General features: G+C 41.7%; 1 protein-coding gene across 1 annotated transcript; it reads right to left on the bottom strand.

Annotated features, from left to right (window-relative positions):
• Positions 1–17,233: 17,233 nt before the first annotated feature.
• On the bottom strand, positions 17,234–60,747 carry LOC138983800 (muscleblind-like protein 1; the record flags this gene model as incomplete). The annotated part of the gene is given in 12 exon segments (XM_070357132.1): positions 17,234–29,571; positions 30,039–30,123; positions 35,463–35,510; positions 37,584–37,589; positions 37,591–37,740; positions 42,141–42,401; positions 44,462–44,533; positions 46,951–47,172; positions 49,331–49,420; positions 52,569–52,628; positions 57,622–57,648; positions 60,586–60,747. Coding segments are annotated over 12 exon segments (1,302 nt in total), but the record flags the coding sequence as incomplete, so codon positions are not given.
• Between the last annotated feature and the right edge of the window lie 8,980 nt (positions 60,748–69,727).

A 69,727-nucleotide genomic window follows, 5' to 3' on the forward strand; every position in this document is an offset into this window, starting at 1 on the left:
GTGTGTGTGTGTGTGTGTGTGTGTGTGTGTGTGATAGGGGTGGGGGTATGGGGTGGGGATAGGGGGTGGGATGGTGTGTCTGTGTGTTTGTATGTCTGTATCTCAGTGTCTGCTTGTCACTGAGTTTCTGCTACCATCTCTGACTCGCACACTGAGTGTGACGGTTTGTTTGTTGGTTATTTTCTGTCTCAAATACCCCACAATCTCCCCTCTCTCTGTCTATCACACGTTCTCTTCTATTTAAGTCTAAGGTGTCTGTATTTTCTAAGTTGTCATGCGATTTGTCTTGTGTTGCAGGGGCGGATCAGTTCATTTTATGGGGGGGGTTTCCAAAAGTATATTGTGAAGATATGGGTGTGAAGGCGCGAAGCGCCGAGCCGACGGCGCAAAGCGCCTAGCTTGCTAGGGGGGTCCGGGGGCATGCCCCCCCGGAAAAAATTTGAAAAAAAGGATGCAAAATGGTGCAATCTGGTGCATTCTGAGGATGATCATTACCAGTTTCAGGCAGCAGATTTTGGATTTTGTCACTGATTAATACCCCCAAAAAACACTTTTTTTTTGGCTGGGGGGGGGGGGGGGGTTCCGGAAACCCCAGAAACCCCCCCCCCCTCGTCCGCCCCTGTGTTGTGAGTCCTTAGACTGTCTATTTTTGGTGATTGTCAGAGCTTTTCTCTTGATATATTCCTTGCTTCCGTTTATTTATAGGTATTTCCTAGTCGGAACCTAATGGTAATAATTCACTGGATTCAAAGCTCTTTGTGCGTTTCTTGGGTAGTGTCAAACGTACTCATAACAAGACATATCCTGGCCCCCACAAAGATGATAGCATGCACCAACAAACTTTTCTCCGACCTCTGTCTGTCTGTCTCTCTGTCTGTATGTCTGTCTCTGTCTATCTCTATGTCACTGTCTCTTACACACGGACACACGCACACAGACACATACTAGACACAGACACAGACACACACCATTTTTGACATCACATTTTTCCGCAGCCACAACGAAATAAAACGCGTAACGATGTCTGCGCACTATTGTGGTAATTTTCGGCGGCGTCGTTGTCTGATTGGTCAACTTGAGATCTCATTTGGTCGTCTGGCTCGTCTCTAAGTTGTCTTTCTTTTCCTCCTTCAATCATCCAATCAAATTGCGACAGCGCGATTTTGGAAAATAGCCTTGCTCACGATCATTATTGCGCAAAGTGCGCTCGTACTTGTGAAACGCTGACATAGCAATGTCTAAAAGATACACTCCTTCGCGTTTAACTTGAGCGATCATGTTCACCATCACAGATTTGTCCAGACGTTTAACTGGGGTCACTTGGACACATACCAAATTTCATCAGCCATGACCGGTAGTGCAGGAGTCGAGTTTCGCATGTCGCATTATAGCGTTACAAATGTCTCAAATGACTTCAGATTTTGTGTGTATTTTCCGACATTACTTTGCAGAACACTCCGAAAGTTTGACGGCAATGCGTTGAGGAGTTGCTGCAATGTACCTTTTTGAGTCACTTGAGAAAAAGTGACTCTATGTAATCGGTCAGTGTTAGTCTGTCCGGCCGGCCGTCCGTAGACACCACCTTAACGTTGGACTTTTCTCGGAAACTATCAAAGCGATCGGGCTCATATTTTGTTTAGTCGTGACCTCCAATGACCTCTACACTTTAACGATGGTTTCGTTGACCTTTGACCTTTTTCAAGGTCACAGGTCAGCGTCAAAGGAAAAATTAGACATTTTATATCTTTGACAAAGTTCATCGGATGTGATTGAAACTTTGTAGGATTATTCTTTACATCAAAGTATTTACATCTGTAGCCTTTTACGAACGTTATCAGAAAAACAAGGGAGATAACTAGCCTTTTCTGTTCGGCAACACACAACTTAACGTTGGGCTTTTCTCGGAAACTATAAAAGTGACCGGGCTCAAATTTTATGTGAACGTGACTCATTGTGTTGTGAATAGCAATTTCTTCCTGTCCATCTGATGCCTCATATAATATTCAGAACTGCGAAAGTGACTCGATCGAGCGTTTGCTCTTCTTGTTTGTCTCAAAAACCGCCTTTAGTTTTTGTTTGTTTGTTTGCTTAACGCCCAGCCGACCACGAAGGGCCAAATCAGGGCGGTGCTGCTTTGACATAACGTGCGCCACACACAAGACAGAAGTCGCAGCACAGGCTTCACTGATGTCTCACCCAGTCACATTATTCTGACACCGGACCAACCAGTCCTAGCACTAACCCCATAATGCCAGACGCCAGGCGGAGCAGCCACTAGATTGCCAATTTTAAAGTCTTAGGTATGACCCGGCCGGGGTTCGAACCCACGACCTCCCGATCACGGGGCGGACGCCTTACCACTAGGCCAACCGTGCCGGTATGATACACAGTAATTCAACGCAACTTGAAATTGCAGGGTTCGACACCTTGCAAGAAAGTCCATGAAACTTTGTAATTTTCTAAATGGAAAGACGACTAAAGCGTGGCTAAAATCCCAAGGGGATCTGTGTAGGGAAACGCGAGAAGCACTGTCCCTTTAAGAAATGAATGCATCAAAACACTTCAACTCACCCCAGCAAACAAGCCAGGGTGTTGCATTTTGGTATGTGTCCAAATGGAAGGACGTGCTTATACCATGTACAAGCCTGGCCCGATCTGAGATGGTGAACTGACCTGTTTACATGGGAAGGAGTGTGCCGCCTTTTACGTTTTAGGTCCACTCAGAAACAGCGTGTGAAACGGTCAAATGACGGAACTCGTCTTTCTGCAAGCAGAGACTGTAGAGTAGAGTCTCTTCTGCAAGTATCTCGACATCCAACCTGGACGATGACAGTCTCAGACAGCGGATGGAAGCCGAAGAAAAAGACAACGTTGTGAGAGTGAAAGAGGGCGATGACTGGCACGAGATTTATGACTGTCGCGGCTGACTGGTCTGCAATCGGAAATTCACTGCTGTTCCTTTGCGTTTGGAACCCTAATGTCACTGTGACCTTTTCTTCCATCTTAGTGTCTCTCTCTCTCTCTCTTGCGTCTCGCTCGGTTTGTTTCTCGCAGTTCGTCTGTTTGTCTGCCTGTTTTCCTCTCCCACTCACTGGCACTCTCTTGCTTCTCTGTCTGTCTGTCACCTCTCTCTCTCTCTCCGTCTCCGTCCCCGTCCCTCCCCCCCCCCCCCACTCCCCCCAACCACCTCACATCACCCCATCCTCCTACGTTTATCTTTTGCGATTTTTTTTTTACTGACCCCGCCAGTGTTTTTTATGTGCAGACAATTGTGTGATCGTCTGCTGTCTGGACGCTTCAGACACTGCCAGACAGGGGCAGTAACTCCCAGTAGGTGTCCGCCAAGCCAAACATCCGGAAGTATCTTGGAACCGGTTTGGGAGCGAAAAGCGCTTTAGTTGGCCATGGACACTGGGAAAAAAATAGAAACTCATGATCAACGGGTATCGATGGCTTTGTTCTGAAGTGATAATTATCCCATGACTGGCTCTTTTGCCTTGTATTGGTCTTTATCCCCCCCTCTGCTTCTTTCTCTCTGTAAACTTGTAGGGCTAGTTATTTTTCGGTAACTTACCCAACAACCAAAATCACTTACCCAACAACGGGCCTGAATCCTCGATAGCTCATGAGTAGAGACTGTACACATTGTGGATCTACTTTTTGCGACTCAAAAGTTCAGAACACTCTAAAGTACAAAATATACATTTCTGGAGCAAACAATACAACCATACTGCATTTAAACCAGCAACTACAGGCTTGAACACATGAATCTCAATATAAAATCCATGAGTTTGGTTGTTTTCTGAATTCAGATCTGCCGTGCACAATCGTTTATCGCTAGCAAGATTCCAAGGAAAAGTAACTCTCATACTTTGTCTAGCGACACGAGTAGTTCCCCTTCCAGATTTCGGCTTCATCGACAAGACTGCAATCCGACGGTCAGTTTTCAACAATATTTCATTTTATAAACAGATCATACGCAATCAATTGCAAACATTTAATCAACTTAAAGAACATGCAGCGGTTTCATACACTATTTTGCCCCAGAAAACTTAACTTCATACAGTTTTTAACGTTGGAACACGGGTGTAAAACTTCGTCTGCTAGTCACATTCGAGGAAAGAACATTTTCTGAGCGATACCAAAACATGAACAGAACACACACTATCTGCCTTTACCGCCACAGCAGAATGACAACATAACTGTGTACTTGATTTTAGTTCAAAACATGGAAACTGACAAGAAGTGTTAACAAAATTGAATGATTTGCACGGAACTATACAACCGCGCATTAATCGATAGCCTGCGCAGGTAGACTGGTTGGGTGAATATGATTCGATCAAACTTTCGCACAAAAACTCCTCTTTTCTTTGAATAACTGAAGAAAGGAGGGATAAAGAGGTTACATACCTCGTCTCAGTGATTATCAAAAATAATGGTCTCAGTTCGCGGTCATGAAAAAGCTCGCTGAAGCTCGCATTTTTCATGATCCGCTAACTTCGACCATTATTTTTGATAATCACTGAGACTCGGCATGTAACCTCTACGTATTCCACGTGTTCTTATAGCAAAGCGTCGTGTTTCTCAGAAACCGAGTCCCGATTTAACCTGCTTTTGCAAAATGTTCACAGTAAATAGACATGAATTGAAAGACAACTGTAAAACCACACACGTACGCACGCACGCACGCAAAACACACACAGACACACACAGGCACACACAGGCAGACAGACACAAAGGCACGTTCGCGCACGCACACGCACACACACACTCACACACACACACACACTCGCACACACGCACGCACTCACGGTCGCGGCACACACACACACACACACACACACACACACACACACACACACACATACACATACACAAGCACACAGGCAGACAGACACATAGGCACGTACGCACGCGCACACGCGCACACAAACACACACACACGCACGCACACACACACACACACACACACACACACACACACACACACACACACACCAAGAGGAAAATCTGTCAGGATGAAATCGTAGAGCAGATTTTAATTTTTAATCTAGCACAGGACTTATCGAGTCTTCACAGAACAAAATTTATCAGGAGAAAGCGGGGGACAAAAATAACGAAAACAAATTGGAGGGGGGGGGGGGGGGGTGGGGGGTGGGGGAGGGAGAAGAGAGATTCAACACAAGATCGAAAACAAAGAAATAAAAGAGAGAAAAGGAATATTGAAAGTAAAAGTTACAAGAAAAGTTGTCTGTATTTGCCATGCAGCTCAAAGGTTTGATTAAGCGATCGCTCTTTGATTTGGCAGGCGGAAGTGCGCAAGGGATTGCGGCATGGAGGATGGTGAGAAGTAGAAGTGACGTCAAATTTGTCACAGTCTGGCGAGGGGGGCATTCTGCTTGAAACTGAATGTGTGTAAGTGTGTGTGTGTGTGTGTGTGTGTGTGTGTGTGCGTGTGCGCGTGTGTGCGTGCCTATGTGTCTGTCTGCCTGTGTGCTTGTGTATGTGTATGTGTGTGTGTTATCTAGAAGAGACAGCGGAAACAAAGCGCAGCAGACTTTTGGTTTTTGAAGGGGCTGAAACTGAAAACGACATGTGCACTTTCAACTTTGGGAGGAACATTTTACATTGCAAAATGAGTCTGTCATCTTCTTAGCATATACGAATACGAATACGAATACGAATACTTTATTATCTCATACAGAGAAATTTCAGTGTGGTGCACATTAAAAGACAAAACAAATAATAAGACAACAGATAAAAATACCATACGAAGCATACTACACTCGCGCACGCATATGTACATATAACCACTGTATGTCCCAAATAGACTCTAGTTCTGGGGACAGAACAACTAAGTTAGCATAGAGCTGTCATCTTGGGTCTTGCTTTGAGAAATCTAAGAATAGTGTCGGTGACGTCAACAGTAGAAGCACTTCTGTGCCCGTATGCTTATGGGGGAAGTTCGCGAAAACTCCCGAGGTTTTGAGTGACATCGGAAGAACTTGCCTCACTTTCGTATGCATGGGCCGGAAGAAGGGCTTACTTCGAAGCAAAGCGAGGAAGTAATTGATGGTAGTTTGCGACAACTTCCTACGTTTTGAGCGACATCTGAAGTACATCCTCAATTTCGCATGCATGGGACGGAAAAAGTGCTTACTTTTGAAGCAAGCGAGGAAGTAAGTGAGGGTAATTGTACTACAGCGAAACCCAGGAGTAAACACGCTGCTTCCAAAGTTTCTCAGTGCAAAATAGCAGGGCTTTTCTTCGGTTTTTCATATAAAACCGATCTAACGCAAATGAAAGTCCCAAAGAGAGAAAATAGAAAGAAAAGTCGTATCTCGTGCGTGCATTTCGTGTAAATTTCCCTGAATACAAACCTGAGTTGCCAGCTTTGACTTTTGTTCGTTTTGGGTCTCTGCACCACTCTTAAAATTTCATCCCCGATTATAGGAGACTGGGGTGTTTCTATGTAAATGGGCGTCTTTGTGTGCATGTGTGAGTGTGTGTTTGTGTGAGAGTGTGCGTGTGCGTGTGCGTGTGGGTGTGTGTGTGTGTGTGCGTGCGTGCGTGCGTGCGTGCGTGCGTGTGTGCGTGCGTGCGTGTGTAGGTGTGCGTCTGTTCATTCATTCATTCGTTTGCAGTGCACGCGCGCACATGTGTGTGTGTGGGGGGGGGAAGGGTGTGTGTTTGTGTGTGTGTGTGTGTGTGTGTGTGTGTGTGTGTGTGTGTGTGTGTGTGTGTGAAAGTGTTTGTATGTATTTGTGCGAGTGCCGCATGTGCGTGCGTGCGGGTATAATTGTGCGTTTGTTTGTGTGCGTGTGTGTGTGTGTGTGTGTGTGTGTATGTGTGTGTGTGTGTTCGACGGTGTGTGTGTGTGTGTGTGTGCACACCCCCACCCCCCCCACCCCCCCCCCCCCACACACACACACTATTATGAGCTGATTATTTGCGCCTCGATATTTTATTTATTTTCTTACGTTTTATGTTGTTTGTCACAAGTTGTGATTCACCACACCCCAGTTTCTCGAAATTGAGATAATAAAGTGTTCTATGTCTAACACACATGCACACACGCGCGTAGGGTAAACAAATCCAATCTTGACTTTCAACTTTACATAAACATACATCCTCTTCACAATTAACGAGGACAAACATAATTTACTAACACCTAAGTACAACAATTTATCGTTTTTAAAAATTTTGACACACATTTTCCCAATTAATATGAAAGTTACTGAACTTATCTTCTTTTCCCTACACCTTATATCTTGATTCCCCAAAAAACTTGAGTTCTGCCTTTTTAAATTGACCAGTAGCCCAAAACTTTCGCTCTAACCGAACAGTTTTACCGATACACAATCATTAAAAAAAAAGAGGTTTAAAGGTCCTTGTCTACATTTTTATACCGAAATCGCCATTTGACCATTAAAATGCAGAGTCTATTATCTACAAATATCAACAATACACTCCCTTTCGATCAGGAAAGACGAAGCCAGTGTAGCCGTTTGAAAATTCATTGTAGTATTCCAGCGTAGTACTCATAGTAGGATATCCTTATTTGGAAAATGCCAAGCGCAAAACTCCTCTCAAATCCCGTGCATTTCGTGCGTTTAAAAAAAAGCGTGGACAGCGCTCCAGTCACGGTCAAACTGTTGCTGCACTTGTTTGGGCGTGGCAATAAGCATAGTGACATGAATTTGATTGGTCAGTATTTTTAGGCAAAGCACATGTTCTCAGCAAACAGAAAACAAAATATTGGAAGCGTGAGTCACGCTACCCAAAAATAAAATCTTTTTTTTACATATATTTTTTTCTATAACTTTTTTCCCCATGGTTCATTCATCATCTGACATAACTTTTTAGCGAAATCTAACCATAAGATTATTGAAAAAAAGCAAAAATGTAGACGACCACCTTCAACATAACCGACTTCGCTACCACATAAACAAAAAAAGTAGTTTTATTCTCCCCAACATTTTGGTCAACAAAATCATTATTACAGACAGTCATTCTCAACGTTCGCCCATTTACGAACTCGCGATGAGATTTGTTTCTTCTGGTCGCCAAATCTACCGTTTACAAACGCATGCGCACTAATTGGGATTCCCCCAATTTCCTCGACCTTGACCTCAGGACTCTCGAAGCCACTACTTCGGCGTTCAAGTTAGCTCGTGCATACCGAGTAGCTGGCAACTTTGCTTCCGAAGTTCCCACTTTCAAAGTTACTTTTATCATTTATACGACGATATCGCATCTTAAAGGTCCTCACCCATCTAAAAAAAAAACTCCAACGCATGCTACAATTGCTTGACATTCCGGTTTTAAAGGCAGCTCATTGGGAAATGAGCTCAGACACAATATTGAAGACGTGAAATGCGTCAATCGAGAAACTGTCGTAACTTGGCTACAATGAGACGGTCGGCTACCTTGCACCATAGACACGAACTGTGACATTCTTGTTTAATTTAGGTGAAAAGCAAAAAACAGAGGGGCTCAAAACCGACAGTACGATCATTTACTGACCGATAAAAACGTGCTCGAGTCATTCTTTACATCCTTTTATCAGTTGTTTTTCTCTGTTGTTAGTTATATTGACTTATAGGATACAAAGGTGAGAAGATAATGTGGTTAAAGTGTGATAAGGTGATAATGTGATATAATTTTTAAACAGGCAATGCATTGCTTTTATTTGTAGGCTTATTTTAGTAAGTGTGTGGGTACAATGTTTGCGTGTAATGATATGATGTGAATATGCGATGTGAATGTTACTACATGCATGGTTGATTGATTGATTAATTGATTGATTTTACAGACACACAGTCAAGCTTGTAATTTCTCTTTTAGAGATGAATAAAGATTATTGTATTGTATTGTATTGTATTCGGCGAAGGTGGTGAGCTTTCAAACTACCACGACTGAATAACTGATAACACATCTTTGCATAGTGGTTTTTTCTAGACGAGTAGCATAGTGCAGTGGTTACGGATTCGGAATTTCAATCCGACGCTCTGGGTTCAAGTGCCGCTGGGAGCTACACATTTTTTTATTTATTTTTTTAATTAACCTTTTTCTTAATAGACCTCAATTGCATTCAGACTGCAACAACCGGTTTTTGCCTCTGTGTTAATTTTTTTTAAACGCGTAAAGAAACTGTCCTATGCTTTCCAAAAAAATCGAATCTTGACTTTTAACTGTACATAACCATGCATCGCCATCGTAATAAAAAATTAACGAGGGAAAACAAATTAAAACACCGATGAACAGTATTGTCTTTTCTAAACTTCTTGACAGACATTTCCCCAATAAATAAGGAACAAGTCACTAAACTTAGTTATTTACGATCTACTGCATAATGTTCTTCCTTTTAAACTTTACCAGTAACCCAAAGTTTCCCTATAACCAATCTATGTTTGTCCAACAGTTTTACCGATATAAAATTATTAAACACAAGTTCAACATACAGTAATTGTTGTACTTATTGTGAGAACGAAATTGATTATACTGATTTTTTTTTGTGTGTGCCCCAAAATTATGTTCACTTGGAAATGCGTTGAGGATAAAGTGATTAGTAAATATAATATGATTAGGCGGGTAGAGTAGGCGGATAGCTTCAGATAGGTCCCATGTCCTTGCCCACCTCTATGAACTCCTTCCCTCTGGCCGTAGACTTCGCACGCACAAAGCTAGGACACTCAGGCTGCAAAACAGCTTCATCCCGAAGTCCATCACCCTTGGCAACATGTAAACACATCCACATACCCGACTCAGCCCCTCTTCTGCCAGTGCAATCAGTAGTAATGTACATGTATGTATTGGTTTTATGTACGTCCGTATATTTTCTGTGATATATTGTATGCTATGATTTTTTTGCAATGATGTTTAGCCATAGTCCGTTATACGCGTAGGTGTGCGAGAATATGTAAGCGCAGTGCTTTAAAGATGTCCATGTGCAGGGCCGGACCCAGGGGGGGGGGGGGGGGGGGGGGTTCCAGGGGTGCATGTGTTTATAACCTGCCCTGTTATATAGTGCTATATGTCTTATGTAAAAACAATGTCCTGTTTGTATTATTGTTATGTACAACGCCTGAATTTCTCTATGAGATAATGAAGTATTCTTATTCTTATCTTTCTTTCTTTATTTGGTGTTTATTCTTATTCTTATTCTTATTATTAAAAATTACCGTAAAGGAAGTTTTTGGGGCGTGTTTAAAATACATTTAGAAATAGTATTGTTAACGATATAGGTACGTTTAAAGTAGACAAATTAATATAAAAAGCAGAAAAAAAGAAAAGAAAAAAGATTAATGAAGAGGGATACTCCCCGCAAAAAAAAAAAAAAAAAAAAAGGATTGAAGCAAGCAGCTGAGATCAACCAAATAAAAAAATAAAAAAAGTTCAACATAGGCCTAATCATTTACTCTTCTCCTAACATTCAAGCCAACAAACTCATTTGTCATAGGCAGTCATTCGATTCCAAGACAATCATCACAGGTTTGAACCGACCCTTTCGTTTAACCATTCAAAAAACAACAGCAATAACGCTGTTAGTACTACAGCGCGCTCAACGTTCGCCTTTTTGAACTCGCGATGAGATTTGTTTCTTCTGGTGGCAAGCTTACCGTTAACAACAAATGCATGCGTACTAGTTAGGATTCCCCCAATTTTCGCGATCTTGACCGAATACTCTCGAAGTCACCACTCCGGCGTTTATGCATAGTGAACAGTTGGAAAGTTAAACTTCGGGAGTTCCCACTTCCGAAAGAGGCCTCTACTTCCAGTGTTGCTGACTTCCTCCTCATGCATACGGGCCCTGGTGGCAAGCTTACCGTTAACAAACGCATGCGTACTAGTTAGGATTCCCCCAATTTTCGCGACCTTGACCGAATACTCTCGAAGTCACCACTCCGGCGTTCATGCATAGTGAACAGTTGGAAAGTTAAACTTCGGGAGTTCCCACTTCCGAAAGAGGCCTCTACTTCCAGTGTTGCTGACTTCCTCCTCATGCATACGGACCCTGATGTATTCTTTGCATCAAGTCGAAAAGTCGCTGGCAAGACTATAACGTTGGCCTCCATTCGGTTTATGATCAGTTATCAAGTCGGCGAATAGAAGCTCGCAATGTGTTTCTTCTTCTGCGTTCCCCATCGTTTTGCTTGTAGAAGACTCATGCGTGCAATGAGATATATGATCATTTGTGGTATTCAATAGCTGGTTTATTCATGGCTACTTTATGACATCATGGCGCCGGATCCCCTGTCTTTTTACATTCAACTGGGAAAGGGGAATAACTCTACAACTGTCAAAGGTTGCTGAAGTGACGACGTCTGCAGATAGACTCCGCCCGCCCCCAAAGTTTCTTTTTCAGGTCCGCCATCTCAGCAAGATTGATGCTTCAAAATCGGGCTCACGTGATCGATTTCTCGACGATTCTTTCTTGTCAATTTAAACACCGATTTTTATTAAAAGGTGTGGAGCACTACTTTGTAAAGAATTAAAAAATGTAAAGGGGGGGGGGGGGGGGTACCGGTGGGGCGGCCGGGGAAGTTCTAGGACTGGAACTGACGAAGCATGTCTGCTGCTGAGACTGGCTTTTTTGAAGGGGAGGTAATTTGGTATTGTGAATGGGGGCTTGGCAAGGTGTATTGAGGCCTGGGAGGTTTGCCAGCTTGGAAAGACATCGATGGTTAAGTAGAAGGGAATACGGTCTGGTGCCTTCAAATTAAAAGTACTAGATTAGATGTAAGATGTGCTGAATGGTAAGACCTAGCTGTGTGTGTGTGTGTGTGTGTGTGTGTGTGTGTGTGTGTGTGTGTGTGTGTGTGTGTGCCGGTGTGTGTGTGTGTGTGCGTGTGCCGGTGTGTGTGTGTGTGTGTGTGCGTGCGTGTGTGTGTATGTGCGTGTGTGTGCGTGTGCCGGTGTGTGTGTGTGTGTGCTGGGTCTGACTTTTCCCAAAATGAGAATTTACGCTCTGCATCTCACAGGCTGTAGTAAGGGAATATTACTGCCACGTATATGACTTACTGCCAAGCTTGAATCAAAAGGACATTGTTACATTTTTCCACCCATAACCTGCGTACTTAATTAGCCAAACATGATATTGTGATCAAGAATTGTGAAAGTTTCGAAAGTTTCTCAAAACGAATTCATCTTCTTCGCCCAACATTTTGTGAAGCAGTCATGAGAAACGCGTCATACGCTCTCGTAACATGATTAGTTTCCACGATGAGTGAAAACACATTGAAATCACGCCAAGATTTTCAAGAGATAGCCTTTTCTTACGTTCTCAGATACTGTAGATGGGAGTATAGGGCTTGAATTTATGAGAGGTAGGGGGAACAGGGGCAGTACTTTAGCATTTCAACATTTCGAAGAGGAATTTTGGGCCTCTCCTTGAGAAAAGGGTACATTTGCCGGGTAAAGAGAGGGGGGGGGGGGATTCCGCAACCCCCCTCCCCCCCTGATCCAGCCTTGGGGTGTCGGTGGTACAGGTCACGATTCCAGGCGATCTTGACATTATTCTCTGCAAGGATGGATATGTCACGTATATGTCGCAGTAAGGCCAACCTATTCTATAGTGATACATTATTTACGAGCCAGGGTGGAAACTATTGCCCTGTGTTCGCTCTACATTGGACTATTATTAGGCACTGCACCGTCCTTCCCGTGCAAACGATTGGAGACTTAGACACGTACCTAACATCAACAGTCAGGATGCTTTCTGTGCAGAGACAGCAGTCAGTTTTTATTCTGAGAGGCAGAGTTTTGCTGATAAATGCACTGTTCTTGGAATACTCACCAGTAAAGCGTTGGACATTTCAAACCCATTGTTCATTCTTCTCGGCGACGTCTCGTGTCTACATCATGTGGATGGTCTGTGGGTGGCTTGCCTGCAAGTAACTTTTATGTTGTCAAGTTGCTGCAGGTCTGATGATGTCAGTTATTGAGACACTCATTTACTACGGCTGCGTCCTCACGGAGTTGGCACGGCGTTGTAAATTTCCCAGAGCGCCGTGGGATCGCAGGAAAATTCTGCGATTGACGGCTGCGCTCTCGAGGAGTGCTGACGGCGTGCTAGGAGTTGTCACTGCGCGTCCACAGCGTGTCGATTAAGCGGAAGTGCATGTATACGACAGGGGAGTGTACTCTGCGTTATGGGGTTGGCTCACAACGCACTGGCAACTTCCTCCAAACGCCCTGTCAACGCTGACGAACGCGGTAGAAGCGCAGTGACATCCCCAAGGACTCCGTGACGTCTCCGTAAGGTCTTCGTGCAAACGCCCTGCAAACGCTGATGGACGCGCTAGAAGCGCAGTGACATCTCCGAGAGGTCTCCGTGCCGCAAGCGCCGCCGACTACCACTGCGTCCGTACTGCGCGCCAACGGAGCTCTTGTGGCGTTGTCGGAGACCTTACTGCGCTGCTACGGCGACTGACCCTACGGCGTTCCTACCACGCGCATATCAGATCGCCGAGCAACGGCGCGTACTTTGTGCATGCTCAAAGTGCGCGCCGTTGCATGGCGTTCTTGGCGACCCCACCACGTCAAATGGAAATGCCACCGCGTTGCTCTGGCGCTGTAGGAGACCATACTGCGCGCACCTCGGCGTTCTTCATTTTCCTTGGACGCCGCGGGAACGCCGTGAGGACGCAGCCCTAGTGTGACAGGGGTTTAATTGATGACGTTCGCCACCTGACATCAGTTAAGGCTGATGCACGGGATAAAGGCATACTCCTTCCTGTCTCAGACCTGGCCGGCCAGGCTTTACGTTGGATAGGACCATCCCTCCCCCTGGACACAGACCAAACAAGTCAGCACACTGACTGCTTTCTGTAGTGAGTTGGATGTTTTGGATGATTTATTTCTTAAAAAGCGACCAATGTGCACATGTAAAGCCTGACCAGATCTGAGACGGTGAGCGAAACACTTTTAATTGGAAGAGGTGTGCCTGAAAACACATGCCAAAATGTCAACTACCTGGCTTCTTTCTGTGCAGTCAGAATGTTGTGGTTTAAGTCATTTCATACGTGACACCTATACACTATTGGAACACATTAATCAGCAACAACATTGCCACTCTGCACAGAATGCAATCACGCTATTGAGTGTTGGTACGTGTCCAAGTGAACTGATGCTCTTAGTCCACGTGACAGCCTGAAGAGATACGTGGTGGTGAACATGAAGGACTGGTAGAACAGAACCTTCTTAATGTCCTTTAGTATTATTGTGTCGACAAAAAGCGATCATTCAATTGTGTTATTGCCGTGTTCTATTGTCACAGTTTTCTCCTAGTGACTGTTCGATCGATACCTTTAGAATCCGAGATGTGCGTCGTTCAGTATACCTTCGTAGACACAGACGTACGTCCCACTGTTGGTGATAGGTTGTTCCAGTGTTCTCGGGTTGTCTTGCTGCTTCCTTCTGTTGACTTGTATCTCCATTGTTTTGATCCTTTCTGTGTATTGTGTTGGTTTTGACCCACTAGTTCATCTACTTTTTCATTTGAGTCGTCTGTAATATATTGTCTGCTCTTCGCCTGGCAGGGATGGACCTAGTATATGAGAAGGAGGGGCTTCCAACATGAGGCAAGGGTACAGGGGCTGGACCTTGTGTACGAGAGGGAGGGGCTTCCAACATGAGGCAGGGGTACAGGGGCTGGACCTAGTGTACGAGAGGGAGGGGCTTCCAACATAAGGCAGGGGTACAGGGGCTGGACCTAGTGTATGAGAGGGAGGGGCTTCCAACATGAGGCAAGGGTACAGGGGCTGGACCTAGTGTGTGAGTGGGAGTGGCTTCCAACATGAGGCAGGGGCTGGACCTAGTGTACGAGAGGGAGGGGCTTCCAACATGAGGCAATGGTACAGGGGCTGGACCTAGTGTGTGAGTGGGAGGGGCTTCCAACATGAGGCAGGAGGACAGGGGTTGGACCTAGTGTTCGAGAGGGAGGGGCTTCCAACATGAGACAGGGGTACAGGGGCTGGACCTAGTGTATGAGAGAGAGAGAGGGGTACAGGGGCTAGACCTAGTGTTTGAGAGAGAGAGAGGGGTACAGGGGCTGGACCTAGTGTTTGAGAGAGAGAGGCTTCCAACATGAGACAGGGGTACAGGGGCTGGACCTAGTGTATGAGAGAGAGGGGCTTCCAACATGAGGCAAGGGTACAGGGGCTGGACCTAGTGTATGAGAGAGAGGGGCTTCCAACATGAGACAGGGGTACATGGGCTGGACCTAGTGTATGAGAGAGAGAGAGGCTTCCAACATGAGACAGGGGTACAGGGGCTGGACCTAGTGTATGAGAGAGAGAGGGGCTTCCAACATGAGGCAGGGGCTGGACCTAGTGTACGAGAGGGAGGGGCTTCCAACATGAGGCAGGGGTACAGGGGCTGGACCTAGTGTATGAGAGGGAGGGGCTTCCAACATGAGGCAGGGGTACAGGGGCTGGACCTAGTGTACGAGAGAGAGGGGCTTCCAACATGAGGCAGGGGTACAGGGGCTGGACCTAGTGTTTGAGAGAGAGGGGCTTCCAACATGAGGCAGGGGTACAGGGACTGGACCTAGTGTGTGAGTGGGAGGGGCTTCCAACATGAGGCAGGGGTACAGGGGCTGGACCTAGTGTATGAGAGGGAGGGGCTTCCAACATGAGGCAGGGGTACAGGGGCTGGACCTAGTGTATGAGAGGGAGGGGCTTCCAACATGAGGCAGGGGTACAGGGGCTGGACCTAGTGTATGAGAGAGAGGGGCTTCCAACATGAGACAGGGGTACAGGGGCTGGACCTAGTCACGGTATGAGAGGGAGGGGCTTCCAACATGAGACGGCAGGGGTACAGGGGCTGGCCAGGCGTGGATGTGGGGCGGCTTTTCCCCGGATGTGGTTGAAAGTTTGCATTTAGTTGAAATGGGGTATTTTGGGTATCTCCTTGAGAAAAAGAGAAGTTCATTTGCCGTGTAAGGGAGGGGGTGAGAGGAACGAGGACCCTTACCCCCACCCGACCCAGCCCTGCCAGTGATGCTGTGATTTTTTTTAAATCACTTCTTGTTGGGATGAATGTTGCACTGAAGAGAGATGTCTAAACAATCTCTCGGTCTGGCTGGCTGGCTGTGTGTCTCGTGTGAGTTTCTTGCGGCGGACACATTTGTTTCATATTTGCTTGCAAGGTTTTGGTCACTATGTTTCCTGGGTATTTCAATGTGTGTGTGCATAGACCAAATGGTCTATGGTGTGTGTGAGTATGTATACTTTTTGAAGTTTTAAGAATCTTTGAAAGCACGTCTGTATCACTATTTATGCATGTGTGTGTTGTGTTGTATATATATTTATATGTGTGTGTGTGCTTCTTTTTACTCTTTATACTTGTCACACTGATATGCGTACGCCTTTGTGACGTGTCTATGTGTACTTAGAAAAGAAAATGAATAACGAGAGTCCATGAAAATTGCCCACTATATTATTAAGATAGAGCCAGAACCCGTGTCTACATAGTCTAGACTGAGATAAATTGCTTTGGCCTCCTAGACACTTTTATGTCCCAAGAGAATATTCCAAGTGGTTGTTTTGTATTGATCGTCATTGTGTGTGTGGGTGTGTGACTGTGTGCGTCTCAACGAGAGAGAGAGAGAGAGAGAGAGAGAGAGAGAGAGAGAGAGAGAGAGAGAGAGAGAGAGAGAGAGAGAGAGAGAGAGAGAGAGAGAGAGAGAGAGAGAGAGAGAGAGAGAGAGAGAGTATTCTTATCCGTGAGTTTCAGCATATGCGAATATGTTCTCCATGTACGCGTTTGTGTGCGTGTTTTAAAAAAAATTTTTTTAGTGTGTGTGTACTATGTGTCTGTGTGTCTTTGTGTGTGTTTTATTTTTAGCGTGTGTGTGTTTTATTTTTAGTGTGTGTGTAGGCTTATATGTGCCTTCGTCAGCATGTTTGCGTGCCTTACACCGCATTAACATTCACAGTCCATGCGAACGATACGTGATGCGCGTTTCTTAAACCACACCCTCAAGGTCAGCCGTGGCAGTACATTCTTTTCTTTATGAAGAACAAATGCAAGAGACAACCCTTGTTACATAGCCGATAGGATATGTCCTTTTAATAATGTATTTACCATTTCCTTTCAACGTGTTTATTGTAGATGAACATGATATATACTTTCAAAAGTCACTTTCAAAAACTCCTTTCATTTTTTGACAGAAAATTGTCCAACACTCACGAAATTCTTTACGAATAGTAAACTACTAACGCCAAAGTTTGCAAAAAAATACTTTTATTTATTTCCTACTGTCATGACGTTTTGTTGTTGTAGTTATGAACAGTCATCCTTTAAAAAAAAAAAAAAAAGAAAGAAAAAAGACTATATGGAACGGAAAAAAATGTATGTACAATATAACAAAAAATAAATGAAAAACAACAACAACAATCAAATCAACAAACACACATTTTTCCGTCGACGTATATTGATGTAAAAAGGCTCATCAAATAAAACGAACAATCACAACTTGTTGTTTTGTCTTTGAAAAGGTTCTAAGATTGTTTTTTTATACACACACAAAAAACACACGATGCTTCATCAAAAGTTGAATTGTTGTTCCGTACAACGACAAACAGTCAGTCTTCATCACACCGAAAAAACACACACATGAAAATGGAAAACAACACTGTGGACGATTATAAGAAAATATGCTCCGCTAGAATGACATACACTCTCGCCTTTCTGACCGATAAGGATATCATGGCATGGCGTGGGGGGGGGGGGGGGGTGGGGGTTGTGATAGAGAAGATATAGGGGAGCGCGATTTGGGGGGAGGCCGTCGAACGCTGAAGAAGAAGAAGAAGAAGAAGATTTGGGGGGAGAGGGAGGGGTTAGAGAAGATGTTAGTTGCAGAAAATGCGTATCGTTTGTTTGCTAGATTTGTTTGTTGGTTGTTGTATTGACCTGGTTGACCGCTGCGCTATCGGGGCTCTATTCCCTTAGAAAATGAATCCGCGGAAGCTTCATGGTGTATTACTTTCACTGAAGTTTTGGACAGGACAGGGAATGTGTTTGGTGGTAGACTGTGGGTAAGTGTGTGTGTGTGTGTGTGTGTGGGTGGGGGGGGGGGGGGGTAATAGATTGCTGGGGTTTTGATGGTAATGGAGATGTTCAGAATGTGTGTTTAAATGCTGTGAATTTGTCAACTTACGATCAGGATATATGGTTTATGGTTTTGTTTAACTCTTATTAAATGTGGGTTAAAAATGAACAATTTGGGCTTGAAGATGACTAGTATTACAGAAAGGGCTATACATCCCAACTTTCAGCTGCTGAACAAATTCTTTGTTAGAAGTTATGTTCACGTTTGGCTATCATACTGTTCACATTTTTATTTTTATTTTTTAAACACCGACAAGTATCACAAATATTTCATATCAAAAGACATTTCACTGTGACAAGAAATTTAAACTAAATCAAGTTTCCAATGGTTCTGAAAATAACTTGTTTTCCCGGAAAATTAATATATGTTTGTCATCTTTGGGTTACAAAGATGGAGAGCAGTGATGGCGAGGGATGTCATGCAGTGGAACTGCAGTTTGCCCTTTATTTTAACGCTTGACTTTAGTCAAATTCGACTGGGAAAGAAACCCACAAAACACCCCCGACAATTGTTTTAAAAAGGGGATGGGCTTGTAGGATTATACTATTTTGAAAGAAATCAAGAGTCGGGAAGCGTAAGTGTTGAAAAGAAGCGACTTTGTGTGTAGGGCTAGGGTACAATAATTGTGTCTGTACTGTATTAGTCACGCACATATACCAACAGTTCTTTCTCAGAAGTTATGTTCATACAAAAGTTTGAAAACCACAACAAGTATCACTTGTAAATATTTAATCCTCGAAGGCATTGGACAAGAAATTTTAAATAAAAATCATATGTACACAGGATCCAATGTTTACTTTCTTGTTTTGACGACTCGGATCAAAATGAAAACACGATCGCGGTACCATTGACAGGAATAGCCAAATGGCTTTGTGGGCGAATATAGGGAAGGGGTGATTATTTTGTCAATGTTCGCAGAGGAAAGGTTTCTTAATTCTTAATTGGGAGGAGTAGGGAGTTGGGGGAGGGATCGCGAACAGAGCGGCACGAAGCGTGTTATTATTTATTCACTGAACAAGATAAGTTCTGAAGACACTGGTTATGATCAGGACAATGATTTGTACAGTTGTCTTTCTTCGCGGACGCGCCTTGTTTTCTTGTGTACAACTCCACGTGCCTAGTGTTACATACGGTGCACTTCACTAAGACCATGCCATCTTCCACTCTTTTTCAACCATTCTTACCACAAACGCACACACGACGGTAGAGAGAAATGAATTCAAGAACACTGTTAGGTATCAATGACTAATAGATGATCTTTGATTGAATCTGTCAATGAAATGGAGGTGACGGAAACATGAAGAAATAATGCGTGGTTTGGAGGCACGAAATACATTTACGTTTAGGTGAGTGGGAGGGGGGTGGAAGGGGGAAGGGTGGAGCCCGGCTTGGGGTAAGAGGAGGGGGGGGGGGGGGGGGCACGGTAAGTGTAGGAAGAGAGAAACAAATGGAGAAAGTTTGGAGATCATTGAAACCGGCACTCAGCTCGGCGAAGTATCGTAAGTTCTCGTGGCACGTGACGGGTGGCGCCGTGACGTCACTAAGGGGACGTCACCGACACGTCATCAACACGACCGCGAGTTATAAGCACCATAATAATCATATCGTAAGGACATGGGGATTTTTCGAACACAAAACGTCCTCGTAAAAATGAAAATAACAGACAAATTGCTAATAGCATTTATCCAGAGAGAGAGAGAGAGAGAGCATATGGCACATAAAAAGCAAACCAAGCTTGAAGCATTCAGCTATTTCACTGTTCAAACCTGTCAGCATTCTAACCGGCAGTGAGTTTAAAGCTCAAGGCTGATCTGAAAAATAGTTAAGAAAGGGCGCAAAAACTACAGCTAGAAGGAAATAAATGTATTTTCCTCCACCGAAACAAAAATCAGATTTAAGGATGAAAACGGACCTCAGAAGGCTGTCAAAGGCCAAAATTAATTTTCTCGTCACGTGGAATGATTTATTAACACCGGTATCAAATTCGTCGAGAAAAAACTCAATTTGTGACTCAATACATTTTCAGTGTGTCTGTATTCGTATGCCGTGTTTGTAAGTTATTGTATGTGCCGTATCATTTACATAATTTGATGGGCAGTTCGTATATTTAGGCTGTTACTGTTATTGAAGTCTTAGTTGCAGAATAAAACTGACAACTTTGAATTTGTTCTTTGCTGATAAAAGTGTGTGCAATAGTTTTAAATCTGGAGTAAATATCTGTAATTTATTTTTAAGACAAAAATGTTATAGTATATTTTGGAGGGAAAATTTGTTGCATACACTTTCCTTTGAAGATCACATTAGTTTTTAAATCAAAGGCACCCTTTAAAAGTAAAACATTTTTTGAATTGTTGCATACAATAACAGAAAGAGCATGTTACACTTTTGAAATGAAAGGAACTTGCTTGAAGTCGTGTTTGTGTAGGCAACTTGTTGATCATGTTAAAACACATTTTACATCGCCGCTGCCCTTACGGCGTTGAACATTATTATTTGAACAACAGCTTCAGAGAACCAAACAGCATGGATATCATTGAACGGAAAAAGTCTCCATATTAGACATTATGAAACGAAAACTCAGTTGTTATCATTCAATGCTTATTCCTTTCAGTAAAAATAAAAATGGCCTTTAATTTTTACCTGGTACACTCGTTTGTACTGGTTAAAAACAATCTATGGTTTGCATATTAGTCTTTAAATGTCGCAATATTTAAGTAATATGGCACCATATTCTTAAAATGAACACAAACGATTATATCTTTTGCTGTGCGTAAGTGTCAGTGTTTGGAGGAACCTTTAGTATTCTTTCATCGAAAAGATGATTGAAAGTTGTAACAAATGTAAGACACGTCACAAAAGAAACAATGAAGGCTCTTGAAAATTCTTTCAATTTTGTGATAGAATGAACACAATTTACCAAGAAAAAATAGTGTGATATTTGTTGAAGTTAAAATATGGTCCTCATGACCTCTAACCGTCAATACAGATGACTGGTGTTTAGTTAAATCAGTATCCTCTACCTTGGGCCATAATTAAGAGTTCTTACTCATGCTCACTGTTAATTTGTCACCAGCAAGTTGAGAGGAAAAGAGGCAATACTGACATTAATCATAAATGTTTGTGTGCAACGTAGAGTGAGACAGTAATATCAGTTGTGTATTGTAGCACGGTATTTTGGGATGGAAGGCCTCCCCGGTAGCGTCGTGTGTGCAAGGTTGGGTGCTGGCCTGGTTTTTAATAAAGCGAGCAAGCAAGCAAGCAGATAAACAAGCCATTCTTTCCTCTACTTAACCAAACCCAGCTAAGTCCATATTTCTTCTTTTTCTGTCAAGATAACACACAACACAGGCATCTGTGATAAGTTGTCCTCTTGTCGTGTGCGTCTGTCCTTTCTGTCATTTGGTTTAACATCGTCGCTCACATTTCAATATTGTGTCAATTAGGTTTGAAAAGGTGTGGTATTTTCTGCGTGTCACTGAACACAGAGCTGACATCAGTTTGTTGGATGTCCTCTTCCTTTGCATCTGTGACATGGGTCTTGTTATAAAATATGATATTGGTATTCAGTTCACCGTCAGACAAGACGAGATAGTAGTTAACCTTTTCTATCTAGGAGAAATCTGAGACGCTACTTCATTGACAAGAAAAATTGCCGTTTGAAAATAAAACCAAGTTTCTACAGGAAGCCAAGCATTTCTTATATGGCGTTTTGCGTGTAGGTTTATCTGCGTGATGCACAAGACACACTTCCAGCTCCACACACACACACACACTCATTATGGTACGTTCAGAATTTCACGTCATCCTCACTTTGCCGTTTCAACATATGGCACACAACGAACATTGCGTCATCCATACGTGGCACCGGCCACACCGCAAGAAGCGTGCCTTTGGGGTACAAAGCAGACAGACAGACAGGCAGATTGCAAGCAGGAACAGACACCAATGGCACTTGAAACCGAATCCATCACATTTTGCTGACTTCATTTTGTTTATCTTTACACAAATTCTTGATTTCCTTTAGGTATCTGACTGTGGCCAAAAAAGCACATCCTGTAAAATTCACTTGATTCAATTGACATAGTCCGAGAAGTGTTTGAAATGAACGATTTTGACTGATTTTTGGGAAAACCAAACCTGCCCTAACTGTCAAGTGCCACTGGGTACAAAATTCGATTCACAAGGACAGAAAAAAGCAATGACGCCTGATAGGATTTCAAAATATAGTGATGAATTTAGTATTTATTTCAGAAAAAAATCTGGTTTCAATTCTGACCACACACAAGTACACAGCTATGCAGACGAAACAAAGACGAAGACATAAATTGATCCAAAAAAAGCCAGAGAAGTCTCAAACGGTGGCGTCAACTGGTACAAAACAGAAGACAATGTAGCAAAAGTGGAGTAAAAAGTGTTCGCTAAACGAGGACTGAAGCCAAGCCAATGAAAATGCGTGGAACCCAAGCTTTATTCCGGGACTTATAGACTTATAGTTTATCACCAATACATACACAGTGACCATCATAATTATATTCTCCGGTAAAAGGGGAAATAGAACTGTCACAATGCTGTTTTTATCATGAAAATGGTTTTCACTGATTGCCCAACAGTAGCTACACAGAACTGTAAAAAAGAAAAAAAAAAGCGTTTGCATGCTAAGGTGTATCATTTCTTTTTGGGTGGTGAATCCATTAACTTTTGATTCATGGAGTTTTGCAGATCTTAGAACAAACTTGTGTGGCCGTTTTCAATGGCTTGCCTACTCCCGTAGTCAGCTAGCTTTCTAAACGGCTGGGTTGTTTGGTTGGTTGCACAGTCATCCATGCGTAGCTGCAGCAATTAGGGAAGTACGTACAAAAGCAAGAACTCAAACAGCACAGCGTGAAAATAAATGGAAATTTGCTGCAGAGACAGAGCGAGAGAGATAAAGAAAGTGGCTTTGCTCAATCGGCATGAAGAGCGGTGGTTTCTGAGAATAAAAGGGTAACGGTTTTGAAACTAGCACTACGAACAAGTTGGTTTCACTCAGTGTGCTGTAACATGCAAAACATTTTTGCCACTTGTTTTGGTTGTGTTGGACAGCGTGGCAGGCGTTGAGACAACTCACTAAACCAAAGCATTGATTCAGTCCATCTACAAACTAAAAAATACGATGTACAAAATTCTATAAGAATCGGTTTTAAACATCATCAAGACAAAAGTTCACTTGGACAGAAGAAGAAAACAAAAGGCATCTGTTTAAGAGTTCAACAAAGAAACACAGGTTACAGTTTTTGTCTCACCCCTTTGACAAACATTCTGAAATAGGGGTCATGCACAGTCTTACATGGTACACTCTGACAAAACAGAAAAAAACGTCATGTTGACATCACTAGAATGACATCACAACCCACTAGCAGCACACTCCAGCATTTAACTCATCTTCAAACGTGTAGTCAAGGGAGAGAACGATGCAAGGCAAAATGCCTGTCGTCTTTCGCCACTAATTTAGGGGCTTGTGGTAATTATCATGAGAAAGAAAAGGAAAAAGTCTGAACACTTCCAAACACATTCATTCACAGGATAAATTCAACTGAACACCTCAACATTTCAGAAACAGGCAAAATCCACACAGACATGATTAATAGGCAATGGAATAAGCCTCCCTTCCCCAGAAAAATAATCGACACACGTGTACAGAAAGTCCAGGAATAGCTGGCTACTGCCTTGAAATCAAGATTAAAATTGGACATTCTGAAATTTCAAATGTTTTCTTCAACTGTTCACAAGTTTTCATGGCACTTCAAATATGGCATCAGCAGTGGGGTCATTTCTCATGGTGGTGTTCACGTGATAACATCTTCCACATAATATTAAACAAGACTTGTGATCCAAAGAAAGCATAATAACACAATGCATTAAATTTCCTTCCCGGTACCAGATTACTTTCTCCAGATAGTCTCTTTACAAAATATTAGCTGTACTAGTGCTCACTTCTCAGTATGTTTCAAGGGTGCTTCAAAATCAAACTAAAACAAAATATATATTTAAACAAACGAGAATTGGGAAAAATGGGACCTTTCTCCGATGCACAAAGAAAATAATGAACAAAAGAATCACATTCAAACTGATCATTCATACCACATGACTTCAAGGCAACAGCCAGTTAAGAAATAAGTGGGGAGAGAAGGAACTCACCGCATACATACAATGAACCTTATGCTGCGATGTGTGGGTGTTGAAGAAAAATATCACAAATCTGAATTTTCTTCTCTTGATAAGAATAAGAATAATTGAATAATGTCGTCATACTCCAAAATGAACTCTTTTAATAGAAAAAAAATCGTTCAATGATGCGTATAATCAATTATCTTGTTACCAAAACATGATAATTATTCTTTCCTCCTTGAAATGGTGTAGTTTTGAGTATCACAAAGACAGAGAACGGGAACTTGCGAAATATTATCACCACTTATTCACACAGACCAAAAACCGCCAGTCATATCACGCAGTGCTGACGTCAACACCTCTTGTTCCCCTCCGGGAGGGCTGTCGGGTCCCAACACACTTTGCATGATAGACTTGTAACCATAGTAACGCTCGTCAACAAACCAACAACGCTGTTCTCACCAGCTTCCCAGGCAATACAGTCAAGACAACAGACCAAAGTACAGGCAGGATCAACTCATGTGGGAGAAAATTTGACAGATTGAATAAAAACAATGTAAACAAGACTTTAAAATGAAATGATAACTCATGGTTTGACCAATCTATTGATACACTTTGCGATCAAGATTTAGGACGAATGAATTACATTGGTGTATAAAGCAGCGCTAAACTCTATAAGAAAGAGTTAACACGTGTGTACTGGTGTGTAATTAATTCAAAAAGATCATCGATTGTCTTAAATTCGTAATCTATTTTATCTTAATGTGAGGACAAAATAACGAAGACTTAATGGTTTAAAAATAACAACTGATTCCATTTGTCCTTGTTTATGGATTTGTTTGTTTGCTTAACGCCCAGTCCACCACGAAGGTTGATATCAGGGTTGTTTATGGATCTCTTCTACAATTATTACTTGTATGAATTGTCTTCCCAAGAATAAACGGCAGACAGGGTTGGTAAAGGTAAAATGCTGAGGGGCTGTAGGTAATTGATTACAGATACACCACGTCATACACTTTTCAAACAAGACATGAAGAATGGCTACAATACAGTCAGGCCCAAAAATTTTTATGAATATCACACACGGAGAGAAAAGAACACTTTTCAGAATGGTTACTGCTTTTTCAAAGGTCAAAGTCCGATTTTGAAAATAGTTTTGTCATAAACTTGTCAGAAAGAAAAAAAACACTGGGTAAATAGGGTTTGAAGGGTAAGAAGCACAGAGTAAGATCAACCAGCACAAGGTGCTATTAACCACCGCTACCTATGGTCCACACATTACATACACTGTGATAATTGGCTACAACCACGCCGAGTTTTGCAGGACATAATATACAACTGGTGTAAGTGGTCAAAATACAACTTTTTTGTCACATACAAAATACACTCCAAAATGTTTATGAACAGTATATCTGACATACAAAACACAATGGTCTATGTTTCACAATTTTGCATGGCACTAGTTTACATTGTAACATACCATAGTATGACTTTGTAACATATCAAAGTATGATTAGAACATACCAAATATACAACCTCCAATTTCTTGATGGAAAGAAAATGCTTTCTCAGGCAACACGAATGGCACTGGGCTAATAAATTGGAACATGTTTGAAAAACTTACCTTTATAAACTAATTACTCTTTTTTTATAATTATATCTCGAGCAGACTTGTGATAGTTCGGACAATGACTATGATCTACTTCTGACCCTGTAAAAATCCAGATTTACATTGTTTCTGTCCGTGCAAATTAAGAAGTCGATGCAAGGTTTCTACATTGGAATATATGAGAATACACCGAGTAAAACATGCAAGAAGGTAAAAAGTTAAGACTGAGTAAGATCTTTCTCCGAGACTACAAACTTCCAACCAGTGATATGTCTCTTTCTGTGTTAAAGCTTCTTTTTTTATGCAAATATGGTTTAACAATATAAAAGTTTAGATATTTAACTGTATTTTTGAGAAAGTGTGTACAGACTTAACTGAGAACATCTAACATATACTAACAAATAAAAACTTAATATTTCCAAAATAAAGCTCAGTCTCCAGTATAACCTCATAAGCATGCAGGGTTCCCTAGATGTGATTGAACAATCTTCATAAAAGTGATTGAAAAGTCTTAAATGCTGAAATATTAACATTTCTTCAATACAGTTTAGAATAATCTGCCTGTTCATTCTCATTTTTCTGAGACATTAGAATGTTCCACTAATGGTTAAAAATCAGAAAAAAGAAAACACCTGTGTTTCATGACACAATTTCTTCCCACAAACAATTATAGAATATGACATAGTTACAGGTACATGGTATCAAACATCAATCATCATTTGAAAAATAGATGTCAAACAAACACAACAATGGACAATAACAGTCATAGTAATAAAAATAACAAACTGAATATCTATATCTTATAATCTACCACCAAAGAATAACTACACGGTCGATCAACTCACATGCATATGACAATTTTTTTTTTGTACTCAGAAAGTATGGACGATTAAGAAACAAATTGAAGTACATACATACATGAATTATATACTAGAAAAACGACCATGAACATGGCAATAGTAAAACTGGTGTACAGTAGTTTACAGAAATAAACTCTGCCGCCCAATCAGGGCAGTAATATGGCACAGAAAGGGAGTTAAAACCGTTCAGGGGATATAATGTGCACCATGCGAATTGCACCAAACGCAACAACCTTACACACCCCTGGTTGCAGCAGACTGGGCCCACCCTCCTCTACCCATGTGCTATCATCTTAAATGGGGAAAAACAAGGGCAAAGCGGAAGTTTTAGGTATTTTCTGCTCATATACCTAGTATGAACGTCAACAGAATTCAATGATTCAGTTAATGAAGATAATTTTTTTTACACCCATTACCATCAACTCTTGTCAGGGTTTTAATTCTCCAAATTGGTAAACAATGATTTTATTTAAAGAAGGGACTCTATTAGCGAATCACGTGACCAGATTGCCACGTTTGTCAACAGGGGAAGCAAAGGCCACTTTTGTATTTAGGTTTCATCAGAAGGAACTGCATGAAAAAGTAGTGCTACAAATAAGAGAGGGAGCAAGAACAAAGTTACTGAGATTCATCATAAATTTTGTTTTGCACAGGCTTTAAAAACTTGACCGTTTCACTCATGGTTAAAATGGTTTGAGTTTGAACACTTTAGCTAGTGCAGCATTACAGATGGCAAAGTTTGTAGGAAAACAGCACAGGTAGTAGAAAGACTGGCCCGGTCTGCTGAAGGGGTGTGCACGTGTGAGACAAGCAGCACCAACATCTCTTTGCCTCATTACCCATCTTCATCACTCGTTATCGTCATCTTCATCCATCTTGGCGACGGACCCCTAAGCCCTACGTAGAGTGGGAAGAATAGCTCGCAAGGAACACCCTGTTCTCTCACAGATCCAAAACTCAACAGTTTGAAGAAAATGACACGCTTCGAGTCTCTGATAAGGGACGAGAAACAGCGCCACTGTGAAGCCAGTAGAAGTAATGGAATCATCCAAGTCAGGGGTCCCCACATGTAGGGGTAGACTCCCCCTGCGTATCATGGAATGAGATGAGACCATTGGATAAAGCACCAAAGTGAAGTTTTGTAATTCCCTCCTTTATCTTCAGAACACAGCCAAGCCACACACTGTTAGAAACAAGTAGACTGCATATAATTTCTACTTCCACCGCTGTAGAATTCGTCATTTGCTTTTCACTCTGGCAAGAATGCTTACCCTTTCATTTGTGGGTAGTTAGGATTTACACGTCTTTATACAACTCTCATGCAATACCTTCTTCTTCTGCGTTCGTGGGCTGAAACTCCCACGTACACTCGTGTTTTTTGCACGAGTGGAATTTTACGTGTATGACCGTTTTTTTTACCCGGCCATTTAGGCAGCCATACGCCGTTTTCGGAGGAAGCATGCTGGGTATTTTCGTGTTTCTATAACCCACCGAACTCTGACATGGATTACAGGATCTTTTTCGTGCGCACTTGGTCTTGTGCTTGCGTGTACACACGGGGGCGGGGGTTCGCGGACACCGAGGAGAGTCTGCACACAAAGTTGACTCTGAGAAATAAATCTCTCGCCGAACGTGGGGACGAACTCACGCTGACAGCGGCCAACTGGATACAAATCCAGCGCGCTACCGACTGAGCTACATCCCCGCCCCATGCAATACCTGACTTGTTCCATCAGTGTGTGGCTGAGCTAATGCATACAATCTTAAAACAATGGCATAAAACTGAAACTTGTACAGAGTAATAGAAAGACTTTCAGAAGGATTGTGGATATCTCAAGACCCAAGAAGTTAGTCAACACAAACCCAAAGACGTTACACACCAACCACACCGACACAACACACGTGGCATAATCTTCAACTCCTCTTGACGCAAACTCAGAATTAAGAACGAAATCATCATGTAGAAAATGCACGGTTTCATGGAGGATGGGTAACACTTGCGTAGATTTGTGTTGAAAACTTGTGTAGCCTCTTCTCCGACGAAGCTCGGTCGCTTGATGCAGTTTAAAGTGTCAGCTTTGTACGCTCGGTACAAAGCAGCCACTGCCTGGTTTTTGAGTCTTTCATGTAAGTCTGGTGTGTGCAGCAAATCATCTGTAAGTTTGGTGTTAAAAAAATCGCAGTTTTTTGTCTCCCTGTACCTGTGGCCAAGTCAATGAGGGGGTTAACCCCCAGTAAATAGTATTTTTGTCACAGAAGGCAACAACAGTCATAAGTCACAATGAAAGAACAGAAAAGTAAAACTATAAATCACGTTTCGCCGATTTGCAATGTTGTCCTCCTCTTCATCAGAAATTAACAGCACCTCCCAAAATATACAATAAAACTTTCTAATAAATTTATACTTTTGTTAAAAATTTGAGAACGAAGAAATAAATCAACAAGGATAAAATCAAATTTTTTTTGGATAAAGTATCAACAATTTCTTTTCTCTTAACAAAAAAGGAACAAAAAACAGTCCATAATCAATATCATGATTACACAATCATTTACAATTGGTCATAACAGACATGATGTTATTCTTCTCCGCAACTTTGAGCCTATTTTACATTCACCTGTGACCAGACATTGGCCAATCACAGAGCACCGAGAAAAAAGGGGGCAGGGTCCCGTCAGGGGGGCGGAGTCGGACGGGTGGGCGGGGTGAGACTTGGCCAATCAGGTGGAAGGGGGCAGAGGCACAGGAATGTGGTAGTATTTGCACAAGGCGCGCTTACAGGCATTGCGCACCGAGTCTCGACACACCACGACACGACCGTCTTCTGTAGTTTCCACATCTGTAACACAACACATGATGTTTGCACAACTCTTGCTTCATAACACCAACCTACCAACATTCCCGGACGTCCCACCGGGACAAGATTTTAACATTTTAAAGGAGATTAGCAAGTTTGAAAAGACATGAGCCTTTTAGAACCTTCTAAGAGAGAGAGAGAGAGAGAGAGAGAGAGAGAGAGAGAGAGAGAGAGAGAGAGAGAGAGAGAGAGAGAGAGAGAGAGAGAGAGAGAGAGAGAGAGAGAGAGAGAGAGAGAGAGAGAGAGAGAGAGAGAGAGAGAGAGAGAGAGAGAGAGAGAGAGAGAGAGAGAGAGGTTTAGGATTTGAGGCAAACATCTACACTTCTAATTTGTCTTTGAATTAAATCCATGAGAGAGAGAGAGAGAGAGAGAGAGAGAGAGAGAGAGAGAGAGAGAGAGAGAGAGAGAGAGAGAGAGAGAGAGAGAGAGAGAGAGAGGACTTATCATACCTTCTAGGACATGCACCATTCTGCAGGTGGGGCGATCACAAAGCCCCGCCCTAAAATCGCGGCACAGTGGGAGGGTGTCCAGTAACTGTTTGGAAACAGGCATCATTACCGTTAAGCACCATTATACCACACCGTATCTCAAGGCATCATGTTACAAAACATTGGTTGATCATGAACAAAACACAAACAACAAGGCTCCCGGCATGCAGGTCAGCTGCATTAACAAGGAGCGAGAAAAAGGAGGAACTTAAAAGGGATCGGGTGGTGCTCGCAATCACAAGACAGAAAACAGCCTGACGAGTAGAAAACACGGAAACACGAATCGCATTTGATCAGTTGACAAAAGATATACAGTCACAAGAATCACAGTTGATGAAAGATAAAATTGAAAGTGAACAATATCAAACACAACACAGTATTTACAACTCCGAATACCACAAAACAAAGAAAGGCAACACGAAAAAAAAATTCACAAGCATTAAAGCAGTGCACACAAATACGAATAACTTGACAACAACGGAGTACAGTTAACAACAGAGCAAAGAATATGTTACAGTAGTTACAGTACCAAGAAAATGCCTTTACCCTCTATACTACACGTCTATACACCTTCGTCTTTTCGAAATGACGATATTTCTATCAATACACGATATATCATTCAATGGATGTTATAAGGGAAAGAGCAGTGCAACATTGCCATAGAAAAAAATCTGAGAAAAAAAAGTGCAGTTTGCTTCTCAACGCACATATAAAAGCTTGGACACATCTCTAGTGTTTAAACAATCGTTTACAAAGAAAGAAAGGCATTTAAAGTGCATTTATATTTTATTATTACCAATTCAGTGCCCCACATGGCTTTTTGACCAATCAGGACGGATTCTAGGTGACCCTCTAATTGTTATAACGTTCAGGCAGGGATCCTTTTTGTTTATCAAGCTAAAAATTAACAAGACAAAGTAATAATGTAATTCAACAATATCAGCGTGATTTATTCTAAAGAATGACACTTCAAATGCTGTCAGGTAATACTCTCTTTATCTAAAAAATACCGAAAAGCAAGTTTTGTCGGTGGGTGCGTAACGGAACAGCAAGGCACCGCCCATCGTCTGAGTGTGCAATGCCGACCGCTCACTTGAAATCTAAATGATCAAAGTTCGGAAAAATCAAGTGAAATTGCGCCACTCGCTTTATATCAAATGTACCTTTACGTCATTTCCCATCCGTCTGGTGTCGGTTCTAAATCTGTCGCTCTCTGTTCAACGAGAAATAGCGAAGCAACCGAAACGCATGTTCAACATGGTTTATCGTGAGATTGTTGTGTGTCAAAGGCATTTGACCTTTGAATATTCATCACGTCAGGTGTGTTACTCTGATTGGCTGACTCAGGTCACGAGAATTCTTTGACTGACAGGCATAATCAGGTAGAAGCGCTCAAGTTCCCATTGCGGCTGTTCTGTCTAATTCGAGGGGTTGCTTCGAAATTTATTTTGGTCGAATTAAACGGTAATAAAACCGTTATTTCTAATATGCTGACTGTTAGCAAATGATAACAGACATGTCTCACAAACAATATCAGCATACGCCTAAAAGGCTCATGCTTGATATCTTTTTTCTCGACATGTCTTGTTATCATTTGCTAACAGTCAGCATATTAGAAATAACTCATAAAATCAATTAAACCAGTTACCAGGATAGAAGTTGTTGCACTGCACTTTCCGATAAGCATAAATCACTACTGAAACCAAATAACTGCAGATAGTTATAGTGCCCTTTATGTGCTAACTACTGAAATAAAGTGGTCATTTTGTCCCCAAGTACAAAATAGAGGCTACGAAGCTATTAGTAAAAAATAAAAATTATGAAGCATCCAAACAGAAAAAAGAACTCAAGATACAGAAAAAGTAATGCAAAATCAACCAAAAACAGTAAATAAAGCACATAACAAAAGAGAGTTAAAACAGCCATGACAGCGAAATAAATATAAGACCTAGCTGCTTGCAGTAACTTAACCCAAGACTGAAGCATTAGGAAGCCATAATTTTAGTCATAGAAACATTGGGGTAGAGATTTTGCGGGTCATGTTAGGAGTATAGTGCTTGAAGCTTTCTGTGTGCCTTGCAGAAAACGGTATTGTGCTTTTTCATTGGCAAATAAAGTTTTCTAGATCTAGCGTGCCGAAGATAGCAAAGGTCACTTTGTCCTTGAATTTGGGATTAGTCAAGGAATGTGGTGTCCGTTTACCTTTGATCCTAGGCCAGGGTGTCTGCAAAAGGGTCTTGAGTATGTACAGTTAGATCAGTATGGACAATTTCTGAACAAGTTCTTCACTTCCGCGGACTGTTGCTTTCACACTCTTTCCAATGATGAAGTGCAAATACTTCTTTAGTTTAAAAAAAAAAGAAGTAAATACTACTCTCTTTTCCTTGACGACTCGTGCAAATACTTGTTTATGTCAAGTTTGTTTGCAACATTTATTCATCAAACTTCATTTTCCTGTTGTACATGTTCCTGTACGCGTCATTCCTTACTTAAGAAGTCAGTACTCAGACTTCAGTGAAGATTTCTTAAAGGAGAGAATGAACACTTTGCTTTTTGTTGGTGCTTTATTCCTTAAAATGTTGCCCGCTGAGAATCTCTCTGGAAATTAGGTTTTCCCTTATCTTTGTTCTTCCGTTTCACATATTCTGTCACAGCGTATTTTTAGAAATGATGTACTATCTCAAGTGGATAAAATACAAATATCATAAAAGACCCAGATCCACATTTTCTCTTCCCGTGGTTGTAAATCTTATGTTTCAACAGTTGTGTTAGACAGCCATCCGTTCATTTTTTTAATTTATCAATTAGTGTCGAATCTGACATTTTTTATATTAGATCTTGTCTTACATTTAAAATTAACAAATCGTTTTGGAAAGTTAAGATGTAAAGAAAAACCATCCTTTCCTTTGCTTAATTAAACCTTTTTGGCTTTCTGTCACTGAATCGTCAAAGTTTGAGTGCAGATTTCCGTGTTTGAATTACTAAAAATAGGTTTCATAAATATCCCCCCCCCAAAAAAAAACTTGTTTTGGTCATTAACTGATATCGTTAATATTTCAAGTATTACATACCTATTTCATTGTATTGTGCCCTTCTACCATTGAATTCTCTCAGTTTCAGAGCTGACTTACGTGTTTGAATATCTCAAAATTAAATTTCATAAATACCTCCTTCCGCGAACAGTGGTTGGGTAATTAAATCAAAACCCATGCATTTAAATTATAACCTATCATTGAATCATAACTGAAGTATCTTAATTATCACTGATCATAACTTCTGACCTAAGTTCATTTTCCCCCCCTCTCACTCCCTTCCCCCACTCAGCCTAAAGGTAGGAAAGAGCAAGGAAGGGTAAGTACCTGTTTGTTTCTGTCAAAGTACTCAACGTTATAGACATTATTGGGGACTTTGCGGTTTACGCCAACAGCAGCAGAGGCTGCGGCAGCAGGCGACGTCAAGGTCCCGACCACCGCAGCAGCCGCCCCCACCCCGGGTGGCTGAGTTCCCGCCACCAGCAACGGCAAGTCTGCACCACCAGCAGCGGCAGCAACAGCAAGGCGGGCACCAGGGCGTGGCAGGGGTTTGATTGGCATAAGAGTGAGAGTGCGGCGAAGCGGAACATGCAGAGAGCGGTCAAGCACACGGGTCGGTACACAGGAAGGAAGTGTGTGTGCGTGTGGCACAGGAGAAGGGATGGTGGTGGTGGTGTCAGTCAAGAAGCGACCAACCCAGAACAAAACATGAAACAAGAGAACCAAAAAATCCATCCATCTGGGTTAATCAAAGGCAAAAACCAAAGATAATGAATGCGAACCGAAAATGAGTCTTACAAAAAGCGTATAAGAAATCAAAGTTAAGGAGCAAAGAATATGAAAGTTAACACCAAAGCATCAAAAGTAAGAAGACAAAAATCAAAATGCACGCATGACAATTTGACTGCTCTTGAGAGAATTGAAACATTCCGGAATAAAATGTTGATATTCAAAAATGCGTAAAATATTTCGAGTAAATTCAACAATAGTCACAAAAAAAAGTTTTCGCAACAAAAAATTCGCAGAATGTTTCAATTCTTCTTCTCAAATGTCTTTCTACTTGTGCAATTGAAAAAGGAATTTAATGTTTTTCATGTAAAGCAAGAAACAAACTGCAAGTCAGGTTCAAACGTGAATATTTTCCTACAAGCTGAAGTGATTTTTCTAAAGAATACGTGCCAAAGTTTTTTTGCAAATACAAATTCAGAATACAAGACCAAAATGTCATGCAAGTACAATAATTGTAAGCACAACAACATAGACACAATACAATGACTGTACAATATTGAACATTGAACAAGTACCACAGTTAATTCTTCTTCTTCTGCGTTCGTGGGCTGAAACTCCCACGTACACTCGTGTTTTTTGCACGAGTGGAATTTTACGTGTATGACCGTTTTTTACCCCGCCATTCAGGCAGCCATACGCCGTTTTCGGAGGAACCACAGTTAATAAAAAGACATGGAACACTGATGGACACTCAACCCTGGAAATGCCTTTATCATGTCCCTTGATGCTCAGAGCAAATTATTAACAAAGCAAATCCAATCTCCACTGCTGATTTGCTGTAAAAGAAGTTGAACCCATTTTTACAAGAATTCTTAGGCCACCTTTACGAGGAAGGATTGAATTTTCAACGTCAAATATGGAAAAGTCAAGAACAATAACTCTTGTGAGAAAGGGTGAAACAATTTAACTAAACTGAATAATTTTGAAAAGGAATGTGAGCAGCATCAAACTACGGCATATAACATTACTAATTTTGTCAGGGATGCGAATATCTCCGTATACAGGGACAAAAGCTTTAACATTTTTTCTTTCCTTGTTGCCTTTTGCTTTAGTCTTCTTGAGTGCCCCTCTCGTAATATATGATAATGCTTCGGAATTTTGAGAAAATTGTCTTTGAGTCCACCGAAAGAATACTATCGCCAAATTATTGGCTATCCATTGCTGCTGTTTTACTAAATGAGATTTCTCTTTTAGGTTTATTCCATTCAATAAAGGTGACACTGAGATCCTGAATAAAATTCCGATGGTCATCCCTTCAAGAGAAAATTAGAAAAACGAGACAAAAAGACAAACACAAACATCATAGTTGATCTGTAAACCACAGAAGGATTTGTAAAATGTAAAGTAGCAAACAGATTGGTTTTTCAGGTAAAGAAATCACCGACTTTGTGTACCTGGGTAACCCAAAACAAAGACAGGACAAATAAAAATGAGAAAAGAAATCAGGGTTTCTTTGGGGTAAAAAATGTACCTCTTGCACCATTATCAACAACAAAATGAAAGATATTAAGAGAAAACTGACAAGAGATATAAGGGTAGTCTTCAATCTAAATTGTCACTGTACCTTGTGGAAGATAGTTTGCGTAGGCTTGGGACATGACTTCTCCGCTATCTATGACAAACAAAATGCATCGTGTCACAATGTAGGATGGCAGCCTCCATGACTTCTCCAGATGTTCCATTTTCCTTCAGACCCTCAGATGACTAAATTCGTGTGAACCTGGTTCATTGGGTTTCAACCAAGACTCACGTTTTGGTTTGTTTTGAGAATTAACAAATCGTTGAAACCAGGTTTCCATGTTCTCTTGATACAAGGACCACATACACAAATTCCTTCTGAGGTTTACACTTTTTCTGTGAGCTGCATTTCTTTTTCATAGGTCTCAAAATCACAACAAAAGCCATTGCACCCAACATTTTGCAAAGGGTGTTTTACACAACTGAAAACAGATGAAGAGCAAAGGTTTGGGTAGAAAAAGACAGAAAAGTAATGTTCTTTCAATGAAAACCATTTTGCTCTTTTCAATGTACTATCAGAAATGAGCAAATGTTTGGGTGGAAAAAAAGACAGAAAAGTAATCTTCTTTCAATGAAAACCATTTTGCTCTTTTCAATGTACTATCAGAAATTATCAAAAGAAATGCAGCTTTAACAATGATTAATTGTTGCATGTGTGAAAACTAACAGTTCTCGCAATCTTTGTCCCAGGACTGCAGAATATCAAGTTGTGCAGTAATTGTAAAGCAGGTCGTTAGCCAATTTTACAATTTATAATGGTTATAGTTTAGCAGCCCAGCTAAAATTTATCGGCTGAAAAACACGAATACCTGCAAGTCTGTGACTGATAAATAAAACAGTATACCAAAGAAAACAACATAAACTTCACCAAAGAACATAAAGCAGGACAACTACATCAAACATGGACACAACATACAAACATTTTTCAAACGTCAGTTGTGCACAAAATAACGTTTTATCAGTTGGACACACAGAACAATGAAACACCAACTAAATTAAACCACACAGAACTGGAAGGTAAAAAACACCTGAAAAACTGTTTTTCTAAAATAAAATATACACACCCCTTTGAAATCAAACAAATTTATCACATAGAGCATGCTGGTAGATTTTGTCGATTATCCTTTTTTTTGTTTCACTGTTTACTTCTTTGTTTAACACTTCACATAGCCACCTTTTAAGATTCTTGGTAGCTACTACCGAATCAGTCTGATTCGTTGACCAGAAAAGTCACAGCAAAGTAGATCAATTTTACACTTCTAAAAGTTCAGCAAAGTTCTTATTCAGAGCTATAAAAATCAAGACATTCTCTTGTTTCAAAGAAACGAAACCAGAGTGAGACCTCAATGACACAAAAACAAGTGAAATCATAACCTGAAGTGAAGTTAAGGGAATCAAAGAATATGAGCCTTTTTAATAAAATTGCATTAGACAGTTAACTGTTCACACAATACAAATTCAAAACAAGTGCAACTGAGACAAATGCACAATTCAATTGGACAAACAACTACAATACAAACAATGAATGCAATGGCGAAGAATCTACAAATGTGTCCAAGTGTTTCAAATAACCACACATGTTTGTAATTAAAAGTAAGTAGATTTACCTCTGAGTTAAGACTACCTTGCTTTTTCAGATTTTGTGTTCATAACATCGGTAAATCAACCTCCATTATAAAACTTCTTCCTTTCTAAACCCCGATTTTCTCAAATTTGTCTTTCTTTCTTTCTTTATTTGGTGTTTAACGTCGTTTTCAACCGTTCAAGGTTATATCGCGACGGGGAAATGGGGGGGGGGGGGGGGGGGGGGGGGGGGGGGAGATGGGATAGAGCCACTTGTTAATTGTTTCTTGTTCACAAAAGCACTAATAAAAAAATTGCTCCAGGGGCTTGCAACGTATAGTACAATATATGACCTTACTGGGAGAATGCAAGTTTCCAGTACAAAGGACTTAACATTTCTTACATACTGCTTGACTAAAATCTGTACAAACATTGACTATATTCTATACAAGAAACACTTAACAAGGGTAAAAGAAGAAACAGAATCCGTTAGTCGCCTCTTACGACATGCTGGGGAGCATCGGGTAAATTCTTCCCCCCAACCCGCGGGGAGTTCTCAAATTTGTCTGAGGTCTAAAAAGGAAAGTATGAGGCCTGTACTCACATGTGACTGGGATGTAGGGCTGCTGCTGAAGGTGCATGAGAGTGGCTTGCTGGTAGGGGGACGTCTGGATGGTGGGCTGGTACATGGGTATGCCGCTCTTGCCAAGGCTGCCGTCAATTGCCATCCGTTTGTAAGGAGGGACTAACATCTGCTGAGGCTGAGCCAAGAAAGGACCTGGGTAAGTCTTGAGAGCTTGTGTCCAAACGCACAGGAGGACATACACAAACACTTAAAAATTGACATTATACATCTCTTGGAATAAGTATTGCCCACCCCTGTCAAATGAACCCAACTGTTTGGCTTTGTCATGGCAAACATATTCCCAGCAAATAAAACTGATCCAAACCCAAAATTGAAAACATTACTATCAGTACTTTTTGGTGCCCTTGCAACAAGAAAATCAGAAGAGAAAAAAGCTAGTGTTAATAAAAAGACCCAACACTCAGTAAAAAACCCACCGAAGTTACAGAATCTAGCAGAATAGTGGAAAACAAAGTTACAGATACAGAATACAGTACTGATCATTCTACAATATTTAATATATTTGTAAATAGATTATTGGAAACAAAATCTGTTGTATCACATTGCAGAATCACATGACAAGCGTAACACGGTGGAAACACGTCTACAAATTTTGTAACATTTGCAAGGGGACCAGACTGGTGTGCTTGCATATTGAATACTGCATTGCACTGAAAACCACCATGGACAGGCATTTTTTCACAAAGCGAACTGTCATGCATCAAGGCTTGTGAAAACGTGAGGCCGTGGAATAAAAAAAAAAAGACTTTTTACCAATCAGAAAGAAAACAAGATAAGGATTCCGTCAAAAAACATAAAATCAGATCTACGAAGCAAGATAAAAAAGAGAAAGAGCTATGAATACTCGTCATGTGACTGTGCAACTCATCTTTAATTCCAAAAGCAATTCTACAGCTACATGCAAAGCATCATGGGAAAAAAAAGTACCAGAACAAGTTCTTCGGCAGGGTCGCGAGGACGTTTTTTGCTCGCGGTCAGGACCTCAACCACTTGCGGCTAATTAGTATGCACAGCGCATGATGGCATTGGCCAATGAAATGTCAGCGGCATGGCGGGTTGCAGCACAGACAACAGCAAGCGGCAAGGCATGACGGGGGTGATGAAAATAAAAAAAGAGGCACCATCGATAAAGTTCGTCATCATGCAAATATAATAACGTTTGTGGTTAAATCCTTCACAAAAAAGCAGTATGTAGAAGAGACGTCATGCTAGTGATGCTTGTAAAACTCAGTGCTGAACAGGGACAGCGATTGGTTGTTTCCTCCCCCACTACGAGACAGACAGGAGACAAATCAAAACAAATGAAAGAAAGCAGAGATGTTGTTGCAACTGTTTTAGGGGCAAATCATAAAGGCGTCATTAATAGGGTCTGGACTAGGGAATGAAGTTTCAGAATTGTGAAAAGAGCAGCCTTTGAAAGGGTTTTTAAATTTTGTTTGGACTGCTACACAATTTAAAATCTGAAACAAATCTAGCAAGAATTATTTTTGGCTCAAAAGGGACAGGAAAAAGGTAGAGATGAGATTTTCTCTCTCAAAAAACTGCCACAGCTTAAGAGGGTTTCTTAGATTGATGTGATCACTATTAGTTTGAAGCATGTGGTGAGGTTTGGACATGAAGAGAGACTCAATTGAAAGTGGAAAGTTTTCAGTGACTTGGTGAAGCTGAGGAGCCCATAAAAGCGCTGAAAAACAAAGAAGGCGGAATTAAAAGTCAAAAATGGAGGGGCACTGCCAAATTCGTCTTTAAATTCTGCGGACTACTGTGCATTGTTCTGTACGTTTCTATGGGAAAGGGTCATGACAGACCCGCTTGTGGCGCTCTAGGAAACAGGGAAAAAAAGCAGTTTATGGTATTAAACATACAACTGTTTGCATGATGGATAAAAAGCTGAGCCATCTCTACCCAACAGCCTGGAACAGGGGCAGACAAACAAGTGACACCTTCTTTTAGCCAGCTAGGCACCATGTTTGTCTTTTTTTTTATAGCCAGCTAGACATCATGTTTGTCTTTTTTTTTTATAGCCAGATAGGCACCATGGGTATCGTTTCACAAGCTTATTATTTCTGGCAGTCAGGTTCCTTGTCTCCCTCTACCAAGCTGCTGGACAGAGATCGGTGGCAAGTTGAAGGTCACACGTTGACATACAAGGGCAGCCAGTTGCAGTGCCTGGCGCCCATTCTGCCTGCAGGGTGTCATTCGTTGCCATGGACACCAGGACACTGCACCTGGCTGCAGAAGAAGCGGCTGACAGGTGCGTTGTGGCCTCCACACCTACCTGGTTTTGACGTACGTGAACACATTTGTCCTCAACTTCACTCCCTTCCTACCAGTCCAAACACTGCACATAACACTCTCCAGGTCACACTGCCATCAGGGTTCACCCGCGTTCATGACTAAATTCAAGTTTTCTTTTTAAATCAGATTATATCTTAAAAGAAGATGAGTAGTGAAGATTATCTGATCTGGTTTACAACATACTTTTAGATTACAAACAGTTTCTTGCGAGTTTATTATCTTTATGGTAAAAAAAACCTAGAAACAAAAAAGTATATATTTGTTTCAACTCCGAAAAGTGACGGTGGACAGATAGAAAAACAACTGCAATTGTTATCTATCCTTTCCCATTCAACGCATTTGTCCAAATTGTTTGATTACATCTCTGCTGTCAAATCTGCTTTGTGCACATGCTTCGTGTAAATGTTTTCACCACTGAGGAGCCATAGAGAAAAGCAGCTGAAGGGGGGAAGGAAGCTGTATGGGAGCAACAGAAAAACGAGGAGAGATCCTTTTTGTTTGCTGAGAGCTTGGCTGAAAGTGGGGACGAGGGGGCAGCGAGAGTATTTGGTGAGCACCAGAGGCAGCTGAAATTCAGACGTTACTGTGTGAGCATCACCAAATTATATAGCAAGCAACTAAAGCAGAAAATAACAGGAACAGAAAATACCCTATAGGCGAAAAATAAATAAGCAAAGCAAAAAAACTTTGAAGCAGCAAAACTGAACACTTGCAACATCGTCCAGTGGCTGCCTTCAGTGCAAGCCACACGCGATGGCAAGATGGCTAATCATCAAACGCCAGAAAACAACTGACTGGAAGGAGGGGCGAGCATGCTGCTCCCTCCACTGTGACCAACAAAAGCACAAAGCGAGCGAGGCATCCCGTGCAAGCCGAACATCCAAGCTCCAGACACCCGACGAAAGCGGCTTCAAGATGCTGTCTTTTACTTCCACAATCAGATCCAAGGCTAACAGACAGTAGCAAGGTGAGTTCTGAGCATGCATACAGAGAGTGTGTGGTAGTAGTAATCTCAGTCATCGTTTATTAGATGCAATATAAAAAAACAAAGAACAGCAACTCGTTATAAAAGCAAAGAATTCAAAAATGCAGGAAAAGACAACCCGATTGTTACAGCCCTCGGCAGAGTCTCAATGCAAATCACCTGAAGGCGAGAAACTTCGAAAATAGTGAAGATCACCTTAGCTAAACGCTGCCGATTTTGTGCAGGGTGAAACCTCTGTCTTGACATTCTTTTCAAATAAAAGCTCAACTTCAACTGTCTGAAATTACCCACTGTGGACAGCTTTTTGTACAATTTGTTTTTGGACTTTTGTTAACGGTACCTGTCCTGTTACATTTTTTCTTGGTTGAAATATCTGTTCACTATCTGTTTTTCTTTCTTGTCAATTGCCACGAACAGAATGTGGTGCGAGGAAACACTGTTATGCTTTCAAGAATTTTTTGACTGCTGCTGTTCATTCTTTCTAAGTCTGAAATCCTTGCCAGGTCTATTGGTCTCCTCAAGGATTATGTTCCCTTAGTTGGACCCTATTTTGGCTGCAGTATACGTTGGAAATTAGTCCATCTTCTTTTCATTTGTCACTGCAGATTTTAAACACAGTCGGCCCCAGAATGGCAAAGAGAAAGGTGTTTACCGAAGTTAAAAAAACCCAGTTTGGGTACAGTTTTTGTTGCTGTTAAGTGTCTAGATTCCCAATTCAGTGACTAAGGACATTTAAACCCTCAAATTTCAAGTGAAAAGAACTAAAATCCAAAACAATCCCGGCTGGGCATGGGACGCAGATTCAAGCCAAACGAAGCCTGGACACAAGGCATTTGCCATCTACAAAATCCAGAGCATCAGACTGAACTAATTTCGGCACTTCAGAGACTGACTTGAGACACTGGCGCAAGGCTTCAGGCATAAGAGGAGCAGCAAGAGCGAGCGAGCACCAACAGAAAGACAGCAGCGAGACCGAGAAGAGAAAACTCTGGGGCAAAAATAAACCAAGGGCAGCAGCAGGACTCAAGTAACAGGCAGGACTTTGACTTATGCCCCAACTTGCAGCAGCAAAAAAAAAAAAAAAAAAAAAAGGGGGGGGGGGGTACCGCACAGAGCCCAGAGAAACAAGGTACTATGTACAGTACCCCAAACAAGGTGTTGGGTGTTGAGACAGAAGCAGCAAGGTGAGTGAGAGAAGAAGAAGGACAAGAGAGGAAGAAAAGCAACCCTACCACTCCCTGGGGAGGGCCGCCAGAGCCAGAGGGTGGAGCAGCAGCGTTAGCTCGTTGCTGAGCGGCCTTTATCTGAGACTGCAGATGAGCCGGAGGGTGAAAATATCTACACGAATCCCGTGTACACTTGTTCTTTACAAAATCCATACACACCGTCACCTGGTTGTCCCCACTGTCCACCGTTACGTTTTCGGTTGGGTGGGCGTAGCGACAGTCACTAGGCTGTCGCGAGCATGTACCTCTCTGAAATTCTCGACATACCTGAAAAAACGACCCGAAAATGGACTGAGTTGAGTGATCAGCACTGAGCAATAGAAACAGTCTTTAGGATTTCTTTTTTTAGTGATCATTTTTTTTTTCCCCTTCAAAAACATCATTTCCTCTCAGTGAACCAGGTCACTAATAATCGTGTGTATAGCTTAAAACTCAGCAGTCATTCCTGACAGGAACTTTGGTCTGTTCTTAGTGTCGAACTTCACTTCTTCTTCAGAGGACTCTTCGAGGATTTTTCTCCTGTCTGACATTCACCGCGTAAGCCGATGAAAAAGCGTCGACTCTCAAAAGTAAAGTCAAAAATAACTTTGAGAACAATGAGAAAATGTCTCAAATGTGTCCTATCTGCGAAATGTTAACTCGGAAATTTGAAGCGTCCAAAATTTAAATTCAACTGTTCATGTTGTTGGCTCGAATGTATAACTTGTAATCAATGCATACACACGGGCAGAAGTGTCGGCGTGGAGTAGTGAGGGATGTAGCCATCAGAGTGTACAAGCGGAAGCTGGTGAGGCAGAGAGTGATCCCCCCCTAGCTCAACTTCCCCCAAAACTTCCGTCCATGTCCAAACAACCACCTCCATCTTTCCTTCTGCTGCATTCGCACAACTCCCACGTGTACTGGATTTCTTCACCAGCGGACTTTTACGTCTATGAACGTCTCTACCCTGCCTTTTTCAGGCAGCCATACTCCGTTTACGTGGGGATTTGTACCTCTCATCTGCTATAAAATCTAACGTTTCCATAAATTGTTTCTACTGTTGCTGCACAGCTGTATGACCAGAGAGTATTCTGCTTTCCTCATTTTGTTTCAAAAGAAAGAATAAATGGTGTCCGTTATTATATTGTCTTTCAATTTCCAAATACAATGCCTCAAAAGGACAAAGCCAACCCTACACAAATGGATGTTTGACAGGTTATGTGTGTTTACTGCAGGTAGTGTTAGGCCACTTTAACATCCACCTGCCAAGGCTGTTAAGGTGTCTGCATTGTGTCAAGTATACCTGGAATACCTAGCTGAAAACAATGTTAAAGTGTCACTTGTGCACTTGCTTTTTGCGCTGAATAGGGCAGTGGCAGGAGGAAGCGAAGTCATGCAAACTGAAACACCTGTGACAGCATCGATCTTCATTCAAAATTCTTTTATCTTTTATGGCGGGCGTACAACTGGGTAACAGCAGTGGTCAAAATAAAGAGTTAAAAAAAAGTATAGCTGGTAAAAAAAAAACAAGAAAAAAATAAACTGAAGGGCAGAGAAAAGAGTGCAACTCAAAGCCTACATAGAGTACGGTACAGGTCCCAAAGCTAGTGGAGAATTGGAAGCCAGGTGTAAGGATAATGCTGAGATAACCAAGTCAGCCTACGATGTAACAATATGGAACCAAGCCGGCAGGTCCGTGACCGACAGAGCAGGCGTGCATGGGGAGGGAAGCACTCCAATCCCCACAGCATTAAAGCAGTTACTACATGTCATTAGCTGCACAACAATATCGTAGGCACTGAAGAAAGCCCGGACATACAGGCACAGCACATCCACAACAGGGACTGAAATTTAATCTTCTGGAAGGGGGGAGGGCGAGGGGTAGGAGGAGGGGGATACAGGGAGCAGGGTTGACTCTGAAGAAGTACAAGATTGAAACTCAAAGCTGAGCAAAGCCATAGCTTATCTGGGATAATGAAACAGACAGCTAAGTCAATGGAAAGGACAGCGGCTCAGTTTGCTTGAGGAGAGCTACAAGGCGACTGAATGAATAAACCACGTCAGCCGAGACAAAAAGGGTACAGCACACACAAACTGAAGACAAAATCAGCAGAGCCATAAAAGCAGCAAAAATTGGTCTAGCAATAACAGCCAAAAAACAAGGCGCCAGTCTTGATCCAACACTCAAAAAACGTAAAGAAGCGACCATTGAAGCCGACTGCAAAGGAGGAGAGGCACGTTTCATAGCCTTCTCACAGCAGAGCTAGAGACTGTGTAGCCAAGAAGCCAGCAAGACACGCGCGTCACCAAGGCTACCATGACGTGTAGGAGTATCCATGACAACTGACCTGATGAGATCCCAGGAGGAGGGAATCGGACAAGGGGGGTTCACACGCTGCCTCACCAGAGTCTGAAACCCGCTGTGTGAGCCACCGCGACATGGAACACACACAGCCCAACAAACGTATGTCAGTGGTTTTTATAACACAACTTGCTTGCTCTGCTCTCACTGTCATTTGATTCACCTGCACTACTTCTTCATTGCCAAGGAATCGTCTCTCGGTAGATTGGTTCACAAAGCTTGGCTGACTTTAGTTTTGATTGATCCATTCGTAATTCAATCTACATTACAACAGGTAAGAACAGGTATCAGGGACACGGCTGACAACTGCTGATTGTTAAGATAAAAAACAAAACAGAAGGTATAAATACACATCACGTCAATCAAAGCCCTCGTCATCTGCCCAACACACAAAACACAAACTAATACAGGTCTACAGAGACAAAACACACACATGGAGACACGCTTGGTTGAAACCCAGAGGTTGTGGAGATAGTTACACAGAGAACAAATCCTGCAACTGGATTAACACTTCAAGCAAAAGTTTGCATACTCCAACACAGCAGTTTTCTGCAAAAAGCAAATCATCATTCAAAATGAACAAATACAAGAAGCAGTCAAACGATGAAAACATATAATAACAATCTTGACTCAGAACTGGAGATGAGAAACACTTTTGGAAAAAAAATATTCAAACAAAAATGTGTCTTGTCTACACGTAAAGACAGCCCAGAACTGACACTGGTAGGGTTTTTGATTTACATATAGACAAAAAGAAAACACATTTGGTTGGGCTAATTGAAAACAAAAAACATGTTATTGTGAATAGTCATAAGGGAAAGAAAGGCTGATATTGAAATCGAATACTTTAGTACATGACTGTATGGGGCAAGGCCTAGAAAGATAGGGAATATGAGGGGTGTAGCAGTAAGTTAATTTGAAAAGGGGAGAAAACAGAGCCAACGTTCCCCCACTAACTCCCCTCCTGCCCAGCCTAAAAACCAAACATATGTCTGACTAATCTGATAGTTCAGACTGCATTCAAAGGAAAGCCATAAACTCTATCCAATGCATAGATGGCAAGACTCTGTTTCCATACACAGACTGTACAGATCATTCGAAACAGAAAGCACCAGAGTGACAAACAAAATCCGCTCTCTACAAGACAATCACATCGAGTTTCTCCCACCAGTAAAAATGTCAGTGCCAAAAATTTTACTTAAGAAACAACATGTTTTGAATTCAACAACAAAATGAATGCAAAACAGTTTCATTGCAAAGAAAGACTTCAAAACAAAATTCCCTTTTAAAGTCAGGTTGGGCAGTTACAAATAATTTTAAGGTAATTTTCTTTTCATTTATATTTCATTTTTAGTGGGAGAAAACTCTGGCACATATGTGCAGTCAAACGAAACAGACACTGAACATGTCATGACATATAAAAACCAATTAACATACATGTACTATAGAAGCTTAAATGTGACTGATAATTTATACACTGTGCATTTGACTTCAACTCTTTGTTGTTGAGCCTCAGTATTCTCTTCTTGTTACTTTTATTAATTTTATTTTCACACTCAATGCAATAACATTTGTGAAATGTTGCAACCGACTTATTCAAATTTCTAATGAAATAAAACGAGGACCGATGTCCCTGTTATTATCAAAGGCAAACTTCAGTCTTTACATCTTGGTATGCAAGACACTTCAACAAAGAGCAAAAGTCAGACGCTAAGCAAAACATATCACTCTCAGAATGCAGTCCTAAGATAAACAATCAGAGAGAGATAGAGAGAGAGAGAGAAGGCAGAGAGAGAGAGAGAGAGAGAGAGAGAGAGAGAGAGAGAGAGAGAGAGAGAGAGAGAGAAAGAGAGAGAGAGAGAGAGAGACAGAGAGAGAGAGAGACAGAGAGACAGAGAGACAGACAGAGAGAGAGAGAGAGTCTTTAAACACCTGGGCAGCATTGTTGTTCTGCTGAGAAAATGTTAATAAATCCCTGACAAAATGTTCGAGATTCCCCAAATCGTTTTCACCACACACAAAAATTAGCAACACACGATATTACTTTAAACCGAGATTTACACGACCATGAATTTTCCTCATGGTAAAGTTTGCTTCAAGTTTTTATTTGATTTGTTTTATTTAAAGAAAAGACACTTTTCAAGGCAGCCACCAGACAGATACACTGTTCACAAATTTATTCTGTGGTTCGAAATCGCCAGCTTAACAACCTGAAATTGCTGTATCATTTTTTTACCGAGCAGTTAAAATGGAAAAACTTCTACAGACAAGCGTTGAATGTGTAACTTCAATCTACAATTCACTCAACCACAAGACAAAAGTAAGCTCAACCCACTCAGCAGAACAAAAGTGCCTTGCATTGCAAATCAAAACCCAGAAAAGACACATTTAATTTTAAATTAAACAAAAGACGAAAAGACAGAATCCAGAGAGACAGAGAAAGGACGCCAAGAATGCCACCCTCCGTCCTCATACCTGGGACCCATACACCCAATAGTCGGAACACGATAGAGTTGGTCGCCCTACCTCAAGACGATCTGGTCTAGTCTTAGTCGGTATAGGGGTGGAGATGACACCCTGCATCTGCTGTGTGACCATGGTACCATCGCCACCCGGCATCGTCACTGTGGGTAGACCGTAGGGGCTGTACTGGTGTACTGCCGACGTGGGGACAGAGCTCAGGTAATGCGGTCCCGCCTGCAATCACGGGCACCAATCGGATTAGCACCTGGGCTTCTATAAACCAATATCACCTTTTACGACAGGCACAACATAAAGGGTGAAAAAGTCATCAAAACTGGCGTTCCAGGAGTATACCAGTGTTGGGGATTCGAATAGGAGTACCTTGGCCAAGTAAGTTTAGTTAACAAGTGTGCACATCATTTGCACATGACCTGGGAAGGTTTCGGCAAAGGGAAAAGATGGGGCACTCTAAGTGAGGTAAAGTTAACGTGAATCAGTGACTCGACTTAACAGAACAATTAACTTTGCTTCATCCCTTTGGGAAGGGAAAACAATTGAGAGATAAGTGACAGTACCATTAATCACCTGCAATTGTGTCTGCTGTGTGTCTTGTTTGTCCACTTTAAAGCCAGATACGCCCGAGTCTAAGTCAATGTTTAGTGTTTTTTTGAGAAAATGTTCCATAAACTTAACCTTTTTTTTTTTTTAATTCTTAAAAGAAAAAGACAAGAAAAAGAAAACTGTATTCGTTCAGGAGGAATTTCATATAATATTTAAAACGATTAACGATAATTAAATCGATTTCAAAAGAGGTATCTGAATCTTTATAGAATCCACTTCGTTTTGTGGGAACTTTATTACAGTGTGTCAATTCTGTTACGGGTTGGATCCAGGCAATTCAAATAATGAGATAATAAGCTTTCAGTTTGTTGCCCAGGGAACAAGGGCAACATTCTCTCCCTACATTCTTATATTATGCAAACTTATCATCCTCTATTTAATAGTTTTGTTTTCACTTGTGAGAAAGGGTAGTGCAGAGGTAGGGGGGGGGGGTCATTTCAGTTGCTAGAAGTTTTTAATTCATAAAAATGGTCTAAAACGTCTAACCGGAAAATAAAGTGAATGAGTACTCTCAAAAGCTGTTTGAAGGTGCAATACTTCTCGTGTTAGCAATGTTGTTCACTACGGTGCTTCAGAACTGTCCTAGCATTGTATGAGTGTTCTTCCACTTGGATATTTACCACAAATCAGCAGTCAGACGGCTTTCTGTGAAGAATGGGAATTGCACAGAATTGAATTTTCAGGTGTCAATTACAAAATTAAACTCAGAAGGGAAAATTTCACTGTGCAAAGAGAGCAAGAGCTTAGCTGTCGAACAGTTCATTTCAGGTATGTGTCCAAATGGAAGAATGCTCATACCAAATGCACAGGTAAAAGCCTCGATTTATCTGAGGTGGTGCACCTAATCCCTTTCGCGTGAAGAAATGTACCTTGAAATGCAAAGATGCGAGGCAAACTAACTAAATGTCGTACTTGGCTGGCACTAAAAGCTGTTGCGGAAGATTTAGCACTGAGAGTTTTGGAGACCTACATAGACGTACGACTAAGAAAGCAGTAGACATTCTGTATACTAAATTTCTGTCAATAATGATAGGACGATTCGGAGGATTTCTTCTGAAATGACTAATTGAAATGTTAGGCTTGTCCAAGGCTATCTAATTATTTTTCCTGCAGAAGCGTAGGTATCTGAAAAAATGCTTGACATCCATTTCCGAGAAAAAAGAGACGAGCGATGATAGGACAACTACAAGCAAATGGTACACGAATTCCAAGAAAGAAAAGCAGAGATATCTCCATTCGATCGACATGCAAAATGCAATGAATTTTCATGCACATTCGTTTTAGGGAGGGTTAAAGGTGCAACATGCCTACACAAAGTGAAGGAGTAAACATAAATAAGCTACTAGCGCTCAGTACAGCAGCTCACAGTGCTGCGAGTTTTGCGAGGGCAGAAAACGAGCCATAAGCAATGCACTTCAGAAAGCTCAAAGAAACAGTGCTATGTGATGGAAACACCACAAACAGACGTCATTATTTGTAAACAAAGGTCATGAGTTTGGGGTGTGTGGAAAAGAATGAAAGAAACAAAAACGAAAAATAGAGGATATTCACTGTCAGACTGTCAGTTATAGCCATTAAACATAAAATAACTTACTGTGGACGTCTATTGTGTGACGTAACCACTCTAGCAATGTCATAACGATATATAATAAAGATAATCTCAAAGGTAAAGAGAGAGAGAGAGAAAAAGAGAGAGAGAAAAAGAGAGAGAGAGAGAGAGAGAGAGAGAGAGAGAGAGAGAGAGAGAGAGAAGAATGAAGCATTGACGAACTCGAGCAGTAGCGGAGGACGAGGTAGCGAAGCTTACAAAAGAAGCGGGGTGGCTGACATGGGTCGGACGGCTCTGGGATGTGGCGGCAGCCTAAAAATAGAAACGCCATTCAAAGTCACACACACGCTCCTTTCTCAACATGCAACAGTGGTTGGTACCGTCTCTCCTTCCACCCAATCAACCAAGATGGTCGTCTGCGGGCGAAGACCTGACACACTTCATTATGCTTCTGCCCCCCTCCGCCCCATAATTTTTTGTACACGTACATTTTCACATGCATAAAGGTACGCTGTTTTGTTTTTATAACTTAGCTGGTGAATTTACATCTACTTAATGACTGCAAAAACAACAAGTAATGTATTTAGTTGTTGATGATGATGATGATGATGACTAGGCCAATCAAAAGATGCCAATCAATCAAATAAAAATGTCCAAATAACTTAGCTTTCAAATAAACAACTGCACTAACTTTGTTCAGTCTCATATAAACGTAGTCTACGACACAATAATTCCGCCATGCGATTACAAAATAAAATCATTCATTCATATGAAAGACACAAAACAACAACTTCACAATCCATTTGACATTAATAAAAAATAAAAAAGCAAGCCTAACACAAAAAGCAAAAAAATATTGCCATGATATGAAACAAAGCACTGGATGTGTAAAGACTAGTGGTAAAAGTTATCAAACGTTTCTGGACAAACAGAAGCTAAAATCAAAGAGTTTCTAATTTGAAAAGGGACATGATTAAATCAAGATTTAGAGTACAGAAAATTTCCATTCAAACTGGTTTACAACTGTTTGTTGGTTAGGCCTAAAAATAAAATAGGTGTGGTTACGGTAACCCGACCTACCCTATTTTTAGGGGCCGACCCTATAACTTTTTATTACATTTGTCCAAAAAAACACCAAAAAAACCACACAAGAAAACGAGTGCAGAAAACGCAATGAAAGCGAAAGCGCCCGAGTCGCACACTTATTTCCCTGTCAAGTAGGTTTAATTTGTACACATTAGAAAAAAAAGTTAAAAAAAAAAGAAGTGATTGCCTACCTTTCTACCCTATTTTATTTGGCTATGTTACCGTAACCACACCTATTTTTTTTTTTTTTGCCTTATTATTTTGTATTGTCTCTTCGCATTACAACCTACTACTACTGTAGGATGTGTTTTCTCTGAAATGCTATTACAGCTGACTGTATCTGGTAAACTAAATGTTGCATGACAAAAAACAAGAAGACTTTTAGAGACTCAGTGATTTAGCTGAAGTAGTAATTACCTTGAAGCACAGAGCATTTTGGTAATCCTGACAAAGCATTACAGACACACAGATAAAACGACAGAATACATTTGAAACAAGAAGTAGATTCCTGAAGCTAAAATGGAATGAGGCAACACCCATAAAAGCAACCCAAAACCGAAGAAATGCGTCAAGAATGGCAAAAGCTAACAAGATAAAAGGTCCGAATCCTGGAGAATGTGAAGATATTCCAATCTTTGTCATAACTTCAGCGATGTCAAAGATAAAACAGGCAAACAGTAAACACGCTGTTAAGTCAGATGTTTGGACAATTCAAATACTTTGGAGCAAAACTACCAGCCACTGAACCATTTGTTCACACAAAATGATTGGTCAATAGACGATGCTCTAAAATACTTTTGTCGGGTTTTTATTTGCTGAAGAAAAGTTGTGCTCCTTCGTAAAATAGCCGATGTTATGTGGACTCCAGTGATCATGGGGTTGGTTCGTTGTTTTTTTAACACATCTTCAACCAACATAATATGCCTATCCGAGACAGATGCAGTTCCTTTTCTTTCTCAGTTCACATGGCAGTTTTCATGTGTAAAACTTTTGTACATTATGGTATATCACTAAAATCTCATGACTTTTCAAATTTCTTACTTCAAATCTTGTTAACAAATCTTGATCTTAAAAAAAGAAAAAAAGAAAAATCTTGTCCAAGGGGGTGACCCGGAATTAAGCGGCCAGGGAGTGAATGAGATCCGATGAGGATGTTGTGCAGTTTCTGCTGGACATGATGCTTTTTCCTATATAACATAAGCTCATGGGAGCTGAATGTTCGCTGTGACATGGTGATCGCTTCAATCCACTAATCAGCGTGACTGGTTGGCGACAACTCTTCGCCAATAAAACCCCGACACTTTTTTTTTGAAATTCTTCCATTTTGAAAACAATGACAACAATTCAGCGGACAGGTTTTAACGTGTTATTGTTTTGCAAACAAATTAGGAACTGACTTGGTTAATGACCAAATCCCAGTGACTTTGCTGAAATGCTCAAAAGATAACAAAACTATCCGAAGCTCCAGATTCGGACCCTGAAGAAAGCAGAAAACAGCATGGAACAAGTGTTTTGACATGAACGCAAGCTAGGTACAGAATAGCAGTGACCAAAAAGCCATGCCAGCCAAAACGTATTAAAGCGTGTACAGAAAGCGTGCAAAGCCAAGAAGATATAAACATTAGTTTTATTGAAAAAAGCTGATATAACTACAGGGAAAGAGCTGAAGTTGGTGTAAGTCACAAGGGAAAACATAATTAACTCATATTTTAACTGAACATTTGAAAAAAGAAAGAAAGAAAGAACAAAACAAACAAAAATAAAAGAAAAGGGTGCCTACATTTACAAGGTCTTGAGCAGAACAATTCTCCTGCAAAGCCTGAAGTAAAGGTAATACAAACAGAGCAGTGAAATAGCTGTGCTTTCAAAAGCATATAATTCTAGCATTTTTGTGTGTGCAAACGACAAATGCAGCAAAGCATACACAAATCAGCAACACATATGCAAAGCTGACTTTAGCACAACAAGCAAAAGCAAAATAAACAGCTGAATGGCAGAGACTCAGAAATACACAAATTCTCAAGAATGCGCACAAATCGTCCTAAAATGATGACTGGAAGCTGTGTGTATCCCAATTTCATTAGGGCATGGCGATGCCTACTTCCTTCAAACGAACAGTGAGTATTTCAGAGTCTCTGACATACCAAATCCACTCAATAAATCGGAAAAAGCAGAAAGCACATGAAAAAAAGAATAAAAAGTGGAAACTGAGCTCTAACGAGAGCGCTAGCTGAAATACACAAAAGATTGATGGACAGAAACAAGAGGCGGAGGAGAATGCTAGACGCGTCGCTGCTCGACAGAGCGGGACAGTCCCAGTAGGAGAATGAGGAAGAGGAGGAGAGGACAGAAGGGCACAAGTGTTACCACTAACCACGTAGGGTATCTGTCCAGGCATGACGGCAGTGGGGTAGGCCATGGGTTTGCCTCCGGCCTCAAACGCCAAAAAACGTAACAGAAACACATGCAGACCAATTAGTATGATGGCCGGTGCTGGCTGCCCGGGTGCCAGAGAACTGCTGGGGGAGGGGGGAGGGGTATGGTGGTAAATTATCTTCTTTGGACTGACCTGTCATTATGGGTTTCTAAGCGCAATGTCAGAGAACTGGGTCCATTTAATATACCACAAAGGCTGACTCCTTATTCCCCCCAGTTTTCAGCGCTATCTTGGAGGCAATCTTCAAAAATGATTGATATCCCTTTAGACTTTTTTGTGTGGACAATTTAGTAACTTAGCACTTCTTTATTAAGATCTTGGGAAAGAATCTTTCTAAACATGTTAATAAAAACACTAACACAAAACACCACACAATCTCGAAAGTTTTCAAAATGTCGTGTTCTTTCAAAAGTTTTGCAAGAGTCAAGCCAGAAAGTAATTGAGGTTTATCAGTCTGTCACTCAAGCTACAGATGTAGCATTCATTTTGAGGTAATTCATACTCAAATCCTCAATCATAGCTTTACATTCAAAATTCTCTTTACGGGATCCTAGATTGGTGGTGAGACCAACAAATCCTACAGGTCCAGTGTAGAACGGCAATCAAGACACCTATGCTAATAATACTGTCAACAATAAGCTTGGGCTCGTGACCAAAAGGTTCAAACGTTGGACGTGAATCTTTCTGCTCATTTAGGAAATATTCCTTGATTTTTTTCCACGCAGTTCTTCTGGCACCCGTGGTACAGTTAGAGTAAAATGACAGTGGCAAAAATCAACCAATACAATCCAAACTAGCAACTGCAATAGCTGAAAAGTGATTGTTCACAACTAATGATGAAAATCATAATGCACAACAATAGAATAAGAATCCAAACATCACACGCAGGGCAAACAAGACCAATTGAAAATGTACGTCCTGAGGAGAACATTCTGAATTGGAAAAAAGATCAACCCAAAAAGGTAGTTGCTGCTCTGAATTGGAACTAACATGTTTGAAAAAAAACCCGTACCTGGAAATAGATTTTTCAGAAAACATTTTTATGTTTTGTTGTTATGCTCCTCTTAACGTTTTTTGGGGTCTTGTTTGCCCTATTCAAGGCATGCAAAGCGATGTCAACAGTACAGTAGCATATCCCAGCCCTAAACTGTCTGTAATGTCATCCAACTATAAATAGTGCAAACTCGTAAAAAAAATGAGGCAATGCATAAGCCACAAAACTGCACTGTATGCATTAGATGACAAAATCAACTAAATAAAAAAAAATTGAGGCATACAAAATGTGAAATTCACAGTCAGAGAGAGAGACACTGAGAGAAGATAATGTTGCTTCCAACATTTTCAAAGCATTACTGATAGTGACACAGGTTCCATGAGAATATACTCCCCTGTTACAAACATTCAGATTACAATGAATCTTGAGAACACAACATTTACCAAACTAAAAAGAAAGTATGATTCATGCGTGCGTCCACAGATGTTAGTTCTGTGAAAATGTCAAGCATAACAATCCAACATGTCGTTTTTCACGCCAGGTCTTCTTTGGTATGCGCCTATATCAACCAGCAAAACAAAAAAATCAAGAAAGCAACGTTACATGCACACACTTCGTCATACAACCATAAATGTATGTGCTCCAGATAATGAAACAGTATTCTTGAAATAACATGGAGAGAGCAAAAGATGGGAAATAGTCATGCAAAACACGATAAAAGTGAAGGAAAAAAAGTTGAAATGATGAACCAGGGACATTGAGCATAATAAACTCTGTGATATTAATCGAAAGAGTTATAAACATGAATTTCAGCTAATATAATGTACGCCATATCCCAGCAAAGAAAATACAAATATATGTTTATATTCTAATCTAATTCCAATATTTCCTGTGGGTTACATTTTTTACCTTGCATTGTGGCCAAAGAATAAAACCTTTGATAAAGTGTGATGTCAAAATGCTCTACTTCTGATCTCTTTGCCGCATGACATGGGGTTAACCCCTTCACTGCCCACCCCGTATGTAATACATGGTCATTTTCGGTTTGTCCTACGCACATAACCGTATCTGATACGTGGGATTTGTGTCAACAACATTTCAGGACATTTCTGAAAACTAAATGGGAGGTAACCACTGTCCAAGTACTTGTAGGGGTTCTAAACACATTTCTTTCCCATAGACCGTTCGGATAATGCTGTTATACTGTGGCAGTGAAGGGGTTAAGGGTAGGGGCTAAAGAAGACGCTTTCCAGTAAAAGCATGTTCAACAGAGCATAAAGTTTGATTTTTATTGGTACATCTGTAGCAATCCATCCACATTTAACACAGAATATGGAGGCATGCTAATCTCACACATTATTGGAATCCATCTAAATTTCATTCAATGACTTAAAACTTCAACGCCTGCTGTGTACCATGAGTGTGCCACAAGACAATGGGAAAATTATAAAAGCATGTCACGGTTTCAAACAACCAAGCAGAGTAATTGTCTTTGTGCTATAGTAAGGGCATAGCTAAGCAAACTCAGCTAGACTGTCATACCATTCTAACAAAGACACGGGGGAGCTATTCAATGTATTTAATGGTATATATTAGGTCATTACATTTAGTCAAGTTTTGACTAAATGTTTTAACATAGAGGGGGGAATCGAGACGAGGGTCGTGGTGTATGTGTGTGTATGTGTGTGTGTGTGTGTGTCTGTCTGTGTGTGTGTGTAGAGCGATTCAGAGTAAACTACTGGACCGATCTGTATGAAATTTTTCATGAGAGTTCTTGGGTATGATATCCCCAGACTGTTTTTTTCCTTTTTCTCTTTTATATATGTCTTTGATGACGTCATATCCGGCTTTTTGTAAAAGTTGAGGCGGCACTGTCACACCCTCATTTTTCAATCAAATTGATCGACGAAGGCCGGACTGGTCATTAAAAATCTGAAAATTGTAATTAAAATTATTTTTTTATAAAACGATCCAAAAATACATTTATCGTATTCTTCATCATTTTCTGATTCCAAAAACATATAAATATGTTATATTTGAATTAAAAACAAGCTCTGAAAATTAAAAATATAAAAATTATGATTAAAATTAAATTTCAGAAATCGATTTAAAAACAATTTCATCTTATTCCTTGTCCGTTCCAAAAACATATAGATATGATATGTTTGGATTCAAAACACATTCAGAGAGTTAAAAAGAATAGAGATATAGAAAAGCGTGCTATCCTCCTCAGCGCAACCGCTACCGCGCTTTTCTGGATTGTTAATTTCACTGCCTTTGCCACGAGCGGTGGACAGACGATGCTACGAGTGTACGGTCTCGCGGAAAAAAAGCAATGCGTTCAGTTTCATTCTGTGAGTTCAACTGAGCTTGACTAAATGTTGTATTTTCGCCTTACGCGACTTGTTTTGTTTGTTTGTTTGTTTGCTTAACACCCAGCCGACCACGAAGGGCCATATCAGGGCGGTGCTGCTTTGACATATAACGTGCGCCACACACAAGACAGAAGTCGCAGCACAGGCTTCATTGTCTCACCCAGTCACATTATTCTGACACCGGACCAACCAGTCCTAGCACTAACCCCATAATGCCAGACGCCAGGCGGAGCAGCCACTAGATTGCCAATTTTAAAGTCTTCGGTATGACCCGGCCGGGGTTCGAACCCACGACCTCCCGATCACGGGGCGGACACCTTACCACTAAGCCAACTGTGCCGGTGTATTTAATGGTATATTAGGTCATTAATTGGGATGACAAATCATAAGTATATCTAGGATAACTAGAAATAAAATGGTAAAAGGAAAGCCCTAGATCCGTGAACGGCACAGACAAATATGAGAACACAGATGATGCTAGGAAATGTTAGTGTCCTTGGTCGTGTTCAATGCAACACATTCAACCTCTCAGTGGCAGGAGCAGATATCAATTTTATTCAATTTATATTTATTCTATATCCTCCAGGATACAGGAACACTAAGAAGTTTGTAAATCTTCTTTTGAATTCAGATAGGATATAAATAAATAAATACATAAATAAATTTTAGTTTCGTGCATAATCAGCGCAACGCATCAAAGAACAATTCTTTGAATGCAAATTTCGATGTAAAAATAATACTGTGATGCGTATTTTACAGAAAGTGATGCAACTATTATTGTCTTTAAAAATATCAAGCTTAACAAAATCAACACTCCCCTTCTCTGATGAATTAAGAAAAAATGGCATCATCATCAATCTGCTCCCGCTGTATGAAAGGCAAAAGTGCTGCCCCAATTCCAACGACCACTGTGGCAAGGTCAAGTTCAAGGTCAACATTAGTGTCCTTCTCAAGGCATACAAGGTCGAGGTCATAACCAAGCTCCGTCAGAATTTAGTAGAGTATAGCAAGGAAAAGGAAATCAGACATAATGCTCCAAACAGAAACCTGCAATGACCGAACATCCTCCAGGATACAGGAAGAACCAATAAGTCTGTACATCTTTTGAATTCAATAAATAAATAAATGAATAAATAAATGCCAGACGCTTAAAATGTATCCAGACTTCTTAGTTTCGTGCATAATCAGTGCAACACATCAAAGAATAATTCTTTGAATGCAAATTTCGATGTAAAAATAAATTCGATTTCAACACAGCAAGTCTTCAGAGTTTTGTATTTTGTGATAAACAAATGATAATAAATAAATAAATAGATGAATAAATAAATAAATAAACAAATGTTAAAAACTAAACTTATTGAACTTTTTTTTTTAAATGTGGTCTCTGACTAGCAGGTGGTCTGGTCCATCTAGCCTGGAGGGTGGTCTTTCATCCAGGTTTTTGCACTCATATCTCTGTGACGTCTATAAACTACAGTGACGACGACTATAGCAAAAAGAGTCCAGGGGGGGGGGGGGGGGGGGGGTGGGGGGGGGGGGTGGTGTCTTGGAGCAGAGGGTCATCCGATAGTGAAGAGAAAGAAGAACAGTAACTACTACGGAGGCACGCCAACTGTCTTACCGGTGGAACTGTCTTCATGGAAGCCCCCTGTGGCCACGATAAAGAGAGAAACAAGCCAAGCACACGTTATGTCAGTCTGTCAATGATCCGTTGTGGTTGTCACTGCTATACAATTACATGGATGCATATGTGACACAGTAGGAAACATACCGACGTCGTCATGGAATTTTGGTGTAACTAAATTTTTTAACTTTTCAGCAGGAGACCAAACCTGATTGATTACATTATGAAACAGAGTTTAGGTTTGTACCTGGTATGGTTAGAAAGATTAAAGAATGTTAAATCATGTAACGTCCATCGTATTTTAGAGAATGTTTCTCATTGAGAATGATTTAGTTGTTAGTCTAAAGCACAAAAACATGAACATCGCTAAGAATTGAGTTACGCCAAAATTCCAGGACAACGACGATACAGAGTGATGTATGTGACAAAGTGATGTATGTGACAAAGTGATGTATGTGACAAAGTGATGTATGTGACAAAGTGACCAACTTTCAAATGAAAGATGAGTATGTAACAGTGGTAAACACAAAGATGTGGTAAACACAAAGATGTCAAACACAGAGATGTAAATACATACGAATATGTGTCACTTCTGACACACTTGCAAATGAGTGATGATTGCGGAGCAGTGGCAAACACAAAGATGTATGTCAAAGGGACAAACACACACATGTACAGATGTACGAATATGTGTCACAGTGTCAAACTTACAAATGTATGGGATACGAAATAGGAAGAAACATATACACTGATGTACACATACGCATGAAAACAGCAAAACACAGAATACGTAAAATGGCAACAAAATTACAGGCCAGATGTCAGTCCCCCAGTCTTCTTTTGTTTTGCAGTTCTAGTAATGCTTTTATACAACACACTTGACAGAAATATAGACACATAATTAAAACAGCACACACAATCGACAGTTACGTTGGTAGGGTTTATAAGGCAATGATCCACAAATAAATGACGAACATGAAGTACAGCAAAGTACAGATCTGCAAAAGAACAGTATTTTGTGAAGTCCATATTTGCGCACACGAATATGACAACAAAACAACACGCAGTATGTGTCAACGAGTAAAAACCGACATCAGAATTCAATGATAAAAATAATACAGTATAGCACAAAACGCATTCAAGATGAATGAAATTTGGAAAGAAAAACACACACCAGAGATACAAGACGTGTATACATCAACATATCAACAAAGATTATGACACATATGGCCATATCATAATACATATCTGGGTTGTAAAATTACAGGACAGCAAAGAAAACTTACAGAAAGGTAGTGTTGATGAAGGGTGGGGGGGGGGGGGGGGGGGGGGGGGGAATACGGGAAGGGTCCGCCTCTGATAACATGCAGAACTGGGGGAAATGTTTTCACAAATTGAGCAAAACAAAAAGGGTAACCCTCATTGCAGCTTTCAAAAAGAAAGCTTAGTCAACTCTCGACAACGTTTACATATCATAGAGCAATCTAATTGACCACAACAACGATACTCATGACAAGGAATAAGCTCAATAGGGTCAGAAAAGCGAGAGAAATTTATAAATTGGAGATGATGTAATCAACAAAATGTATTCACATCGCTCATGCAAAGCATATGAATCAATCTGAATTCTGCCAGGAGTTCTGCTTAGCCTACAAAACATTGTTGATCAACTCAACGTCAGGCCATTCCCCGTTCGTTTAACATCAGCTAGTGAAAGTAAGTCACTGCTGTGTGTGACAGTGAAATCTTGAAGCATGATTTAACTGACAGCATATGCAGCAAGCAGCCAAATAACAAGTGCAGTGCTGCTGGGGAAACCCGAAGCATAGTATATTTTAGTGAATTTATATTTCGAATGACACGTTGCAGGGGCATGTTAAATTACTAACAAAAGCGTGCTGAACAACCCCAAACACGTTGACTACACGAATCCAAAAGCCATGAAGCATTAAGCCACTTATTTCAACACTTTCATATCCTCACTCGCTTTTAACCAGCACGCTAATTTTCATGCACTGAGCCATACATTTCTCAGACAGTTTTGCAGAAGAACCAAAAGCACATTTCAGATTGTTTTTAAATCACTGCCAAAGCAATGACACAGGCTTAAAAACAAACGCAAATTGTGCTCGTATACAAATGCGCATAAAATCAAGTCAGTACGCCATGACGAACAGGCAAAGTTTGTTCTTTGAAGCCTGGAGTTTTTGCCTCCTATGCCCTACTGAAGAAAAGGAATATCATGACAGCATAAACATCATGCTTACAACACCATTATAGACAACCTACAATGGGTATAAGATGTGTGAACAAAATGAGGGAGGGGAGAGAGGAAAGGGGACAGGTAACATAATCTGATGTAGAAAAGCCCGTTATATAACACCGATTTCTAAGTGCCCAACACCTTGTTGTTGAATTTAACAACCTCCTGCTGATGTGTGCGAAATCCTTCACATCAAGGTGCTAGACAACAAAAACAGGGGTAACGTGTCAAGAAGAAGTCAGAAGAGAAACACAGAGGCAGAGGGGTAAGACGACAGAAGTGACTCAAGTAACTCAACCCCCACCTACTGTGTCAAAAGTGCTACGGCAGAAAACCGCCTTATCACGGCAACAGTGTTTTAGAAGGCGTAGGTGTCCTTAGTGAAGCAGAGGTTGGGGGAAGGCGAACAGAAACAGAAATACTTATTACTGGTGTTTCCCAATACTTTGATGTAGAAACCATCATAGCAGAGTTTCTGGACACCAAAACCTGCGTCACAGGCCATCAAAATAGTAAGGAGGCGTAGGAAGACAAAATATCAGGTCCCAGGAAAGTGGGGCCCAGTCAGAGATGCGTTTACACCAGGTATCAACATAACGAAGTCACAGGTCAACGCTGTAGTACGGAGGCGTAGCAAGACAAAAATCGCAGGTGCCAAGTGGGGCTCACGCAGGGAAGCGTTCGCTGCAGGTACTTACCATGGGTATGAGGCCGGGTACGACCTGGGGGTGGTGGAGGGCGGCCTGCAGGTGCAGCGACTTGAGGATCAGGTTGTTGCGGCCGTTCTGCAGAAGCTGCTCGCGCAGGTGTTGCGGGGGGTGCAAGTACTTGCAGGGAGGGTCTTTCCGCTGGCACTTGCCCTGTAACACGAGAAGGGGAACGTGGAAGGTAAGCATAGGTGTCAACAGGAGATACGTGAAAGCAAATACGTGTATGTTATAAGCGGGGAGGTCGGCAGAGCACCTTGGCTGGAAAGAAAGGAAGAAAGAATGAAAGGAGTGATGAGTGGAAGAACAAATTGAAGAACTGAAAGAAAGGTAGAAAGGAAGAAAAGATGGACGATTAAAAAGAAGAGAACGAAGAAAGAAAGAACACAAGGACGGATAGTATAGACAGAAACTATAGAGATAAATAGTATGAGACAACAAGTACGCAAGTATTAAGATAAGCCACCCCCCCCCCCCCCCCCAATTAACATATGTAACAAAGAAAAACACCAGAACAGACATAGATAAATGAAGGTTTTTTAAATGTGTTGTATATGTGGTTCATAGTTCTAGTGAACCAACGACAAGAAAAAGAAAAGCAAATCAACACAGTCGATACTGAGCAGAAACAAACATATTTCACAAAGAACAAACAATAAAATATGAACAGCTAGAAAGATGATTCATTCAAGATTTACTTTTCCATTTTGGGGGGAACCAGCTTTTTCAAGAGACATGAAGGCTTCCCTTATCAAAACTATAAAACTAGACACCGTTCTCAATTACCGTCTTGGCACAGACACGCAAAACAAAACGCAAAACAAAACACAACGGGTGTGCTGACATGAAGTTGAACAAATTGCACAATGTCAGAAAGTGCACGCTATTCGACAAGCCATCTGTCATGATTATCCTATCGTGCGCCCCTGTTGAACCAAACCCAAATTCGGCATGATGAATTTCGAACTTTTTCTTGAATGTGAGAAAAACAACAATACTGCATAACTAACGAAAAATGAAATAAGGGAAGCGATGTAGAGAAAGTTTGGGTGGGGTGGGGAGAAAGAGATAGAAAACAAAGATAGAGAAATGAGATAAACAGTGCTTTGCGTGACAATTTTCATTCAAAACTACAGAAAAAAAGATATACAAAATAATACAAAGGATGAAAGGCAAACCATTGCATTTTAGCCAGGAACTCTGGAAAAAAACACCCAACAAACAAACAACGTGAGCAAGTGTTCAGACACAGACATAATAAGAACCCCCCCAAAATAATTCTACCACACACACACACACACAAAGTGGACTCTAATGGCTAGAAGAATAACTCTAAGAAGGACCAGCTGGTCGCGACAAACCTAATTATTCACCAGACCATTGACCCGTCCCAAGCCCCTCCCACCGTTTAATCAATCCAACAAATTGCTGTGCCTGCTGACTGAAGGCGCGAGCGTCCCGACCGCCTTAGGGGGCGAGATTAGTCAGTGTGGTGTAGACCGCCACTTAATTGAACGTCCTGTCTTGCAGAGCCTGCCAGCTATTTGTTTCTTCCAAAAACTGGCAGTCAATTTTGTGTGAGCTATGCATACAAAATGAGAGAAAATGTTTGATTCTTCATAACGGACAATTCAGTTTATGATCATGAGTACACTGGTACGTTGTGTTGGAACGCATGGTGTATCAAAGCGTGTGCGTGGTGTGTGTGTGCGTGGTGTGTGTTTGCACGTGTGCGTGGTGTGTGTGTGTGTGTGTGTGTGAAAAGAAGCATTCCAATTTGTAATATAGTTTCGTAGTTCCATCACACGGTTTCATTCCTTAAAAAAAGATGAAAGCAGGCTTGCAACAAAAAGATTACAATAAAGTTATAAAACATTATTTCATCCTATTGAAAGATGCACCAAAGGATGCACCTTGACGCCACACAAGGCAGCAACAACAGACAGTGTAAACTTCAAGTGTTGCACACCTTCACGACATCCAGTCAGAAACTTCTTTTGCAGGCATACAGTTTTCCCACCCCCAGGGGGACCAGTGAGGCCAGTGGGTTTCAGTGACATCCTCGGCCTATGTCGGCTCTCATTTGCAAACCTTTGTGTCTCCTTGACGTAAACTGAATACCGCTCCGATGCGCCTGTGCAACCAGACAAATGATCGATCCCGTGACACCCCCCCCCCCCACACCTACCTCCTCCAATCCCCCCTCCCCTCTCCTTACAATTTTCTCTCACGAGACGCGACTTGCATGAAGATGTCAGAGCTTTACTACGATTCGTTTACTTTTTCCTTTGACAGAAACGATTTGTCGTGTTCGTCATGCATGCAAATTTCTGTGCCCAGACTTCTGGAATCGTCTTTACAGAGAAAATGCCAAAACTGCAGGTTTTGAATGTTAGTTTATGAGTGCAGTGAAAGCGTGAAATGTCTTGCTGGGTGTCTAAGCATCCGAGGCAAACCGGGCGAATAACTAGATCAACACACGGAGCAAATCGTCCATATGACTAAATCAGTTGGGCCGATCGGTTACGAGACAGGATGACTCTCTCTCTCTCTCTCTCTCTCTCTCTCTCTCTCTCTTTGTCCGTCTTCCTCTATCTGTCCTCTCTGGCTTGATGCATTTTTACGATACTCTCTGTTTCTAGTCAACGAGCGTTGGCGTGTGTGTGTGTGTGTACATGTGTGTGTGTCTAAACGCATATATCAGTCAGCCATATCACCACCTCCTCCCACCCCCCCCCCCCTCCCTCGCTCCTATGTCTGCCATGTCCTCTCACAGAACACCCATTCCCCCAATTTTGTCCAATTTCTTCCTTTCTTCATCCCCTTTATCCTTCTCTTCCTTCCGTCGTCTGCAATCTTTGTCCCCCATTGCATGCCAACCCTGTAGCTGCACTCCAATGAGATTTGTCTGCGATGGCTGAATTGAATAAACATGGCTGCTTCATGAATATGCATGAAGCCAGCGACATCTCGTCAAAGTCTCTGAGACTTGGCTCTTGGACGAGAGAAAGAATCGTCTTTCCGCCATTTGCAATGGTAATCACGCAAAAACGCGGCAGTACGTGATCTGACTGAAAAAAAGAAGTAAAAGTTCCTGCCAAAAATGGTAAATGCACTAGTAGCTGTACTGTACCCTTGCACTTTGAAAGCTTTATTTTTTATCGATGAATGTTTAAAACATAGTAGGTCCCATATGACGCGCTTGGGGTGAGTTTAGAGAAGAATGCAGAGTGAAGAAACAACACTTTTTCCGAGGAAAATTTGACAGATGTGACAGTAATGGGGCAAGAGATGCCGTTTCTGTCCAATAATCGAGTTTCCTCTTCCTAACCCGGGCCGTATTTTCCTTGGCTCAGAGACAATAGCAGGGCAAGAAAACGCACACCCAGACAGAGCGATCTGGAGAATCGTGCATCTGATTTTGTCTGCACCACATTCACAACCCTGTGTCCGGTTTTTAAGTTTCGGAAGAGACAACACTTCCAGACGACAATTTCGACTGACGCGTGCATCACTCATATGGGTTCCTATTCGCATATTTGCATTAATAACCTTGCTTTGCAGGCGAACACACAAACGCCGGAGAGAGAGAGAAAAAGAGAGAGAGAGAGAGAGAGAGAGAGAGAGAGAGAGAGAGAGAGAGAGAGAGAGAGAGAGAGAGAGAGAGAGTTAAGGGGCAGTCTACAAGAAGATGGAAGGACGTACATATATCCAGGAACCATGACCTACCAACACACCCCCTCCTCGTTTTATTTCACTACATTGATGAGAGGTTGTGGTGTGTTAGTGGGAAGAGAAGGGTAAGTCCTTATTTTTGAAAGTACAAGGTGAAGGAGACACATGGACAAGAATGAACCAACCTAGTGGGATCAATGCCAGACAATAATGAAGTACAGATCTGGAACCCCCCAAGGGACCCCGCCAGGCTATGTGTAGACAGGTCAAAGTGCCAGACAATTGTCAAGTGCAGACCCGCCCCCTTCCTTCCTCCAAGTCTAGCCATAGTTGATCTCTCCCTATCATGGCCACCCCCACCCCCACCCCCACCCAAAAAAAAAAAACCCGAAAAAAACAGGCTTTCCCTTTTTTCGCTGTATTTAATTACCATTCAAGTGCAGAATGCTGTCTAATTCCACCCCCAACCAAACGGTCCACCCTTCCTTTCAAAAAGTCTAGGCTCCCCAACCCCTCTTTTCGTTGTATTTTCCCTGCACTTCGATGCATCCATACAGTTGATTGATAGAGTGGGAAAAGATCGAGCCACCAGCAGGGCGCTGAAATAAGCAGAGGAGGAAAAACTGTGTGGATTTACTTTAATCCTGACAAACGCCATGGCTGCGAACTTGATGGAAGATTGCTGTCTAAAGTTTGAGTGTTGTGCAAAGTTTTGTATAGAGTGTTGTGGTCAGCCACTATCACAGATTATGGGGGCTAGGAGAGAGAGAGAGAGAGAGAGAGAGAGAGAGAGAGAGAGAGAGAGAGAGAGAGAGAGAGAGCTAGCTAGAGAGAGAGAGAGAGAGAGCTAGAGAGAGAGAGAGAGAGAGAGAGAGAGAGAGAGAGAGAGAGAGAATGAAGCATTGACGAACTCGAGCAGAGAGAGAGAGGGGGGGGGGGGGGGGGGATAGAGAAATCACACCACACACACTTTCGCAAAATCCATCGCAGAAGCAGCGGGCTGAATCGGTCCGGAAGTCGGGGCGGTCCGGAAACGGGCGAGAGGTGGGTCGGAAGTCGCGTCGGAGTGGGTCTTCCAACCTGCTCAAAGTGTAATCACCACAGCCCTGGCCAGACCAGGTCTGGCGGTCGATACCAGACAATGATGTCAAACCAATCAATCAGACCCCAGCAGGCGGGACAATATAATCCTGTATCGGCGGGGTAATATAACGCAATATCAACAGGGCAATATAATCCGCTATCGGACTTCACTCTCTCTCTCTGCGAAGTCTGTGTAGTTTCAAGTGAACATGCAATGCGGCTTTATCCCCTCTGTTGGTACATGGTGGTTTTATGTTGCAAGACCCGCACACGATGAAACGTTCCGCAAAACCAATGCAATGTCTGGGGATTGTTTTCTATTGGGGAGAGATTTTAAATTATTGATTCGATCAAAAAGTTTACTTTCTTGTCCAAGCTTGTTGTGTGTGTGTGTGTGTGTGTGTGTGTGTGTGTGTGTGTGTGTGTGTGTTAGAGAGAGAGAGAGAGAGAGAGAGAGAGAAGAGAGAGAGAGAGAGTGGGGGGGGGGATGTATTCTGCTTGTCTGAAGCTCGACAGGGGATTACATAACACGTCAAAGATGAGGCTCTTTCTTGAACACCGATAATACATTCTGGTTGAGAAAATAGTTTTGCGTCGTTCTCCAATCAAAACTCAGTTCAGAAAGTGAACCTCCAACAGCAAGCAAGCTATCAAATTCGCGATGAAGTCACCAGGCATCAACATCCTCCACACACACACACGCCTACAATCATCATCCAGACGGGCTGTAATCGAGTACAAGTAAATGAAAACGTCAAAACGCTAGACTGCATCAATACAACCAGACAGTGACGACTGCAGATGATAGCATCGTCTGGAAGCATGCTGCGACCAAGATGTATGTCTAAATTGGACTGTGAATGTATTTATGGATGGGACAATTTCGTCTCCCTGCCACCCCCCCCCACCCCCCACACACAAAAAAATCAATCGACAAGAAAAATCAAGTTACCAAAGTGGATCGATGGTGCGTCAACATGCCATTATTGTGCAGAGAAGATAGGCTGGAAAGTAGAGACGGTGTGCACATCGAGTGTTGTCTGAAAGAGTTAGGTACCTCATCCTTCTGCGTCCATACATAGGATACACACCAATGATGGAGGGAGACCTTTCACCTTTTCACTTCCTTCATTTTCACAGACAGAAGGATACCTACATGTGACTACCTTTCGTGTACACTTATACATCCACCAAATACAGAGGGATCCCTTGCATTCCACGGATGTAATGTGGCGGTATAAATACTGGTGCCACAACAACAGACGTCATCCATGAGACGTATACAAAAGTTATCATGAATGTGAAGTCTCGGCAAAGAAAGGAGGTGGACACAAATAATTGCCGTATTAAGAAAGCTAGCAACAACTCATTTACTTCAGTAGAACTATACACCAAGCTGTATGTATCCCCAATCGCAAAGTCCCCGTTATGCCGTTGAAGTTAACTTCTCACAACAAAAAAGAAAAGACCAAGACGAACAACTTAAAAGCTTTCTTTTGCTACCTACCCTTTTACTTTCCTTGGAAATGTCATCCCCAAAAGCACTTTTCTCCCCAAACAAAACACCACTTACTCTCTCAAAAAAAAAGAAAGAAAAAAAGTCTTCCCCCTAAAGAATGGCAATTGCTCTCGAGACATCAGCACAAAGCAAAGCAAATTGAAGCCGTCGTTTACAACACAGTTGCATTTGGCTGGGGGAGCGGCGAGAGGCGGGCAAGAAAGTCATTACGAGAGCATTGCGTGGAGCCAGCAGCTAGCCATACCACACACCGCTCGCTAATGTTTCCAGGAAGGGGTGGGTGATAAGTGGGGGGGTGGGGGGGGGAGAGAGAGAGAGAGAGAGAGAGAGAGAGAGAGAGAGAGGGTGTGTGTATGTGTGTGTGTGAGAGAGAGAGAAAGAGAGAGAGAGAGAGGGTGTGTGTGAGAGAGAGAGAGGGAGAGAGAGAGGGGTGTGTGTGTGTGTGTGTGAGAGAGAGAGAGAGAGAGAGAGAGAGAGAGAGAGAGAGAGAGAGAGAGAGAGAGAGAGAGAGGGGATGCTCTTAAAAAAGCTGGGGATACAAGGGTTTGGGGAGGGAGGAGGGAAATTAGGTGCTCGCAGGAAGGTTGGAGATAGAGGGGGGTGGGGTAGGAGTTGGCGAGAGGAGATGCTCTCATGAAGGCTGGGCGTTGGTGGGATCGCGGTAGGGAGTGGGAGAGAGGGAGAGAGTGGGGAGGAAGGTAGATACTCATTCAAAGGCTAGGGGAGGGGGTAGAAAAGGGCTGGGGGAGAGAGAGAAAAGAGTCGATACCACGTAGAAATAATCCTTTCAAAGCGGGGTTTGAAAAGCTCGGTCTCTGGCATTTTCATTTCCCCAGCCACCGCCCGCTTCCTGGGGTGACCTGCCCTTTGTTGCTTCTCCTGGCAGAGTTATGCCTCTTTGTTGCTGCTCCGTGCCCAGTTATGCCCCCTTGTTTGGCGGTGACGTGCTTTGTGGAGTTTGTCGTGGATTTCGTTGAGCTGGTGTGGTGAGCACGACTGCCATCTGGCTATATACCCTGATTATACATACTAGTCCATCAAGCTTGATGGCTACATTCAAAGTTACCGCGCACGACTGTTGGAAGCACGAATACCAAAGTGGATATTTTGAAAACGGCGACAGGTCGTTCGATGACATTTCGTGTTCAAAGCCCTGAAAGCTTCTCTACAGTCAAGAAGTGCTTACCACTGAAACCCTCACTGCAGAAACTCAAATTCCAAGTGACGTAAAACAGTATATCAACAAAGTACTACACCTTTCTTTATAAAGACCTGGCGGTCCCGACCCTACCCAGTCATTGTGACACACCAGAGCAGAACGCAGCAGGCGACCAAAAGGATGGGGGAGAAATGTGATCGTATCATAATCCTATTCTGCGCGCCAGCCTCGGATGACAAAGGACCGCCCGTTGTCTGCCAATTCGTCATAATCATTTCTCCATTTTGTCTTTTTTCTTGCGTTTTGTTCTGAGGAGTTGTATCATGCTGGTTGCATTCTGTGGGGCGATCTTCCAAGCATGTAGAGAGGACTTGGCTGAACGATGATGATGAAAGTGACAACGACGACGATATTGACGATGACTACTATGATACCGACGACGTCGACTTCGATGATACTGACGATGATGATGACGACTACTGCGATGATACTGAACACGACGACGACGAATACGATGTTAACGATGATGTGGGGGCCAACCAAATAGAAGGTGAACATCCAATGCCTCTGATGAAAACTAATATTAGCACAAAAAGACAACCTATCGCCGATTGCTGTCAGTCACGACTAGGGGACAGATTCTACACTCAGCCTGCCACAAGGCACAGCAATAAAGGGAAAGTCTCCAACAGCTGAGTTGTCCCTGCCATGCCAGACCCCTCTGATGAGAGGGCACCTCTCACGGGAGGACTTCTCTCGTCTTTGTGTCTATTAACTCTACACAAATATCTTTGGCTAGAGGACACATGCAATGTAGGGGCAACTAAGGGTGTTTGTCTTTTTCTTGCAGGCACATCTGTACATCCATAAAGAAACAGCCATATAGGTCAATGCCTGGCTGCGTTGTTTATGCAGTCTACAATTCCTCATTTTCTGCTCCGACAACTGCATATTCCCCACTTTCCAGCATGGAAATAAATCGCAACGAGGTGGATCACAAGCCTTTCTTCGCTGTTCTTGTTTTGTGGGAGGCAGCGGTAGTAAAACAGAGAGTAATGGCAAAAGTTCCAAAACTAGGATAAGTGTGGCCGGATAAGTGTGGGTGACCTATGGATACCCTGTTTCCGGTTCAAATAACAGTTCTTTCGAGAAGACCACAAATGCTACCACAGAATATTTTACCAAACTTTTTTGCTAGGGTCGCACATTTATTTCCGGTTAAAAAAAGACCCTCAAGACAATAAATACTTGCACAGAATATTTGACAGAAAGTCTACTTGCTAGGGTCGTAAAGTGATATGCCGTCAACTCAATTTCAGTTCCCAACTCTCTCTCAGTTAGGAGTATCACGACCACCCACACTAAACATAACCCAATGCCTACTTTGCCAAAGAAAAGCGACGAAGTTATAAAGACAAGATGTTCAAATCGCGTTCGTCACTACATTGGCTTCCGCGCTTTCTTTCTCACTTCCTTCCGGTGGGTCTCGGTGCCCCGAACATTTCATTTCTGCCAGCAATTAGTATTGAACGGTAGCGGCCAACAAAATACCCTGTGGCCTGACAAAAACCTATCCATCCGGCCCATCGGGGCAAGAAACACAGATAATGGGGAAGGAGGAGATGGGGGTAGTGGGGGATAGGAAAGGGGGCGGGGTAGAGGAAGACGTGCATGGGGATGAGAAGGGAAAGGAAGAA

Source organism: Littorina saxatilis, linkage group LG13, assembly GCF_037325665.1.
Source record: "Littorina saxatilis isolate snail1 linkage group LG13, US_GU_Lsax_2.0, whole genome shotgun sequence".
Classification (NCBI taxonomy): domain Eukaryota; kingdom Metazoa; phylum Mollusca; class Gastropoda; order Littorinimorpha; family Littorinidae; genus Littorina; species Littorina saxatilis.